This window comes from Eubalaena glacialis, chromosome 9, assembly GCF_028564815.1.
Source record: "Eubalaena glacialis isolate mEubGla1 chromosome 9, mEubGla1.1.hap2.+ XY, whole genome shotgun sequence".
Classification (NCBI taxonomy): Eukaryota; Metazoa; Chordata; class Mammalia; order Artiodactyla; family Balaenidae; genus Eubalaena; species Eubalaena glacialis.
Genome location: NC_083724.1, coordinates 113,451,676 through 113,523,764, shown reverse-complemented (window position 1 = coordinate 113,523,764; position 72,089 = coordinate 113,451,676). Strand labels below are relative to the sequence as shown.

General features: G+C 40.3%; 1 protein-coding gene and 1 pseudogene across 1 annotated transcript; both read left to right on the top strand.

Moving 5' to 3' along the window:
- Window positions 1-12,869: 12,869 nt before the first annotated feature.
- On the top strand, window positions 12,870-13,897 carry LOC133097532 (protein ARK2N-like; annotated as a pseudogene).
- Window positions 13,898-49,620: 35,723 nt separating this feature from the next.
- LOC133098053 (polyadenylate-binding protein 4-like) lies at window positions 49,621-52,797 on the top strand. Its single transcript, XM_061200722.1, has one exon. It carries the CDS (start codon window positions 50,514-50,516, stop codon window positions 52,494-52,496), a length of 1,983 nt encoding a protein of 660 aa, XP_061056705.1. The 5' UTR covers window positions 49,621-50,513; the 3' UTR covers window positions 52,497-52,797.
- The last annotated feature ends 19,292 nt before the right edge of the window (window positions 52,798-72,089 follow it).

Below are 72,089 nucleotides of genomic sequence, written 5' to 3'. Positions count from 1 at the left end.
TGACAAAGTTTTATAGTCTTCTTCAAGTAGGTTTATAGGTATATAGTTAATGTAATGCTTAGTAGTTTATATTTTATGTAACTATTATTTTTCTAGCTTATTAATAGTGCTTTGAAAAAAAATCTTTGTACATTTGTTTTGTAATTGAATATAAACTCTCACTAATTCTTAAATATGTTTAGTTAATTTGGTTAGGGAGGTGGGTGTATCCAGTTAGACAATCATATTGTTTGCAAACACAGTGGACCCTTAGTATCCCAGGTTCCATATCTGTGGATTCAACCAACCATGGATCGAAAATCCAACCAATTGCCATGTGGAACCCCTAGATATGGAAGGCCAGTGACAGTATTATGCCATTTTATGTAAGGGACTTGAGCACCCATGGATTTTGGTACCCACGGGGGTACTGGAAGCAATCCCCCGCGGGTACCGAGGGATGGCTGTAATGATAAGTTGTTCCCTGCTCCAACGTTTTTACATCATGTTCCTTTTTCCTGTACATTGCACTAGCTAGAACCTTCAGAAAAATACTTACCAAGAGCAATTGCAGTGGGCATCCTAGCCTTGAACCAGACTGCAATAGGACTGCCTCCAGTTTTTCAACATTAAGTGCAATATTGGTCATATGATTAAGAAACGTATAGGTATACTTATCATATTTAAGAAAATATCCACATTCCAGGTCACTGAAAATTTAACAGAATCAAGAATAGATGCTCAATATTATCAAATGTCTATAAAAATCTGTGGCAGCCATACAATTGTGTTTCTCAGATCTCCTGCTTAGGAGGTGGAACGGGAAGGTAATTGACTGATGGAACAGTTGGTATGTTCTGAACCTACTAGTGTTCAGCTGAGGCCATGCTTCCCACCAGATGCTCCCAGCCAGTGACTGAGGCAGCTGGGATACTGAGATGCACGGAGCTCCTCTAATGGGTGCCCTTCCTTCCCTTGCCCAGACCATCTTAGAATTCACTGCAGTCTAAGACTCATTCTTCCCAAACTTCCTTCTTTCCTTCTCTCTCTTCCGTGGGGTCAGCCCTGCCTCCTGTCCTGGTGACTTTCCTAGCCTCCTACAATTCCCTCCCCATTTGCCTCTACAAGTGTTTTCTCCCAACAAATCTCTTGTAGCTCCAATCCCATCTGCAACACCGTTGGGCCACGGAGAGAATTAAGTGAGATAAGGAAGGAAAATGTCTGGCAATAGAAAGCCTTCAGTAAATGTTAGCATACAAAAGCACTAAGTATTATATTTTATCACAGTGTTTAACTCTCCTCTATGGATATATCCACTTTCCCCTTCCTTAGTTATACATTCGTGGATTTTTCTGATTTTTGTTTTTACTTTTTCTCCTGAGTAGACATGCTAGAAATTTGTCTATATTGTTCTCTTTTTCACAGAATCAGTCCTTGGATTTATTTATATATTTATAGATTCTAACTCATTAATTTAATAATTTTCATTTTTATATTTATCAACTTCATCTTGTCTTATTGAGGTTTGTTGTGTATTCCACTTTCTAACTTCTTGAGTTGAATTTTCAGTTCTTTTATTTTTATTCTTTCTTGTTTAGTAATGACACTATTTAAAGCATTCAGTTTTCCTAAGGCGTATGTCTTTGGTGGAAATGTATTAGTTTTGATGTGTCATAATCTCATTGCTGCATTTTGTAAATAATTGGTAATTGTAGTTTTGATGTACTCTTTGATCTAGTAATTATTTTGAGAGGATATTTTTATTTATATGTTGGTTATTAATTTCTATTTTTATTATGATATTTTTACTAATACATCCTATACAAACTTTCCATTTTTGAATTTATTAAAATTATTTTGTGGCCTAATATATGGCCAGTTAATATAAATTTTTTTTTTTTAAACATCTTTATTGGAGTATAATTGCTTTACAATGGTGTGTTAGTTTCTGCTTTATAACAAAGTGAATCAGTTATACATATACATATGTTCCCATATCTCTTCCCTCTTGCATCTCCCTCCCTCCCACCCTCCCTATCCCACCCCTCTAGGTGGTCACAAAGCACCGAGCTGATCTCCCTGTGCTATGCGGCTGCTTCCCACTAGCTATCTATTTTACGTTTGGTAGTGTATATATGTCTATGTTTCAAGGTTGCCTGAAAATGAGACAGTTTCTACTGGATGATTTAAAGTTCACCATACAGTATAGCTACTGAATCAACATAATCAATTATATTACTTAGTTTCTGTAATCTTTTTCAGTTTCCTTTTTTTGCTATGTTAAATTTCCCCTTATTACTGTTTTCTATAGATTTCTCTTTGCATTTGTAATGTGATGTGATTTACTCACTCATCATTCATTCATTCAAGACATTTTATTGAGTCCCTACTTGATGCAAGGAACTCTACTAGTCTAGTAAAAAAATAGGTAAGAATCCCTGCTGTCTTGGGACTTGCCTTCTAGTAGACAGAGATAGACAATAAATAAGATAAATAAGTTAAACAAATAGTATGGGGATAAGTATTATCAGGAAAAATAAAGCAGGGAAGGAGAACAAACTGTGGTCCAGGGGAGGGAGTTGCAATTTGGGGTTGGGTGGCCAGGGAAGAGCTCACTATCAGGAGATAGCTGAGCAAAGATCTGAAGAGGTGAGGGAAATGCATTCCAGGCAGAATGGGTGCCTGAACCAAAGGACCTGAAATAAAATGTATTTACAGGCTGAAGATGGTTCCTTCTGATGAAGAGCTGGAATTAGGGCTAAATTTGATATGTGAATTGGATTGAAACATTTAATTCCTGTATCTAATTGTTTTAACAAAAGGAAAACTTTTGTTGCTATGAAAGTGCCTTTAAAAAATCAGATGGCAAGCTCTGAATTTAAACTTGACCCTCTATCTTGGCTTGACGATCTGTCAAATGTTCGTGAAATCCACTCACTCTAAGTCCAGAGGGCACCTAAGAAACTTCCAAAGTACAATATCCCCAGGCACTTACTGACATGCCTTTCTGTAGACTCTCACTTGTGAAGTTGGCAAAGAAGTATTTTCAGATTGTCCTGTCACTTGATAGTCCCCAAAGAGAAGTGTAATGTATCTCCTGAGGACTGGAAAAAAAGCAGTCATGCTTGCCCTGCTATGCAGTGGTAGCCAAGGTGACAGATGGAACTATGAGGGTGGAATCCTTTCTGGGAAATAGCAAAGAGAGGGGGACTTGACCACGAAGCTCTTGGGGGCTTACTGCAGGCAGTGCTGCTTTGAGTATAAATCTCTTTGTTGCTGGGTAGTTTCCCTTTCTTACGTGCATTAGTGCTATTGTTGGAGTTGCTGGAGCTTTCCCGAAAACATGGATGATGGGGTTCATTGGGCTTACCCTGAACCCAGAGATGCACGGGTGTCCCCAAACTCACATCTTGGGCAGGAGCAGGCTACAGAGTCTTCTTGAGTCGTTCAGGTGCCCAGTGATGGATGGGCCATTCCTGGAGATCTCGAGCTGATGAATGGGCGTATGGGGGTGAATTGACCAGGCTGTAGAACAATCCTGTACTCCCACAGACGGCACATCCTGCCCTCCAGCTTTGTGCCACAAGGCCTCTGTGTCAAAGGTCGAATCATCCAGATCTAGCCCTAGATCATGATGATAGAGTATTAAAGTAGTAGCTAGGTTCTTCCCCCATTTCTGCCCTAATAGCTGTGTGTTTTTGGCCAACTCATTGAACCTCTCTGAGTACATTGTCCTCATCTGCAAATGAGTGACTTGGGCTCAGATCACTAACATCCCTTCTGGCTTAGGCATTCATGAGACTGTCTCCCAGCTACAGCCAGGAATGGTCCTCAAGAGAACAAAGAAGCACAAGCAATCACTTTCATGCCTTCCTCAACAACCCTTGTCCTGGTGTATTTTCCTACGAAGAAGGAAAAGAGGTACTCCCGCAGTCCCCGACATGGGAATCTAAGGGGACAAAGTGTAGGAATACACGTAGAGATTGGTCAGCAGCAGACTTGCCTGGGTAGAATAACAGTATGTTTGTTGAGGACTTCCAGAACTCTTCTAAGTACTTTAGGTGACTAATTCATTTAAGTTTCACATCAAGACTTTGAGGTAGATACTATCTGTCACCCCTATTTTACAGATGGGAAAAATGTGGCACAGAGCAGTTAAGGAACTTGTCCAAGATTACACAACAACTGGGAAGCAGAGCTAGGATGCAAAGCAAAGCAATCTAGCTTCTGAGTCTAGACACTTAACCACCACCCTCCCAATCTCTGGTTTCTCATCTATCTTCCCAAGTCACCATTGCTTTCACGTCATATTCAGAATCTCCTTCTATGCCTAGCCCTTGTACATGAGTGTCCTGTTTGTCTTCCCGAGATTATCTCTCTGCCCTGCCCACATCACAGCCCATGAGTGACAGGTGTCGTTCTGTCCTCACGTGTAATGCACACATCATCTATGGCACAGAAATGTTGTCATTTGGGATGGAGAATTAGCCATTGGCCTTGCTGTAGGGATAGCTCTCACTTTACCCCCCCTCAACTGCAGCATTCAATTTTGGATGGAGGGAGGCTATCTCTTTAAGATATAGAGTTTTTTATTTTTATTTTTTTTGGGGGGAGGGGTGTGTGATAGAAAAAATCTAACTCCAAAGCCTAACAAAGGAATTAACTGTCATTCCAAGAGGCCAGTAAATTAATACATTCACATTAAGTAGCTTCTGGCTTTCACCATCTCATCAAATAATTCACTGTTTTAACTTTTCTTATTTAACACGATTTTTTTTATTACAAAAACATTGATGATGTTAAGATGAAATCATTCCTTCTCATCTTACATGCTCACTCTCTCCTCCATCTCCTTTCAGTTAGACAATTCTTTATTGAAGAACCATCAAAGTACCATGTCACTGACACTCTCATAGACCATCAAAAATCGTTTCCTATCTAGACCACGTGTTTGAAAATAGCCCATTTCAGAGATTAAAATGGTTGGCTATTTTGTAAACAAAAGTAACTTCAGCAAAATTGTGTTGGAGATTGTTTTCAATGGCACAGTGCCAATGCATTTTGAAAGGAACATCGTAAAAGAAAGTTGCTCTTATTTTTCCTGATTTTTGAATCTGATGTAGGTTAGCAAAAGGACAGAGAACACTTGGGTTGTTTGAGAAGATTTAGATTGCATGAGTACCTGTTGTCAAGAGCATTGGAAATCTCCAGAGTGAATGCTCAATTGCATCCTCCAGCATTATTCTTTCTCAATGGTTCTCAATAGGTTGGGTTGTTACATTTCCCCCATCAGGGGGAATTTAGACACTTCTGTGGGGATTTTGTGGTTTGTCACAATGACAGAATATGTACGAGTAGCATTTAGAGCTGGGGTGGTTGGTTGTGGAGCCAGTTCTGTAATGCCCAGGAAGTCTTTTATGTTTTTTTAAACTGTATTGAGACATAATCCACATACTTTACATCACCTATTTAAAGTATACAAATTCACAGAGTTGTGAGACCACCACCACAATCAATTTTAGAACATTTTTATTACGAAGAAAAGATTCCCTGTACTCATTACCAGTCACTTCCCAACCACCCCCATGCCCCAGCTCTAGGCCACCACAAATCTACTTTCTGTGTCTATAAATTTGCCTTATGTGTACATTTCATATAAATGGAGTCATACACTTTGTGGTCCTTTGTGACTGGCTTCTTTCCCTTAGCATAATGTTTTCAAAGTTCTTCCATGTTGAAGCATGTTCATTTCTTTTTATTGCAGAATAATATTTTATCATATGTATATACCACATTTTTAAATCCATCCTTTGGGTAATGAACTTTTGGGTAGTTTCTACTTTTTACCTATCATAAAGATTATGTCTGCTATGAACATTTGTGTACAAGTTTTTGTGTGGACGCATGGTTTTACTTCTCTTGGGCATATACTTAGGAGTACCATTGCTGGGTCATGTTGTAATTTTATGTTTGATATTTTGAGGAACTACTAGACTGTTTTTTAAAGTGGGTCCACCACTTTACATGCCCTCCAGCAGTGCATGAGGGTTCCAATTTCTCCACCTTCTAGCCAACACTTGTTATTATCTGCCTATTTGACTATTGCTATACTAGTGTGTGTAAAGTAATATCTCACTGTGGGTTTTGATTTGCATTTCCCTGATGGCTAGTGATGTTAAACATCTTTTCATGTGCGTATTGGCCATTTGTATGTATTCTTTGGAGAAATGTCTGTTAAGGTCCTTTGCTCATTTTTAAAATTGGCTTCTTTGTCTTTTTATTGTTGAATTGTATATATTTTATATACAATTTTATATATTCTAGATACAAGTCCCTTATTAATTATATGGCTTACCATGTATGGCTTATCATATGGCTTACCAAGTTGTTTCTCCCATTCTGTGGGTTGTTTTGTCACTTTCCAGATGATGTCCTTTAAAGCACAAATGTGTTTAATTTTGATGACGTGAAAACCGTCTTTGCATGATAAACTATTCCACCAGCATGCCAATAACATGAGCACTGCCAAAGGTCAGGCTAAAGGCAGTTGGTTTATATTGGTCTCAAACCAAGAGTCTTGATGCTTACTAAAAATCTCTAAATCCACAAAAGCCTATTTTGTCCTTTCCTCTCCCTTAATGTCCTATATAAGACTTTGCTTATATTCCTCAGCAGTGAATAGCTCAGATTTAAGTGAACTTCTTTTCTCTTCCTCATATTTCATTTCTTACTAAACCTCAGACTGGGGATTGATTGGATTGATGTTTAGTTGGTGAGCATCCCAGTGTGATCATATTTTAGCATTTTCAGAACATGTGGTGTGCTTGGCGACATCTGTGCAGGAGCCCATAGACATGACAAGGCATGGTATTTTGTAGGAATAACAAGAAACGCAACCTCGTTCAGCATTGTCTATTTGAGTAGTGGGGGCAGGTAGTAAAACCGAGGTCTAAGCAGGGAAGGAAAGGAAAGATGATAAGAGACCAAAGAAAGTAAAAGAAGAGGTGGATGAAGATGGAGAAGAAAAGAAAAAAGGAAGTGGGAGAAAGAAGGATTGGTTGACTTGGGAGAAACAGAGAAAGAAAAAAGAGAGAAAATGCTCTCAGGCAAGGTTGGCTCTCCTTCAGTCTCTGCTCACCCCCTCCCTTCCCACCGCTGGGGAAGGATCCACAGCACACTGTGTACCTCTGTCTCTGCACTTACCTCCAGCACAGCACAAAGAGGAGACCTTTGTCTTTTCCCTTCAAGGGGTATCAGAAGGCACATCGTGTGGCTTTTATTTTTGTCTTCAATCCTAATCCAGCGCACAGGTACAATAGATCTGAGACATTCTACGTATAACAGTTACTGCAGTGCGTGGTGCGTAGCATGACTCGTCATCATGCAGAGGTGGGGATCTAAATCCTGAGGGAGGTGAAGCTGGCCTGTGAGTGAGCCAAACTGACCACATCCTAGTGTGAATTTTTCTTCCCCAGTTATGTCTGCACTTCAAGTGGGAAGTGTTAGAGCGAACTTTTATAAATTGGAATTCAATTGAAGTAAAAAGTCTATTATATATGTTTAAAGGGAAGGTAGGAGCCAAAAAGATGGGTGTGGTAGAGTATCATTCACATTTTGTGTGTGTGTAATGCAGTCATGGTATGATTGAGTGTAACCATGCCAACCTTTGGTCAACAGAATGAATAAATGAAAAATTAAAGAGGAAGTAATGAGAGGAATGTGCTTCTCCTTAACACCTTTACCTCTGTCATGTGCTTTAAGTTCATTAGTTTAATGATCATTCGACAATATTAAGTGCTACTAATACAGGCCACCTGACACTCCTGGTGGGTTTGTAGTTATCCTTCAAAGTCTTTCTTTAGACCCTTCTTATTGCGAAATGATGATATGGAAATAGATTCAGCAACCATAATCCCCCAGGAAAAGATTCCTGGGAAAGATGCTGAAGTCACTGTTTAAAAGAAAGAATGTGGGAAGTTTATCCATGGAAATGTTCCCACAAGAGATTAGTCACTGGATATACATTTTTATATTTTGTTACTTGTACTAATATTTCCCGTCAATAAAAAAATGTAACTGCTTCTGTTTCTCGTTGCTGCTTTCAAATCTTGTTTCCTACAATGGAGTCTAATTTAGATGAAGCTAAGCAAGGCGTAAACACATCTGTCTAGGTGGGCCAGGGTGAAGGCTAGTGAAGTGACAGTCTGGATGCCTTCCAATGAAGTGTAATTACTTCCATTTAAGCATTCACTGTGTAAACAGCACAGTCACCTTCAGATATGATCTTGTCAATAATTACGTGTCTAAATTCCCCTCCACTGATTCAGTGAGAACTGGTTATCATCCCTTGCAGGATGGTCTCTTCCTGGTGGCTCATGTCCCTGCTTCATCGCTCTATTGATTGTATGACTGTTGATCAGTGTTCAGAATCACAGCTCCATTTGACAGAGCTGCTTAGAAATCACTCAAGAGCATATTTCCAATTTAATTACACCTGCCCTTGCCTGAAGTGTAGTAAAGGTGATGGGTTACGCTCTCATTTCCTTAAGTAAAGAACTTTTCACAAAAATGATGTCTGGATCATGGTTTTATGTATACATAAATCTTCACAGCCTGCAAGTAATGCTTCCATTATTATTGCATATTTCATTAATTAATTTGTTCCTTTAAGCCCAAGTGGAGGGCAAAGCTCCATGGAGAGTTCATAATAATCGGGATCCCTAAATTTAAGACATTTAACAGCTTTTCAGCATATGGGAGATGTGTGCTTTGGAGCTGGGTAGTCTTAGGTTAAGAGAATAGGTCCACATAGATGAGCAGGGTTCCCTCTTAGATCCTCTATTTCCTCATTAGTAAAAACCTTTTAATTGTTAAAAGAATGTAAGTGTGATTGCATATTAAAGGTATGTCATACTAACAGGTGCACAAAATATGTTACTTCTTTTTCAACTCTTCATAGCATTATTATGTGACTTTAAGGTTTCCCCTCATCTCTTGTGCAAATAGTGGCATAGCTAGTAACTTCTGTGCCCTGGCTAACTTAATTTGTGGACCATTATTTGTCCTTAACTTAACCTCAAATATTTTCCTAACTTCTCCCATAATCTGTTATAATAAAATCACATAACATGAATGTTTAACTCATGGGAACATAATTGTACACAGGTGGGGTGGGAGGGAGCACTGTTGGTAATTGTCACAGTCATGCCTCCTTTATGACCTGATGCCCACTCGCCCCAAAAATGTACACTGGAAGATGTGATCTACTCTTTCCTAGCAGATCTCAGTTCCCATTTGCTTCTTGCAGCATCAATGTGATTTTAGTGTTTAAATAAACATTTAAAAATATGATATGATCTCTAAATAGAAACCAAATACTTTGGTTGTCAACTGAAGAAATACTTTTAGTGTTGAAGGGAAAACTGACTTTTTTTGGACCTATGGAGAGTTGGAATGTCAGCCCTCTGTGTGGCTTGAGATATGAATATGTTTATTCTACTTTGTGGGCTACTTAAGAGTTTTACAAGGATTTTTTTTCTTTTCTTCTTTTTTTTTTTTTTACAACTTACCAACCTACAAGTCATTTTTTTGCCTTAGACTTCAGAACCTAATCCTCTATAGCAGGTATGATTGGGTCAAGCTCCTCTCACTCTCTACTTTCAGTTATGCTCATAACTATCAGGTAATAAACATTTATAGAATTTTTAAAAATCCTTTGAAAAAATATGAATCTGTTTGCTGATGCTAACCCTTTTATGCTCTGTCCAATCTTAGTTATCACAACAAAACTGTCCTTTGGTGTGTACCATTAGGGTCAAGGAGCTATAAAATGCCTGAGCTAGAGGAAACCTAACCCTTTTTTCAATCCCATAGTACAGTGATTTGCCCAGCATCGCACAGCAAAGTAGAGGCAGAAGATAGGTCTTTTTTGGTTGGAAGTTCAAAGATCTCTAGTAAAATATGGATATTTTAAAAGTGAACTACATTCAGCCACTGAAATATTAGTTTTTCAAAGTAAACTAACTTAACTACCCAAGAGAGAGCTTCTCATGAAGGATGGGCTGGAACAAATAGTTCTGACAAGGGCATTGAAGTCCAGAAAACAAAATGGTCAGAGAGGACAGGCCCAGGTGAAGGGCCACACCCTGAAGGGTCTGGGCTTCTGTGGGAGTGGCATGGAGCCAGGGGTCTCCTCCAAAAGACAAAGACACTGAACATTCAGGACATGCCTAGGATGGGTTATGCCCCGGAAGTAGGGGCAAAGTGGAAACAGATCAGCCCTCACAAAAACTGAAAACAGGCTTGAATCCTCTCAATCCCTGATTGGATTAAGATGACACCTCCACCCCCTTACCCTACCTGCCTGCCAGAAGAAAAGTAAATCTTCACTGAAGTAAGATAATATCATTCACAGTCTCTACGGTTTTTCACACACAATGCCCAGCATGCAATAAAAAACTTACTAGGCACGCAAAGACACAGGACACAGGACAATGTATTTGAAAACTAGGAGAACAAAGACAGTGGATACAAGCCCACAGATAACCCAAATATTGGAATGATCATATATTGATCATTGTAATGATCATGATTAATATATTCAAAAAAAACAAGATCAAAAATTTCACCAGAGAACTGGAACTTATAAAAGAACCTAGAATTTAAAAATACTATAACCAGTAGAAAGTCAGCAGTGAGTTTAAAAGCAGATTAGATATATCTAAAAAGAGATCTACAGAAATGGACGGTAAATCAATGGAAAATATACAGACCAAAACCTTGACAGAAGCAAAAGGATAGAAAATAGGAAAAAAAGGTGTAAGAAACATATGGAACATGGAGAAAAGGTTAACATGTAATTTGATAACCAGATGGAGAGGAGAGAGAGAATATGGCAGAAGCAGTATTTGAAGATATATTAGCAGAGATGTTCCCAAAATTGATAAAAGACTCAAATCACAGATTTGATGAGTGCAACAAATCCAAAGACTTGTGAATAAAAGAAATCCACACCTGGGTCTCAAACAGTGAAACTGTTGAAGTCCAAAGACAGATGAAATCTTTAAAAGAGACAGAGAAAAATGATAAGTATACTTCAAAGGAGCAGGTGATTTTTCAATACAAAGAATTCAAGTCAAAAGACAATGAAATAACATCTTAAAGTGCTGAAAGAAATCAGTGACCTACATGGAATTACATATGCAGGAAAAATACCCTTCAAAAATGACGGAAAAATAAGACATTTCAAATGAGCAAAGACTAGAAGAATTTGTCACTAGCAGGATTGCACTGAAAGAAAAACTAAAAGTTGTCTTAATGCTTTCCAGGAAGCGTGGAAATTAAGGAAGAAATAAATAGCAATAAAATATGTGAGTATACATGTAAGTATATATAAATGAATATTTGCTTATAAGACAATGAAAATAATTCCTTGTGAGATTGAAATATATGTAAGATAAAAACATGACATCGATAGCACAAAAAGTTGAGATGGTAGTAAACAGAGTATATTAGCCAGACTTATCCAGAGAAGCAGAACCAATACCAATAAGATGTGTGTCTGTGTGTGTATATATATATGACATTATATATGTGTATGTATATACACACATTATAAGGCATCTATTTTAAGGAATTGGCTTATGTGATTATGAAGGCTGAGAAGTCCCATGATCTGCCATCTGCAAGCTGAAGACCCAGGAAAGTTGTTTGCAAACTTGGCTACATTTAAAATCACCTGGGGGAGGTTTTTTTAAATTAAACATTGTATTTTGAGATAATTATAGATTCACATACAATTGTTTGGAATAATACAGACAGATCCTGTGTACCCTTCACCCAGTTCCCCCCAGTGGTAACATCTTGCAAAACTGTAGTACAATATCACAACTAGGTTATCACCACTGATGCAGTTAAAATACAGGGCATTTTTATCACCTCAGAAACCCCTCAAGTTGGCCTTTTATAGTCACACTCATTTCCTTGCTGCCTCCTTGACCCCTGAAAATCATTAATTTCCATTTCTATAATTCTGTCATTTCAATAATGCTCTATAAACAGAATAGTACAGTTTTGTGATTGGCTTTTTCACTCAGCATAATTCCCTGGAGAATCATCTGATTTGTCGCATATATCAATAGTTTGTCCCCTTTTATCGCTAAGTAATAGTTGATATGGAGGTACCACAGTTTATTGACCCACTGAAGAACTTAACGGGTTGTTTCCAGTTTGGGGCTATTTACGAATAAAACTGTTATAAACATTCATGTACAGGTTTTTATGTGAACATAAGTTTTCATTTCTCTGAGAAAATGTCCAAGAGTGCAATTTCTGGGTCGTATGGTCGTGGCATGTTCAGTGTTTAAAGAAACTGTCAAAACTGTACAGAGTTGCTGCACAATTTTATGTTCCCATGAGTAATATTTCTTAAGAGGCTCTCCACATTCTAGGAAGTAATTATTATGCTCAAGTGGGTGGTGCTTTAATTGGTCAGTCCTGGCTTATTTATGTGCTGCTGGAAGAGGCAAGTTCAGCTCCATCCCAGACACAGAGCCTAAGAGTAGCTCCCTAAAGGGTATCAGGAAGCCATTAAAAAAAAGCCAATATTTGGAGGTGGTGCTCTGTCTGCGAGGCGTGCAAGGTTCACCCAGAAACTTGAATGGGATGTTGATACCACTGCATGAGAGGAGCACAGCCAAATCTCCCTGAGCCGAGCTGTTGGCATCTGCAAAAAGGTGGGGAGAGAAGGGAGCGGACTCCCTCCTGGAGTGACTCAAGGATTCAAACACCATGAGCTTCATTCGGGAAGGCTTCAGGAGGGGTCGCTTTCCCGTTGCATCTTTGACGTAGTTTCCTAGACTCTGCTCCATGATTTAACTTGAAAGTCTGAAATGAAGCTGGAGGAAGCAGTGGGAAAAGTTGAAGAACTCATTGAGTCTGAAGTCCCACCAAAAACATCTGAACAAGAGTCAGCTAAGGAGGAAGATGGATCTGTGGAACTGGAATCTCAATTTCTGGAAGATGGTGTGGTGGATTGTACAGTTCTTTCTTCAAAGCCCTGCTTGTTGATGGAACTGAGAAGGGACTCTTTGGAGTGTCAGCATCCACGGAGGGTGACAAGCCGACAACTGGCCGAGTTTATGAGAGGGACTCCTCTAACCACTGCATGCTTTCCACTTCCTCTACTGGTCACCTGGCCGATTCACATACACTGTCTTCTGCAGAGGAGAATGAACCCTCCCAGGCAGAAACGGCGGTAGAAGGAGATCCTTCCGGAGTGTCTGGTGCCACAGTTGGGCGCAAGTCTCACCGGTCCTGATCTGAAAGTGAAACATCCACCATGGCTGCCAAGAAAACCCGGCAATCCAGTGATAAACAGAATGGCCAAGTTGTCAAGGTTAAAGGTCATCGGACCCAAAAGCACAAGGAGAGAATCAGGCTACTGAGGCAGAAACGGGCGGCTGCTGCACGAAAGAAATATAACCTGTTGCAGGACAGTAGTACCAGTGATAGTGACCTGACTTGTGACTCAAGCACGAGCTCATCAGATGATGCTGAAGAGGTTTCAGGGAGCAGCGAGACAATCACTGCAGAGATACCAGGTCATTTGGATCCAGGGTTCCTAGCAAGTGACAAAACATCTGCTGGCAATGCACCACTCAATGAAGAAATTAATATTGCCTCTTCAGATAGTGAAGTGGAGATCGTGGGAGTTCAGGAACATGCAAGGTGGGTTCATCCTCAAGGAGGTGTGACTCAGAGTGTTTCTTCATGGAAGCATGGCTCTGGCATGCAGTATGTTAGCACCTGGCAAACACAGTCATGGACTGCTGTGACTTCCCAGCAGACTTGGGCGTCACCTGCAGAAGTTGTTGACCTTACATTGGATGAGGATAGCAGATGTAAATACCTACTGTAATGCAATGTCACTGTGTTTCCTCTGCACTGTTCCCTTCCACTTACTCCTCTTCCTCTTTGTGACATGGAAGTTCATTGTCATAGCTTCAGCCTCAGAAGCTATTTGTGGCATTTGTATAATCAAAACTCATGGAAAATTTCCCCCTTCCCCCCCCCTTTTTTTTAAATTAAAAGAAGTCACTTAGGAAAGTAACTTATCACAGAGAAAAGAATTTCTTCTTTCCGTCAGTAGGAATCTGAGAATGATGAATTTTATCAGATGACTTCATTTTACTTGGTGACTTTCAATCTTAGGAAACTGCCTTCCTTTTAGAATGATATTTTAATTACCAGGTGAAATGGATTTCAGTTTTTGAATCTTGTGTTTATTTTTCTGTGTAATAAAATTAATATGTAGACTTGAAAAAAAAAAGCCAATATTTGATTACCTCCTATTACACTACCAGGCAGTGTTCTAAGCGTTTATAGGTATTAGCTCATTAAATCCTTTCAGCAACACAGGTACTATCAGTCCATTTTACAGATGAAGCACCTGAGGCCCCAAGATTTAATAACTTGCCTAAAGTCACACAGATAGTAAGTAGGGGGCCCAAATCCCAACTCAGCCTGCCTGGCTCCAGAACCTGTGCTCTTCTCCATTCTGCCATGCTTCCCCCAAAGGAGGGGAGAGGTGTCTGGGCAGGCAAATTGAATAGATCCTATATGAAGGCTCTTTCCTGTCTGGGATTTGTCCTCTTCCCTCAGGGTCAGCTATTTCCACTCTTCCTTTCAATCATTTTTCCTACCCCCGCCCCCCAAGATTTCACAGAATCTCCCTCTGTGATTCTAGGAACACTGTTGTCCTCACATTCCTCTTACTAACTCACTGTTATAGATTAAAAGGAGAAAATCGGCAACAACAATGCCAACAAAAACACAAACAGCCCAAGCAGAAGGCCAGTGTCTCTGGATTAATGCAGCTTCTCAGGTTTCAGCGGGGACAAATTTCTGATGGGCAAGCACCTGTCTGGCAGGTGACGACATCTCTCTCCCCGAGTGTGCTGGCTCAGGCTGGGATGGAATGCTGCTATTTTCTTCTTGACCTTGAGGTAACCCATGCAAAGCACAGTCAGCACCTCATGAAAGGCTGGTGAAAGCTCTCTCTCTCTCCCCACTGACTTTGCTTAGCTTGGGTGCCAGCACAGTGCAGTTTCAAAATCAGCATTGAGCATTTGCCAAGCATTGCCTGGAGTCAACCGTTTGTTGAAAGCAATGAGGGTATTCACCTTCACATAAGATTCACAAAATTTTCTTCCAGGAGCTCTATAGGTAGAGGAAGGAGGGAGGAGGAAGGAGTCCGGAATGACCTTTAGCCTTCTCAGAGCTCCTTTGCCGGAGGATTAGAGCTGGGAGGAGGCTGTAAGAAGGGGAAGAGGATGGACAGCCAAGGAGGAAGGAAAGAATGGTATAGGGGAGCATTCAGTCAGGGCAGGACTGGCTGAAGATACCATCAAAGCCCTACTAATTCTGATTTTTCTATTCTCTCCTTTCTCTGCCATAGGCTCTTCATTGCCATGTTTTCTGAGCTGACAATTTGGCCACAGAGTCAAATCCATAGTCTGACAGTGGAAGAGAATATTTTTGTTTGGGCATCTTTTGGAAATAGAGCGTATATTCTTGCCATGCTTCTGACTCTCCTGTCCATGCTTCCTCTACTCTCTTCATACGCGGGATGAGGTGTGTGTAGATTATTTACGGTTTTCACTATAGATGTGGATTTGGCATCAGCTAAAATGTGCCCACTGAAGAGGTCATTGTAGAAAGAGGTTTTTCACACCTCAAAATATAGGCTGAAATAAGCATCACATTGTTGCATCACAGACCCATCTAGTTGCTCTATATTATAACTCTGAAGCATTGTTTCCCTGACAAGAATGCATGCTGTTAGACTCTAAATCCCATCTTAAATGATTTTAGCCAACATTTAGCCAATAATCCCTTTTTAATTATATTAGCAGTATTTTCTTTTTAAGGAAAGAATAAAAAGTCCTCAAAGAATCATTTGACTATGTGAAAGGCAATGTGAGGGCACATTGATTTTTATCCCCTGCCATCAAGGTAAATTTATCTCTCTCCTGATTATAAGCCATTTAAAAAGTGTGGGGCAGCCAGGCTGAAGGTTAGAAATGCCTGATGTAAGCAGATTTTTAAAAATATATATATTCATGTTTATCAAAGTGATAGATATATGTACATACTTTCAGTCAAATGTAGTATAATATTTATAATGACAAATAGCTACCCTTTTCCATCCCAGATTTTTACTTCCTAGAGGTAACCAATGTACATTCTTTTCTCTTGCTATTTACTTTGATTATTCTACATAGATACTTAAATTACTATTTCTTGACTTTTTGGTTTTGTATCTTATCAGTATTACCTGGTGACTTCTCACTATGGAAGCCAAGAATTTAGCATTCTTACTTTGTTTCACATATGTATCATCACAGAATTCTCTTTTTTTGGTTATATTCCTACCAAGTGTGTGCAGTATTGGCTGTATGCAAATAAATATTGTTCCCTGATGAGCCAGGTAGTTTATTATGTTTGCATTTCTGTGTCAACCTCTAATTTCCCAAAGTACATTTCCTCAGATGTTTCTTTTCTGGGGCTTCCTTAGAATTTCTTGTTGTTTGCACATCAAAATACCCACCAATCAATTTTCCACACAATCAAACTAATCCCCCACCATCCCTCCTGGAGCCCTCTGTGCCTGTTTCTTATCTGCACCAGGTTTGCACTCTCAGCCACTGCCCAACTGTAATTCTGGGAACACTCTTTGCGGTTCCCCTGGAAATTCCCATTGCCCCATCCCCTGCATTGGATCCCTTACTTTCTCTATTCCTTGTTTTATCATTTAAGATGATGCTTGCTGCTATAACAAACATACCTCAAAAGTTGTTGGCTTAAAGTAATAGAAGTTTATTTTGAGGACTTCCCTGGTGGTCCAGTGGTTAAGACTCTGTGCTTCCAATGCAGGGGGCATGGGTGTGATCCCTGATTGGGGAGCTAAGATCCCACATGCTGTGTGGTGTGGCCAGAATAAATAAATGAAGTCTTTTATGTAAAAAAAAAGATGGTAAATTAAAAAAAAAAAAAAAGAGTACATGGACTCCCTTCATCTTGTGATTTTGCTGTCCTTTAGGGTCTTTACGTATTTTGCTTCCAGCCTGTAGGCAGAGCAGAGAGGATTGCCTGTAGGAGATTTTGTTCCTTTGGCCCGAGCCCAGTCATATACCAGCACCTAATGGCAAGCAAGGCTGAGAGATGTAGTCTGTGTGTCCAGGAGAAAGAAGTGGTGGTGAAGAAATGATACTTGAAGAGATATTAGCTGAGAATTTTCCAGAATTAACAAAAGACATGAATCTTCAAATTGAAAATGTTTGGAATTCTGAATCCTACACAAAACAAATAAAAATAAATCCACACTTAGACTCATTATAGTGAAAATGAAGGTCATTTTTATTAGTTTTATGACTCACAGCCTCCCTTTTCTTTTTTCTATGCTTGATATTCAATTTTGGTTCATGACTCAGTTGCCTGTAATACATCCTTAAGTCATTTTCTTTTTCTTTCAAGAGTGGTATCCTTTATATGACTTGAAGTCTGAAAATGGCAGTTGCCTTCACAGGTAAGTGGCAACTTGGTTGATAGCATCTTTTTTGTTCTCAAATCTATAGACCAGTGGTTCCCTACAGGGGACGAGTACCCTTCCCCTACCCCTGGGGACACTTGACAATGTTTGGAGACAGTTTTGGTTGTTATAATTTGGGGGGCAATGTTCCTGACATCTAGAGGGTAGAGGCCAGGTGCGCTGCTAAACATCCCAGGATGTACAGGACACCCCCTCCCCATTGGCCCCAAATGCCCATAGTGCTGAAGTTGAGAAACCCTGCTCTAGACATTGCCTCAATGCTGTCGCTGTCTTAATGACAATTAACAATGTGGAGATGTCTGAGGTCAATCTGGCTTTTAAAAAAAAATTGTAGAGGTGTTGATAGAATTTGTGAGATTTTAAGAAGTTTATACTTGAAATGTAACAGAATTTCATAAGGCTAAGTCTAAATGTAGTTTTTTAACCTGGCAGATTCAAGGTTTTCCTTGGCACAGGAGAGATTCAGTGGTTGGTTCCCACCACTGATGAAGAAGATCCCTGATGAAAACCTGCAAATTGGTCTGACTCCTAATCATTGGCCTACAGCACTCTTTCATCAGTGTTGTTCTCACACATCTCATTGGACACCCCAGTCTTGTTTGCTTCCAGAATTAGAACTTTAATTCACATAACAAACATTAACAAATGACTACTGTGTGTCAGGAACAGTTCTAGACTCTGAGGATGCAGCAGTGAAGGAAAGAGGAGATAAAAAGCCCTGCTATCATGGAGTTTATATCCTTTGGTTTTGGGAAAATGTGCCTGGACTAAGTGACTTTTCCAAGCCAACCTCGAAGCTAGACCATTTTCCACCACTATTTCTCCATTTGGTTCAGATTTTTTTGTCTCTCTGTTAGTCCAGAGTTGCTGAGATCTCAGCCTGCCTTGCCAAAGTAAATAAGTAAAATGCAACACAGGTAGAAAGAGAGGCATTATTGGAAATTATATGTCTAAAGCTGGGCTGGCGCTGAGTGGGTTAGGACAGTGGTTAGAACTCTAGTGCAGGGCTTCCCTGGTGGCGCAGTGGTTGAGAATCTGCCTGCCGATGCAGGGGACACCGGTTCGAGCCCTGCTCTGGGAAGATCCCACGTGCCGCGGAGCAACTAGGCCCGTGAGCCACAACTACTGAGCCTGCATGTCTGGAGCCTGTGCTCCGCAACAAGAGAGGCCGCGACAGTGAGAGGCCCGCGCACCGCGATGAAGAGTGGCCCTCGCTTGCCGCAACTAGAGAAAGCCCTCGCACAGAAACGAAGACCCAACACAGCCAAAAATATTAATTAATTAATTAATTTTTTTAAAAAAACAAAAACTCTAGTGCAGACAAGTCTACCTCGTGTCCTCAAATAGGGATGTCGGGGTCTTGATCAATGGGTTGCAAGATGATGATAAGCTCCCAGGAGGGTTGCAGTTTCACAGTGTAGGACACAGTTCGTGGTCTCTGGTTTTAGTTTACTTAGTTCAGAAAACATAGTGAGGCAGCACGGAGGTTTTAGCAAAGTTCTTCATTCTCTCTTGGGTCTTCAGGACCAGAAACTCCTCTTCCAGGTACTCTGTCCTCTTATTTCCAGGTATCCTTAGCCACCTAAAAATTCGACCTTCTAGGCAACAGCAGTCCTAATAAGCCTAAAAGGACATAGGTAAACACGTTTATCAGACTAGAATACATATATAGCATATTCAACAAATTTATATTTGGGTGGCTGACTTTCAGGGTCTCAAGCTGTGAGCTTATCTTCTAGGTGAGTTTCTGCACATACACAAACTTTATAAAGTTACCAGTGAATACGTCACCCAGCTCAGCCGGGTTTCCCTTCCCTACACTTCTCAGCTGCCCTCCTATGGGAGGGAATTATCTTCGTAAAATAAATACTGTCTCTTGAGGAGTCACATGACAAAGCAATACACTTTAAATGGTGCTTGATCAAGTCCCTAAAACCTACCTTTATAGGTTTATAGACCACATACCGTCTCTTTATGAAGTACAAGGCCAATACTTTGAATTCGGCATGATGAACTGAAATCCCCTGCTTTCAGAGGGAAAATTCATAGAGAAAGCAAAAGTACGCACTGGTGGAGTCATTTGTCTATATGGCTCAGAAAGGTTCATTTAATGTTAATACAGGGGTCTCTTGCTCTAAGAACAGGTCCAGGAAGAAGGTGAATGAGTTACTAGCACAACAAGGAAATTTAGGAACAAACTAAAGATCAAAGATCTTCTTGTGCTTTTCTTATTCCCAGCACCCGACCTTGGGACCAGATGTTACCGATCCCGCCACCCAGCTAGTAGGAGCCTTTCTAGGGAAGACTCTTGGGATAATAGGGTAAGATACAGGCAGGGATAAAAAGGTAAATATCTTATTTAAGATTTTGCATCTATGAATATAACTGAGATTTCTGTAAAATTTACTTTTCTATAATCATGCAGTTTGGGCATAGAACTACCTTATCAATTAGCGCTTAAAATTAGTTGGGTAGATGTTTATCTTTTTCTTGTGTCTGAAGCAGTTTAATAAGAGATGGATTATTTATCTGTTCCTTGAAGGGTTTGGATAAAATAATTTATAAGCCCATCTGGGCCTGATGTCTGGTGGGTGGATGAGTGTGGGGTAGACTTGAGCAATGATTGAATTTTTTAAATGGTTGTTGATTTACTCATGTTTCCTCTCCATCACTGAGTCAAATTAAATTTTTTTATATTTCAGAAAAAATCCATTCCATCTAACTTTAAAATTTCGTGGTATAAGTTTATTGTTAATATCTCTAACTATGATCTCTTTTTCATTCTTGATATATTTTTGTGTCTTTTCTCTGTTTTTCTTGACTAGTCTTATTTATTTTATTAGTTTGTTCTCTAAGTACTGACTTTTGGTTTTGGTGGATATCCTGCAAGGTGAATCCCCTGTAGATTCCATACTGTCAGACCAAGTGGGTCCCTATCTGGGTTTCCACCTGCCATCACCGGAGTGTGGGATGAATTCCACAGCATGGCTAGAAGACGCGGATTCAGGAATAGGCTTCACTGAGGAAACTTACAGAGGTCAAGGTAAATCAACAGGAGAAAAGACAGGGGTTCCCCTCCATGAACCAGAGAGAGGCCTGTGGGTGAGCTGCTCCTGGCCTGCAGCGAGCGTCTTCCTCTCCAGTGGACGGACCTCCTCCGGCCATGGCCTCCCCGGTTATCAGGTGAAGGAGGGAAAGCAGCTTTTCGGTGGGGAAACAAACAGGATGCTGGATGCCAGGCTGTCTGGATTTGGGGCAGTGCCGTCAGCAGTGTCAGCTGCCAGGCACCTGGAAAGCTTGTCACTGACCCCCGCTCATGGCAGGCCATGAGAAAGCCATTAGTTCCCAAGGAAATTGAGTTCAGGTGCAGACCCCATCTGGCTTCAGCTAGCCCATTTCCAGACAGTTCTGCATGAGCATTCAGGTCACTCCGTCTGCCCGCTCTCTCTGTTTCTGCTTGAGATGCACTGTAATCACCCACCTGGATTTGGATCATGTCAATATTTCCTTGCAGCTGGGTGGGATTTTGCTATGTGTGTTTCAAAGTTATGTACATGATCACAAAACTTTATGATTATCTTTTTGACGGCGTGTTCTCTTATTATTATGTAGTGTCCCTGTTATGACTTTTAATATTTTTCTGGGAATTTTTTAAAAATACACTTTTTGTTTTTCAACAGTTTTAGATTTATGAAAAAATGGGGAAGATAGTACAGAATTCTCATACATATCCCCTACACCTAGTAGATGTCTCTACTAATAACATCTTACATTTTTATGGTACATTTGTTATGACTAATGAACTGATATTAATAAATTACTTTTAACTAAAGTTCCATACTTAATTCAGATTTCCCTAGTTTTTACTTAATGTCCTTTTTCTGGTCCAGGATCCCCTTCAGGACACCACATCACATTTAGTCACCATATCTCCCGAGGCTTCTCTTGGCTGTGGCAGTTTCTCAGATGTTCCTTGTTTTGATGACCTTGACAATTTTTTAAAAAAATATATTTATTTGGCTGCATTGGGTCTTAGTTGCAGCACGCGGGATCTTTCATTGTGGCATGCGGGCTCTTCCTTGCGGTGCGCTGCTTCTCCCTAGTTGTGGCACATGGGCTCCAGAGCATGCGGGCTTAGTTGCCCTGTGGCATGTGGGATCTTAGTTCCCAGACCAGGGATTGAACCCGTGTCCCCTGCATTGGAAGGTGGATTCTTAACTAGTGGACCACCAGGGAAGTCCCAGTGGCCTTGACAATTTTGAGGAGCACTGGTCAGGTGTTTTATAGAAGGTCCCTCAACTGGAATTTGTCTGATGCTTTTCTCATGATTAGACTGGGGCTATGGGTTTTTGGGAGGAAAATCACAGAGGTAAAGTGCCATTCTCATCATATCAAGGCTTCATACTATGAGTGTGACTTAACCACATTGATGTTAAGCTTGATCACCTGGCTGAGGTAGTGTTGTCAGTTTTCTTTTTAAAGTTACTCTTTTTCTTCTCTTTTGATACTGGACTCTCTGGGAGGAAGTCACTATGTGCAGCCCACACTTAAGGAGAGTTATGCTGCATCCCCTTGAGGGCAAATTATCTACATAAATTATTTGAAATTCTTCTGCACAGGAAGTTTTTCTATTCATCCCCATTTATTTATTTATTCAATTATTTATATTTATATCCGTATGAACTCATTATTTTATACATTGGATTAAAGTGTAACTCTAGGGTCTTCCCTGGCTGTCTAGTGGTTAAGACTCTGCGCTTCCAATGCAGGGGGTGTGGGTTTGATCCCTGGTCAGGGAACTAAGAATCCACATGCCAGGTGATGCGGCCAAAAGAAAAAAAAATAACTCTATGTTGCTCAAAATGTTCCACCTTTGGTGATTGGGAGCCCTTTCAGTTGGCTCTTGTGTCCCTTTGACGTACCCCTTTCAATGTAGGCTTTTGTTTGTTTGTTTGTTTTAGCACTTCCTCACTTTCTGCCATTACAAGATGCTCCAGGCTTATCATGGATATCTTCTGCTACAGCCATAGGATTAGTCATTTCAAAGAATCCTGGTTCCTTTTTTTGGAGAATATTAGAAACCAAAATCTGGACCCTATACCGAACGTCATTCCTTCTAGTTCCCCTCAGCTGATAGAGCAAGAAAATATATGTGTGTACACTAGCCACATACATACACATATCTATGAGTATTTCTATGTGTAACCATCTGTAATTACATTAAGCTACACATGAATTCCTACTGATGTCACCAACTTTAATCCATTATCACATAGATCATTCTAGCCTTTTATCCTAGCTTACCTGTAACCTTCTATTCCAACAGTGAGAAAACCAGCTCCGACCAACTGTCATTCATTTATTTAATTGTTCAATTCTGGTATACATGTATAGCAGTAGTAGAAATATTAACCCATACCCTTGTGAGAAATAACTTTACCAACTAGACTGCAGTGCTTATGTGCAGTTTCTTTTACCTTTAGTCTTATGAAGTACACTCATTTTCAAAGGTACTTAAACCAGCACTTTTCCCCCCATCCCTTTCAGTGAGGTTGTTTCATACATTTGTAATGTAGTTAGATTGTATTGTCACATTCTGCATTCCTTCCTTACTGCGAATGTTTCAAAAATCAACTTTATTGAGCTATGATTTATGTACAATCAACTTTATCAATTTAAAATGTAATTCAGTGAGCTCTGACAGATGCACACACTCAGAAAACCACTGCCACGATCAAGACAGAATATACCTATTACCCTCAAAAGCCCCCCTAGGTCCCTCTGCCATATGTCCTTTCTCCACACCTGGCCCCAGGTATCTACTAATATGCTTTTTGGTCACTATATGTCAGATTACATTTTTAAAAAACGATTTTGAGATTCATACATGGCTTTGTATATATCAATAGTTATTTATCCTTTTGCCTGTTGAGGAATATTTGGTTAGATTCAAGTTTTTAGCTATTGTGAATGAATACATCTGCTATGAACATTTTTAAATAAACATTTTTATGAAAATAATATTTATTTTCTCTTGGGTGAGTAACATGAAGTGGAATGTCTGGGTCATATGGTAGGTGTGGATTTAACTTTAAGAAAGGTCCAAACACTTTTCCAAATTGGCTGGACCATTTTCATTCCCACTAGAGGTGTATGAGGGTTGTCACATTTTCTTCTCTCACTCTGACTTGCATCCCTCTTATAAGGACCCCTGTGATTACATTGGACCCACTAGGATAATCCTGAATATTCTCTCCATCTCAAGATCGTAATTACATCTGAAAAATCCCTTTTGCCGTGGATGATAATATTCATTCATAGACTAGGATGTGGAAATCTTTCAGGGATCATTTCAGAACAGTCTCAAAGAATTTGTGGCCATATTTTATCACCCACATCAGCATTTCTAAGAGCAATTTCTAAGTTCACGGGGACTCGTACTGCCGGAGCCCAGCGTGCATGTGTGAAGCATAGTCGGAGATGAGATCTGGAAGGTTAATTGGGTGACTCAATCATGTAGAGAATTTGCTGCCAATGTGACACCCTAGGCTTTTACTTAATGTACGACAGGAAGAAATTGGAGGATTTTTGAGCAGGCTAAAAAAAAAAAAGTTCTCACATAGTTTAACAAACTCACTCTGGCTATTGTGTCAAGAGCAGACTATAGGAGGACAAGGTTGGACGTGGGAAATGAGTTAGGAAGTTTTTACAACAATCCAGGCAATGACGAAGGTGGCTTAGATCAAGGTGGAAGCTGTGGTGGTGATAAGAGGAGGCCAGCTTTTGGATATAATTTGAAGGTAAGCCCAAATATTTGCTGGAGGGCTGAATGTGGGATGTGAGCAAAAGAGAGGAAGGAAGGATAACTCCAAGTTCTTTTTGGCCAGAGCCATTAGAAGGATGCAGTTATAATTTATGAGATGGGGAAAGCTGCTGGTAGTTTAGAGAAGAAAGATTAGACTTCAGTTTTGTATGTGTTGAGATGCCTATTCGATAATTTTATAGTAAGTTTGAGGAAGCAGTTGGACATACAAAAGAGTTTTGGGAAGAGGTCTAGGCTGAGGATACAAATTTTGGAGTTGTCAGCATATAGGTCATGAGAGTAGATGCAAACATCAAAATAGGGAGTATACAGAGATGATGACCAAGAACTGGTTCCTAGAATTCTCCAACATTGAAAGGTCAGGGAGATGAAAAGGAACAAAAAAAAAAAAAAAAAAAAAAAAAGCTAAGAATTCATGACTATTGAAGTAGAAGGAAACCAGGAGTGTGTATTGTCTTGGAAGCCAAGTGAAGAAAGTGTTTCAAAGGGTTGGAAGTGATGAATTCTGTCAAATAAGGTGCAGATTGAGAATTGATTACTGAATGTAGCAGCATGAAGGTCATCTGTGGACTTGATAACAGCAATTTTGACAGAGTTGAGTGGAGTGCAAAAATCTGATGAGGATAGTTTCAAGAGAGAATGGAAAGAGAAAAATTGGAGATAGCAGTCACTTTCAAGGTGTTAAGTGCTAAGAGAAGGTGATAAATAGAGTGGTACCCAAAGGGTGAAGGGAAGTGAAAGTTAGGGTGGTTTTTAAGATAGAACAAATAGAAGTTTAGAGTAGATTCAGAGAAGGATTCCACATAGAGGGGAATATGATGGCAAAGAAAGAAGGAATAACTGCTGGAAGGATCCTTGAGAAGCCCAAAGGGATGGTCCTAGATTGGTCTTAGCTAGGAGTGAGGTCCTAATTCCACAGGGTTGGTTCCAGCGAGGAGCAGGTAGAACATCCACATTTTGATCCCGTCTGCCCAGAAAAGCCAGTTATAGATTAAGAAAAGCCATAACATTTAGGCAGCAATCCTTTGCTCATAGGAAATCCAGCCCCTTATTTTAGAAAACTAGAGCAATCTCTCTAGAACCTAAAGAAATAAAGTGACTTGTTTATATTTAACCCACGATTTTTATGGCTTCATCTTTTCCATTTTGTCTTTTAATTTTTAAATGACTTCTGTAAAAGAGTTTATAGAAGAACTGATTTGAGAAACAATAATTAGCATAATTAGAAGACAAGTTTCTTAAGTAAGAACTTTATAGGGAAATAAAGAAAGCTCCATTGTGTCCACAATCTGTCACTGAGAGAATGAAATTTCCCCCCCCCTAAACCTGTGAACAGCATTTCACAGAGAACATTCAAAAAAGCTCTTTTTAGTAAAGCTCTCTAAAAAAATATCAAATAAATACTAGAAAGCTATAAAGCTGGTTTTGCTATAAAAGCCCAAGTACTTCCAAATTTCCATAAATAACTAAAAATTCTCAGAGGCTGCTTGGGTTCAACTAGGAACAACATACAGTTTCAACACTTTTTATCCGCCATGAGATAATCTCTTATTGGAATTAAACACAGTGGCAGGACAGACGCTTCCTGGAGTTAGTTAAGCAGGAACTTTGAGGGATGGCTACTCCCTACATAGACATGAAGGTTCATAGCAGCACTATGCGCAATAACCAGTAAGTAGAAACAACCCAAATGTCATCAATGGATGAATGGATAAACCAAATACATTATGTCCACACAATGGAATATTATTCAGCCTTAAAAAGGAATGAAGTACTGATACGTACTATAACCTAGATGAACTTTGAAAGGTTTATGCTAAGTAAAAGAAGCCAGACACAAATGGCTTGTATTGGATGATTCCATTTTTATGAAATATCCAGAATAGGTAAATCCATAGAGATGGGAAGCAAACTGGTGGTTGCCAGGGGCTGGGGATAGGAGAGAATTTGGAGTGACTGCTTAACGGGTACAGAGTTTTCTTCTGGGGTTATAAAAATGTTTTGAAACTAGCAAGAGGTGGTGGTTGCCTTGTGAATGTACTAAATGTTACTGAATTGTGGACTTTAAAATGATGAATTTTGTTGTGTGAATTTCACCCCAGTTGAAAAACTTAATATGGGAAAAAAAGCTTCAATGGCTCCTCATTACATTCAGAATAAAAAAACAAATTCCTGGGAATCCATAGCGGGGCTCCTGCCTATTCTCCAAGCTCACCTAATACATCTCCGTTGCTCACATGTTCCAGGCACTCCAGACACCTTGCTGTCCCTATGTTTTTGTCTTAGGGCTTTTACCCTTGCTCACATCTTACTGGGCATCTCTCCTTCAAGCTTCAGTCTACATGGGACTCCAAAAAAGACATCTTCCTCTAAAACTGAATCGCTTTCTGTACACCTGAAACATTTTAGATCAACTATACTTCAACAAAAATTTTTTTAATTAAAAGAAAAGAAGAATAAAAAAAAGAGAGAGACACCTTCCCTGACCTAGCTGTAATAGGCACCGTTTCACTCAGTTTCTCTCTGTCATCTGATTCTACTTATTTCTTTCATGACAATTACCACACCCTATAGTTATCTGTTTTCTTATTTAAAATTTGTTTCCTCTTCTAGGGTGTATGATTTTTTTCCTCTTTAACAATTATTTTTTAATTGAAATATAGTTGATTTATAATGTGTTAATTTCTGCTGTACAGCAAAGTGACTCAGGTATATATATTTAAATATTCTTTTCCATTAAGGTTTGTCATAGGATACTGAATATAGTTCTTTGTGCTATACGGGAGGACCTAGTTGTTTATCCATTCTACATATAATAGCTTACATCTGCTCACCCCAACCTCTCACTCCATCCCTCCCCCAAGCCCCTCCCCCTTGGCAACCGCCAGTCTGTTCTCTATGTCCGTGAGTTTGTTCCTATTTTGTAGATAGGTTCATTCGTGTCATCTTTCAGATTCCACATATAAGTGATATCATATGATACTTGTCTTTCTTTTTCTGACTTACTTCACTTAGTATGATAATCTCTAGTTGCATCCATGTTATTGCAAATGGCGTTGTTTCATTTTTTTTTTTTTATAGCTGAGTAATATTGCATTGTATATAGGTACTACATCTTCTTTATCCATTCATCTGTCGATGGACATTTAGGTTGTTTCCATGCTTGGCTATTGTGAATAGTACTGCTAGGAACATAGGGATGCATGTATCTTTTTGGATTAGAGTTGTGTCTGGAGATATGCCCAGGAGTGAGATTGCTGAATCATATAGTAATTCTTTTTTTTATCATTGATTTATGTATTATTTATTTATTTTTATTTTTGTTGGAGTATAGTTGCTTTACAATGTTGTGTTAGTTTCTACTGTACAGCAAAGTGAATCAGCTATACATGTATCCCCTCTTTTTTGGATTTCCTTCCCATTTAGGTCACCACAGAGCACTGAGTAGAGTTCCATGTGCTATACAGTGGGTTCTCATTAGTTACCTATTTTATACATAGTATCAATAGGGTATATATGTCAATCCCAATCTCCCAATTCATCCCACCCCCTCTTTCCCCCTTGGTATCCATACGTTTGTTCCCTACGTTTGTGTCTCTATTTCTGCTTTGTAAATAGTGGTGGGAATATAACTGTTTACTATGGAAAACAGTATGGAGTTTCCTCGTATAGTAATTCTATTTTTAGTTTTCTGAGGAACCTCCATACTGTTTTCCATAGTAGCTGCACCAACTTATATTCCCACCAATAGTGTATGAGGGTTTAGGGTATATGACCTTGAAGGCAGAGCCTTTTCTATCTTGTTCAGTGAATCTTCTATTCCTGATGCATAGTGCTTGACAAAACAGGTTTTCAGCGTGGTCTGCTAAATAAATGAAGGACAGTGGTACCGGGGCACTGTGAGCTGTGAGAAAGTGTTGAAACCCCGTGCTGGACAAAGCAGAGTCAAGAGGCAGAATGTGAGGACTCCAGTTCCCATTGAAGATGAGGTCTTGCACCCTCATCCTTCCTGGGGTAGGGCTAGTAGCACCCTCTTCGGATTCAGTGATCCAATGTGCTCCCATTTTGCACAAGCCACTGTCAAAGATGAATAAAACCAGATGTTAGTTAGAGAGGCGATCAAAAATGATTTCATTCTGTAACTGGTGCAGTAGAGGAAGAGCTGAGCTCCACCCTGATTTGCAGGAGGTGACTGGGCATTTTAAAGGGAGAATGAGGGAGAAGGGAGGAGAAGTGATAGGGGGAGGAGGCTTGAGCAGTCAAGAAAGTGAAAAGTTACAAAAAATGAGTAAGAGGGCTGGCCACCGTGGATGTGATCAGGTAGTGTGTGTGTCTGCTAACTGACATTTATGGAAGTTAGGCTTCTACCTTCCCGTAGAGACTGGGAGGCAGAGGCCCCTTCCTTTCTAAAGACTACATTTCAAAGGAATGGCTTTCAGGTCCTTGAGGCAGACTTTCCTGTGTCATAGGAGATGCCTACACATCTCGAAGGGACGGTGGAAGGGTTTACAGTTGTAAGCTTTTAAAATAAATAAGAAAGGCAGGAGGTCAGTACATTCTTTTGGCCGCCTTGAGCTTTTCCTGACCTGGCTCAAGGGGGAGGAGGCTAGGTCATCCCAGGGCCATGGTCCTGGGCTACTGAAAGCCATGGGAAGTTTGGTCAAGTCTTTTAGTGCAAGGGTTTGAAAGAAGTCACTCATGAGGACCTTTTGCAGTTCTCACTACTATAATTAATCTCACATCACTTGAAACCTAGAGTTCTGATTTATAAGAGGTAACATTACTAAAGGACACTACATCGTATGCACTTGACAGGTAGGTCATCTGTCTATTTGTCATTCAGCAGGATGCTAAGGGTGATGATGACCCTTGTGGGTGATGGGTTGATGAACTGGAGCAGATTACTAATTAATCTGCTTCTTGTCTCGGCCAAAAAGGTCAATGAAAAGGAAAGTTTGTGGCTCAGCTGTGTTGACAGGGGTGGGAGGTTTATATTCGTCAGGCCTGTACTTTATCCCTGTGCTGCTTGTTTGTTGCTCAGTGTGCCTTCTTGGTGGGGAACAAGCCATCTCTTTCTATAATATGACATGATTAATAGTCTCTCTTCCTTGCTATGCCCCTGATGTCTCTTGTAACACTGAATGATCATAAGGCTTTCCCCCTGGGGGCTCAGCAGCAGGACATACAGTAAAACTGGGTGATAAAATCGAGTACAATCATAAAACCTAATTTTTTGCCTGTAAGTGAATCTAGAATGAGATTATCTCTTAAATAAAATATTTATGGTTGTTCTTTTTTTAATTTCATAGAGTCTGCGTGAGGTGGAAACAAAGACATCCCCACACTCTAAAACAGAGCATCCCTCTGACATAAGAGTAATTATGGCTATTCTGCAGAGGCATCTTCAAGGCTCACATGCCATGCATTGCACTGAGAATTTTCCCAGTTCGTTAAGTAAATACTCAACTATCTAAGACTACAATCCTTAACATTTTTAGATATGGGCCGTTTTGGAAATTTGATGAAAGCTATGGACCTCCTTTATAGCTTACGCTCATAGATACAAACTTTGCACACCATTTCAAAGAATGCTTAGATCCTCTGCAGATTAGGTTCAGTAACCCTACTCTGGAAACTTATAATCATAATACAAGTCGCATTCACAGATACTTTCTGTTCATCTGCCCCTTGAGATACAGTGCACTGGGCATTCTGACAGAAACAGATGGATAGTCCTTGGTCCCTCTCTCAGAGAGCTTACCGTTTTAACGAGGAAGCAAACACACCCTGAAGATAAGGCAAATTTGGTTAAGTTCCACAAGAGAAATATTGAAAATGCTTTAATGTTGTGTAGAGATTTAACTTTTCAAAACATTTAAAGAAATAACCTAAATTTTATAATAACTTCATTCTCAAAATAGTACCATTAAAATACAAAGAGAGGGCTAGTTTGGAAATGGGAAAGAGAATATTGTGTCTTCTGTGTATTAGTGCCTGCTCTGTAGATACTACGCTAGAAGTTTTAATTAAAGAATAGAGTATTTAATACTCAAAACACTTCTATGAGATAGATACTTTCCCTCAAGTTATTTATTTTAGCCTTTACAAATGAGGAAACTGTGGCACAAATAATTACATAATTTGTTAAAGTCACATGGGCTTAGGACCAGGGCTTAGAATAAGGATTGTCTGACTCTGAAGTTCGTGCTCTTTCCAGTAAGTGATGAGTAAATAATTATACTATTTGGAGACTAAAGAAACTGAGAAACAGAGACTTTAGCAGTTTGGCTAACATGTACCATTTCTATGAATTGTTGCCCAATTTTTCTAAGGCAGAATAAATTATTTTCCCTCACATGGTTCCTCCAACACTGTGTACATAGCTCTTTAAAAAAAACCTTTTTTTTGTAGAGCAGTTTTAGCTTCACAGAAAAATTGAGTAGAAGGTACAGAGAGTTTGCGTGTACTTCCTGTTCCCACCCAAAACAGCCTCCCCCTTTATCAACACCCCCGACCAGAGTGGTTCCTTTATTACAATCAGTACACTGACACGTCGTTATCACCCGAAGTCCCTAGTTTACATCAGGGTTCACTCTTGGTGCTGTGTATTCTATGGGTTTTGACAAACATGTAATGACATATATCTACCATTATAGCATCAAACAGAAGAGTTTCACTGCCCTAAAAATCCTCTGGGCTCCAGTGATTCATCTCTCCCCCCAGCCCCTGACAACCAGTGATCTTTTTACTGTCTCCATAGTTTTGCCTTCTCCAGAATGTCATAGAGTTGGAATCATACAGTATGTAGCCTTTTCAGATTGGCTTCTTTCACTTAGTTATATGCATATAAGGTTCCTCCTTGTCTTTTCATGGCTTGACGACACAGCTCTTTTTGATTCCTATAATATTATATTCTTATCCTTGGTTAACATGTCCATTTCCCCTATTGAAGCTTCTAGAGGGTAGAAATGTCTCAATTTTTTTTTTTATTCCAGATCTTCATTCAGTTTCTGGAATATATTAGTTAAACAGCTAGTGTTAGATGAATTAAAGAATGAAAAGTAGATGGATGGATAAAGTCACACAGCTCATTTGTGGGGTTAGAAGGTAGATTTCTTATTGCAAACCCGGGTCCCTTGACATAAACAAGCCTGGCTGGATGGCTTGCAAAAATGCAAGACCCAGGAAAATTCCTAACATACAAGGAAGGTATTCAGGAGTTTTAATATTTATTTATTTATTTGGTTGTGCCGGGTCTTATTTATTTATTTATTTATATTTTATTTTTGGCTGTGTTGGGTCTTCATTTCTGTGCGAGGGCTTTCTCTAGTTGCGGCAAGCGGGGGCCACTCTTCATCGCGGTGCGCGGGCCTCTCACTGTCGCGGCCTCTCTTGTTGCGGAGCACAGGGTCCAGATGCGCAGGCTCAGTAATTGTGGCTCACGGGCCTAGTTGCTCCGCGCCATGTGGGATCCTCCCAGACCAGGGCTCGAACCCGTGTCCCCTGCATTAGCAGGCAGATTCTCAACCACTGCGCCACCAGGGAAGCCCTTCAGGAGTTTTAAGAAACAAAAACAAAAACAAGTAAAAGGCAACTTGCAGACAACCTAGTAAAAATATCTTTGCCACAGTATTAGTTTTTCTTGGACAATCTCAATGTAAATTTTTGTGCACCTGTATACGAACAAATGGTTTTGAATTTTAACTTTTTGTGTGTATTTAAAGTACAATTTTTTATTTACCTCTTCCACCTGGAAATTAAAACTTTAATTAAAAAAGCTAGCCACATGTTATATTTTCTGGGCTTAGAAATATAGTCAACATATATCAAACTAAAAATCTTTTGCACAGCAAAGGAAACCATTAACAAAATGAAAAGTCAACCTACAGAAAGGGAGAAAACATTTGCAAATCATATATATGATAAAGGGTTAACATCCAAAATATATGAAGAACATATACAACTCAAAAATATAATGTATGCTCATCTTTAAAGCCGGCTCAAAAATATATTCTTGTAAGTAAAAATTTCTTGCAAGATTTCTTGAGTTGCACTTTTGTTGAGGTAAAACAGTGTAAATAGTTAAAGAAGCTTGATAAAATTCAAACACTTGGTTATGGAATTGTGTGTGGTGTGAGAAGGTTTCTGTTTGTAAAATGTGTATTAAAAATAATAAAATTTCAGAAACAGAAAAAAAACAAAAACCCCTAAACAATCTGATTTAAAAATGAGCCGAGGAACTGAATAGACATTTTTCCAAAGATTTACGAATGGCTAACATGTACATGGAAAGGTGCTCAACATCACTAATCATCAGGGAAACGCAAATCAAAACCACAATGGGATATCATCTCACACCTGTTAGAACAGTTATCATCAAAAAGACAAGAGATAACAAGTGATGGCGAAGATGTGGAGAAAAGGGAATCTTTGTGCACTGTTGGTGGGAATGTAAATTGGTGGAACCACTATAGAAAACAGTATGGAGATTCCTCAAAAAATTAAAAATAGAACTACCATATGACCCAGTAATGTCACTTCTGAGTATATATTCAAAGGAAATGAAAACAGGATATTGAAAAGATATCTGTATTCTCACGGTCATTACAGCATTGTTCCTAATAGCTAAGATATGGAAACAACCTAAGTGTCTGTCAGTGGATGAAAGGATAAAGAAGATGTGAGATACATCTATGATGAAATATTATTCAGCCACAAGAAAGAAGGAAATACTGCTATTTGGGACATGAACGGAACTTAAGGGCATGGTAAGTGAAATAAGCCAGACAAAGGCAAATACTGCATGACACCTCTTGTATGGGGACACTAAAAAAAAATGTCAAAGTCATAGAAACAGCGTAGAGAAGTGGTTGCCAGGCACTGGAAGGCAGGGGAAATAGGGAGAGTTTTGTAAAACAGGACAGTTTTTCAGCTATAAAATGAATAAGCTCTGAGGATCTAATGTACAACATGGTAGCTAGAGCTGATAACACTGTACTGTACACCTGAAATTTGCTAAGAGAGTAGAACTTAAATGTATATCTTAAATCTATTGATATATATATATATACATATACGTATATATATATACATATACGTATATGTGTATATATATATATATATGAGGTGCTGGGTATGTTAATTAACTGGATGGGAGGAATCCTGTCAAAATGTATACGTATATTAAATCATCACGATGTATGCTTTAAATATTTTACAGTTTGATTTGTCAGATATATTTCAATAAGCTGAAAAAAAGAAAAGAAATAGTATCAACCTACCCATTGCCCTTAGATGGTGTCTAAACATATAGATAAGACCTAAAGGACCTAAGGACATTTGTACAAGCACACAGAAATGCAACAAAACTCTGTGTTTTAAACAGTTGTTCTATATAAGAGTAAGAGTGGACCCTGTAGTAGGAACCGGGTCTGAATACACTGAGGTCAATGTATTCTTGGCACCCAGTGTAATATCGGGCAAGTAGAAGCAACTAAAAAATATTTGTTGAGTTAATGAAAGATGACTTCTGTGAACATGGCAATCATCATTGTGAGAGGCACATGGTGCAGTAAAGAGAGCTCTGGCCTGGGGATACCCCTATACTTGGTATTTCCCTCTGCCTCTCCACCTACCCCAACCCTTCTGCACCCTGCCCTGCTCTGACCTGCACTGAGGTGCTCTCTTGCTCTTGGCTTTTGGATGGGTCTGGCCAATGGGGAGCAACTGCAAGAGGTCAGAGAGAGAAAGGGAGAGAGGGAGAAGAAGAAGGCCAGAATACAGATCCTCTGGCTCCCTCTCTGTGATGTCGTTTCCAGGGTTGGCTCTGTCTCTAAATCAAAGGTCACAGCCCCTGTCATGGGGCCATTTCTCCTTTCTGTCACTATTCCAGACCTAGAGATCATGAAGTGGATACACTCCCCAGGTACTGCACTATTGCCAGTGGTTGCCTTACAGCCTGAACATGCATTTGTAAATAGTCCCTTGATGAAATCCTTCTCAAATTACCCAATTTGGATATTGCTGTCTTTTCCTCCAGGGAGCTGGACAGATATACTTGTCACCCAGGTCCATTTGGCTTTATGTAATAGAAACCCTAGAAACTCACTCAAGTGTGTAAAAGCAAAAAAAGAAAGTCATGGGATGCTGCATTAAAAGGCTCTGGGGTATCTTCTGGAACCCAGGAACAAGAAAGTCAGCAGAGTCTATTGCATACGGGGCAAGGTCAGCAAGGAGCAAGGAAGCCTCTTTCTTGGCTTCTCTAGGTCTGAATGGGTCTCTCACAGCTGCTGCCTTTTGCAGTCTCCTCCTCGACCTCCCCCCACTGTGCATGATTGGCTTTCTCTGCACCTCTGGTGGCAGATGGTTCCATTTGATTCGCAGGATTCCATGTCCTCAATTCAAATGACCCACTAAGGTTCACTATGGCTCTTAGGTCTTAGAAGAACAGCTGGGTTTTCCCAGACAAGGCCAGCACTTGCCCAGTTAACTAGAGGCAGGGATCCATGTCATGCAGTACAAACGTAGTTGTCCTGAGTGTTGGGGTAAGTAGTACTCAGAGAAGGGGAAGCTGAGCAGGCACTGCCGAAGGTGTCTGCTGTGAGAGAGAGCAAGAAGACTCACACTCTCTGTGACCTCATGCACAATCCCATGGGCACGTTCACCCACAGCTGAGGCAGGTGAGACCATGATTTATGCTAGGACAGAGTTACATTGTGCTGGTATGGGATTAAAGCACAGAGTCCCTTTTATTCACTCCTCCAGAAGGCAAGTACCTGTGAAGACGTATGTCCAAGCAAAGACATGAATAAAGTGAGGGAATGAGCTGTGCAGAGATCGGGGGAAAGGCCCTGTGGTTGGAGAAATCAGTGAGCCTGAAGGAGGGAGTAAAATGGAGGTCACAGTGGCAACACCAAGGCCAATATGCAGAAGAGAGAGAGGCAGGATGGTAGGAAAGGAAGCTGAAGAGGCTGCAGGGGACAGGTTAGTTAGCGTTTTGTGGTTCTAACTAAACTGTAAGGTAGTTGACTGACTCACAGGGAGGATTTGGGATTTTGTCATAAGTGTGACAGCCATTGGGAAGCAATTGGAGAGTTTTGAATAGGGGGGAGACATCTGATTAAGGTTTTGAAAAAGAAGCATGCTGGAGAGGCTAAAGTAAGGCAAGAGTGGACAAAGAAAGATAAATCAGAAGATGATTGGAGGGCTTCCCTGGTGAGGAGTGGCTAGGAATCCGCCTGCCAGTGCAGGAGGGGACACGGGTTCGAGCCCTGGTCCAGGAAGATCCCACATGCCGCAGAGCAACTAAGCCCGTGCACCACAAGTACTGAGCCTGCCCTCTAGAGCCCGCGAGCCACAGCTACTGAGCCCGTGTGCTGCAACTACTGAGCCTGCGCGCCTAGAGCCCGTGCTCCGCAACAAGAGAAGCCACCACAATGAAGAGTAGCCCCCGTTCACCCCAACTAGAGAAAAGCCCACGCGCAGCAATGAAGATCCAATGCAGCCAAAAATAATGACTAAATAAATTTATTTTTAAAAAAAAATAGATGATTGGAGAATTCCAGGTCAGAAATGAGGGTGGCTGGGGTTAGAATGATGGCAGTGCAGTGTGGGAAAGGGCTGCCAAATATGGAATATATTTTGAGGCAAGAAACTTGAGGATTTGATGACATCCATTTGAACAGGGGACAAATGCTGCAAATCTGCAATAATGAAACTGGTGTGTTGTTAGTGTACAGTAATTAGGCAGATCAGTGGAAGCAGCATACAGTCCCCAAACAGAGCCACTTGTGAGAGAGTTCTGCAAATCATAACGAGGAGCTAATCAGTGAGAAGATGGTGGATTATTTAAAAATGGTGTTGAGAACATCGGCTTACAATTTTAAACACAAAATGAGACCACCCGTTGTCTCATATACAGCAGGACATATTCCAGATAGAGGAAATAATTCAGCAGTCAACATAAAAACATGAAATCAGAAGGAACTGATGTCAGAACAACATTTCGGTTCTTGATTATGAGGGAGGAGCTTATTCAGCATAAAAACAAAGGCAGAAACCACAGGGTAAGGACTGATAGATTTGGCTGCAAAGAAATGGGAAGTTCCAGTATGTCACAAAAAACTAAGAGCAAAGTGAAAGCCAAAACCTATTCACAGCCTGTGATGAAGGGTTACTGTCAATGATACACAAAAGAATGCTTTTATTTATAAGGAAAAGACAAATACTCAATGTAAAAAAAAAAGGGGGCAAAGAACAGTGTACCAGGAAGCTTTCAGCTGTAAAAATGTAAAATTGGCTTAAATTCAAAATGGCTTAAACTGTAAGGTAATTGACTGACTCACACAAATCCAAGTCCAGAGGGAGGATGAGCTTTAGAGTTGGTTGAGCTAAGACTCAAAGCTGGAGGATTCAGATTTTTTCCTTCACTTTTTATTCTATCAGCATGTCAGTTCCCATGTAAGGCTGGTTTCCAGGTGTTCAGGAAGGCTGCAGATTACAATCATAGGTACATGTTTCATTCATGTTTCTACGGCTCTTCCATCTCTCTCAATATACATTTGGAAATTATGTAACATTTTGGATATATAAATAATATGTATAATGTATATGCAGGTCATGCAGGATAATTAAAAAGAAACAACCATGATGCCATTGCCCATGATAAGAACTGCAAATTTACTAATATTTTGAAATCTTGAAGTTATCAGTATGCTTCTCCCCAATGCCCCTGTCTTCTTCTTTCTTCTGAGGAATATACTGCATCGATATTTGTTTTATCATTTCCTGGCTATTTATTTATTTTTATTTTTTACTACACATTCATATATTCATATGCTAAGTAACATGTAACTCAGATTTGTTAGTTCTGAGTGTTATAAAAATGATATTATACTGTACGTTGTCCTCAGAAACTTGTTTTCATTTAACATTAATCTGAGATAAAAGTACACAGCTGTATCTCCTTCACTTACCCTCATATATAAATTCTATGTTGTGATTATACAAGAATGTATATCTATTCTCTATTCATAGACATTGGGTTGTTTTTGTTTTATTGCACCTAAGAACAATGCTATGATCATTCTTGCATATATCTCCCTTTGTATGTGTGCAAGAGTGTCTCAGTATTTACATAGGGATGAAATTTTTAGTAATATGTTATGCAAATTCAACTTTACAAGATAATGCCCAATTTTTCTACAAACTGATGGTACCTACTTATAGCCTCACAAGAGAACATAAGTAACTGTTGCTCAGTGATACGTGATATTGTCAGACTTAAAGTTTTTGCCGGGCTGAAGGGTGGGAAAGTTGTCTTTTTTCATCTTAGTGTGCATTCCCTGATGTTGAGAATATTTTCACGTATTTACTATTTGTGTTTCCTGTTCTATGAATTACCTGTTCATCTCTTTTATCGATTGTCCACATTTTGGGTTGTTCGCCTTTTTTTTTGCCTGACGTATAGAAGTTCCTAGTTAATTCTGGATATAAATACTTTGCTATGTTTGTGACATTTGTCTTTTTTTAGTGTGAGACTTGTCTGTGGATCTTTAATAAGAGTAAGGAAGCTTTTGTCCCAGAAGCTACCAGGATACCTCTTCTCAACTCTCATGAGCCTCCAATGGCTTAGGACTTCTTGTCCCTAAACCAGTCACTGGCAAGAGGAATGATGGGGTTATCATGACTGAGTCAGCTTAATGAGGGCCATCTTTGGAGATGGGCAAGGAGTATGGTCCTCAGCAAAACCAGAATTGTGTTAGAAAGGAGGAAAGAGATGAAGGCAAATATGTGTATTTTCTTCTCCCCACATACCTTTCCAGCTACCATACATTTTCTAGACTCTCCTTCCAGCAAACTCTAAAAAAAGTTGCCCATAATCACAGCTACAATTCCTCAATAAGGCTGCTCCATTTGAGGTTTCCCCCACTGCTATCCCACCAACGATGTTCTTGTCAACGTCACCACTGACCTCACTTTGCTAAGTCCGATATGAAATGTTTAACATTCAGATGGCCTGGCAAGATTAACAGCACTACACAGAATTCCATGTCAGTATTGCCAATATCAGCACTTATTTTGCTTCTAAAATTTTTTGTTTCTTGGAACACCACTAATAGGATTTGTAAAGTAGTCTATGAATATACATTTACTTATGTTTATTTAATTTACAAGGATGCAGACAGGGCCATGAACACACACTTTAACATGGCAATAACTACAAGCCTGACTGATTGATTAAATTATGACAGATTTCCTGTTACATACTACTGTAGTAGTTCCAGGAAATGATGCCCTTAACTTTTGACTCCTGTTCTTGCCTGTTTCTGTTCTTGTTGTAGACCTGATTCAGTGAACCCTTTCCAATCAGCAATGTGTTTATGTTTATTGTGAAGCTTTAATTTTTGCAGGAGAATTATAATATATTGCCCTATTTTTCTTGACTAATTTTTTTCAAGCTTTATTATGATACGATTAACATATAATATTGTGAAATTTAGGGGGGGACCTATGAGCTTCATGAACTTGGGTATCCAAATCTCTCCCCTGCTTTGTGGAGTTCTTATTCATTATTTCTTTAAATAAGCTTTCTATCCTTTTCTCCCTCTCTTTCCCTTCTGGTTCTCCAATAATTCTGTAGATTGTTTCTCTAATGGTGTCCTGTAATTCACATAGGCTTACTCCACTCGTTTTTCTTGACTTTCCCTTTGTTCTCCTCTAACTGGGCAATTTCAAATGATCTGTCTTCAGCTTCACATATGTTTTTTTTCAGCTTGATTCAGTCTGTTGTTGATGTTCCTGTATTACATTTTTTTAAATTAATTAATTAATTTTATTTTTGGCTGCATTGGGTCTTCATTGTTGCATGCGGGCTTTCTCTAGTTGAGGTGAGCGGGGGCTACTCTTCATTGTGGTGCATGGGCTTCTCATTGCGGTGACGTCTCTTGGTGCAGAGCACAGGCTCTATGCGCACGGGCTTCAGTAGTTTTGTGGCTCACGGGCTTTGTTGCTTTGCGGCATGTGGGATCTTCCCGGACCAGGGCTCAAACCCATGTCCCCTGCATTGGCAGGCAGATTCTAAACCACTGAGCCACCAGGGAAGTCCTATATTACATTTTTGTGTCAATTCAGCCAGTCTATGTTTTTTGGTTGGAGCATTTAATCCATTTACATTTAAGGTAGTTATCAATATGTATATTCCTATTACCATTTTCTTAATTGTTTTGGGTTTATTATTGTAGGCCTTTTCCTTCTCTTGTGTTTCCTGCCTAGAGAAGTTCCTTTAGCATTTGTTGTAAAGCTGGTTTGGTGGTGCTGAATTCTTTTAGCTTTTGCTTGCCTGTAAAGATTATAATTTCTCCATCGTATCTGAATGAGATCCTTTTTGGTAGTTTGATTAACATGTGTCTTGGCGTGTTTCTCCTTGGATTGATCCTGTATGGGACTCTCTCCGCTTCCTGGACTTGACTGACTCTTTCCTTTCCCATATTAGGGAAGTTTTTACCTATAATCTCTTCAAATATTTTCTCAGTCCCTTTCTTTTTCTCTTCTTCTTCTGGGACGCCTATAATTCGAATGTTGGTGCGTTTAATGTTACATTTTTCATTTCAGTTATTGTATTCTTCAGCTCTAGAATTTCTGTTTGGTTCCTTTTAATGATTTTTCTCTCTCTGTTAAACTCCTCATTTTATTTGCGTATAGTTTTCCTGATTTCTTTGAATTATCTTTCTGTGTTTTCTTGTAGCTCACAGCTTCCTTCAAACAACTATTTTGAATTCCTTCTCAGGTAGATTCCAGATCTCCATTTCTTTGGGGTCAGTTATTGAAAAATTATTATGTTGCTTTGTTGGTGTCATGTTTCTTTGATTTTTCATGTTCCTTAGCAGTCTCACATTGCTGTCTTTGCATTTGAAGAAACACTCACCTCTTCCAGTCTTTATTGATTAGCTTCAGGAGAGAAATACCTTCTGTTATCCCTGTTAGGGATTCAGATACCTTCTCAGAACTTTTCCGTGGATACACCTGTCCCACACTTCTTGTTCCCTCTTGAGGGGGAATTCTTAATGTTGTAGGCATGCAAAGCCAGGCTGAGTGCTGACAGCCTTATGTTTATTTTCAGTAGTGAAGTTTTGAGTTCTCAGGTTTGTGTACTTCCTCCCAGTCTTGCAGAGTCAGGCTGGCTTTCTGCTGTGCTCACTAGCTCTCTACAAAGGCTTACGCTCTCACCACGGTGGAGGAGCACACAGGGAACTGACCACGGCAATGTATGTGTGTGTATGGTAGACACGTGGAGCATTGGGGGTGCCTGTGGGCCAGGTGGGAGGATCTGCAGGTGAAGTTCCCCCACAACTCATGGATGGGCTTCCTGATAGAATCTGCATCCCCTTGATACATTCTGTTCCAGGCCCTGCTCTGTTTCTAGCCACTGACCACCCCTCAGTTGAACAGTTCATGACTCAGTATTCTGAGTAGGATGATAAAGAGATGGGCTTCCTTGGAAGCATCCTGCACAACCGCGGAACCTGGGTGTTCATTCGCACACTCTCATTTTCCCCTGTGGAAATAGTCACTGGCCAATAAATCTCTCTAGGACTGAAGTGGGCCACTTTGTGGAAGGGGTTATGTAGGTAACATAAAACTGTTCCTCTTACTCTCTTCAGTGCATCCAGTCTTGGACTCTTTTGTTCTCTGACAGTGTGCTGGAACTTCTCTGTTGGGCTCTTGGATTTCCACAAAGCCTCACTCATCTGTGGGTAATTGTCAAAGTAGGTGTTCTTTGGTTGGAAGATGAGAGAAAACTCTGATATTGCCATTTTGACGTTATCACTCCTCTCAACTGATTTTCTTGGAATTGGAAAAGCCATTTCCCAAGAAATACTGGGAAGAAATCCCTGTATAGATGTGCTAGTCTTTTAATGTTTAAATGCACTATTTTTTCTTGGATATGTACTCAGAAGTGGAATGGCTGTTACAGGGGGAGATTTAGAATCACAATTTTCAAAGTGTTTGAATTATTTTAGATTCCCATTACCATGGGAATTTACCCATTACCAATTCCCTTATTGGGAATTCCATTTTTCCACAGCCTCAAAGAGTACTCAGTATTGTTCATCTTTTTCATTTTATCCATTCTGATAAGTGTGTTGTGGTATCTCACTGTAGTTTTAATCTTATTTATAGTAGTGAAATATAGAGACAATGTCAATGATTAAAATGGTATCAGATATATAAAAAACTGTTTATTCTTTCCAAAGAATAACACTCAGCAGTTATCCTGCATTTTAAAATCTAGATAAGATTAGCTTGAATCTCCATTCTGTTTCATATCCTCTTGAAATATGATGCCTTTCACAACATTTCCGTGTATTTCTAGGTAACCTATGCTCCATGGTCATCTTGAGCTTGTGGTTGCCTCTTCCAAACACTTATTCTCTGCTCCATGTTTTGGTGCAATTTCTTATTGGCCTTACTATTGACCCCACATGGTATTTAACCCCTTTCCTTGCAGTTCACACAAAATCACTCAAACAAGCCCTTATGTATCAGATTTGGAGAGACGGAGAGAGCTGCATCACAAAACACAAGTGAGTTAAAATGGAAAATTAAGCATTCCTGCTCTTAAAAGTCTTTTGGCTACTCCACCATTAGTTTGTTCCTCTTTCCTCTCTTTTGCTCATTTTTTTCTTTTCTGCCTCCTTTTTCTCAGGAACAAAAACAACCAAAAAAAATTCCCTCTTTTTCTTGTACAGAAGAACTCAACTCTCTCCAGTCTTTTCCCTTAAGCTCATTTCCAAACTTCCCTTTGCAAATCCAAAAACTTGGCTAAAGCTTAGAAATTGCCGCTTGTAAGTAGCTGATTAGTCTGTGAGACAAAGCACCATTCTTTTTTGCAAGCTCTTGTCTAAAAGCAGACAGTGGTTCCATTCTTTTAATTCAATAGACATTAAAATAGAAAACTGGAAGAATATTAACAAAATGTTAACATTTATCTCTGAATGATGATTACTCTAGAGTTTTAAAAGTTTTCTTTAATTTTACCCAATATACTTTCCAAGTTTTCTAAGTAAACATATCATGTCACATCCTCTTAGAGGTCAGTTACTTTTAGGAAACTCATTCCTTCTTTGGGAACAAGCTTATCAGTGTAGCTCATGTACCATGGAAGTTAAAACCTTGGAAATCAGACAGTACAGAGTTCAAATCCTGCTTCCATTTCTTACACACTGGGACTCCTTGGGCACCTTTCCTTATTTAATTGGAAGATATTGTAAGCATTAAATCAGATAATGCATATTAAATGCTTTACATACTGCCTGCTGCATATTGAGATAAAACTTATGACCTGAAAAGAGCAATTTCCCTGATTTTGGATTAATATTTCTATGTTAACAATATATTTAATTTGATTTCACTGTGTCCATGAAAGGCAATATATGTGCCTTATTTACTTTATTTCTGCTCAACTTGTCTTTGGGTTTTCTCAAAACTTTAAGGTGCCATAAGAGTGCCTCTAAAATATGTTTTGAGAAAAAATTGGTGAAAAATGCTTTTAAAAATTTTATTTATTTTTAATTAAAGTATAGTTTATTTACAATATTATATTAGTTTCAGGTTGAAAACATCATAACTTAATATATTTATACTTTATACTCCATTTAAAGTTATAAAATATTGGCTACGTTTCCTGTGCTGTGCAATATATCCTTGTTGCTTATTTATTTTATACACAGTAGTTTGTACCTCTTAATCCCATACCCCAATCTTGCCTCTCCCTACATTGCTCTCTCCACTGGCAACCACTATTTTGTTCTCTCTATCTGTGAGTCTGTTTCTGTTCTGTTATATTCATTTGTTTGATATCTATTAAGTCAAACTGGTCTAATGTGTCATTTATGGGCACCGTTTCTTTACTGATTTTTTTGTCTTGATGATCTGTCCATTGGTGTAAGTGGGGTGTTAGTTTTATTGTCAATTTCTCTTTTTTGACCGATTTTTCCCTTTATACCTGTTAATATTTGCTTTATATATTTAGGTGCACCTATATTAGGTATATAAATGTTAATGAGTGTTATATCCTCTTACTAATTCCTTTATCATTATATAATGATTATATAATGCTTATATAATGTCCATCTTTGTCTTTTGTTATAGACTTTGTTTCTGAGTATTGTTACCCTAGTTTCTTTTTGTTTCCATTTGCATAAAATATCTTTTACCATCCCCTCACTCACTTTCAGTTTGTGTTGTCTTTATCTCTGAAGTGAGTGTCTTGTAGGTAGCGTATAGATGGGTCTTGTTTTTTTTCTATCCAATCAGCCACCCTATGTCTTTTTATTGGGGCATTTAGTTCATTGACATTTAAAATGATTATTGATAGGTATGTACTTATTGCCATTTGGTACTTGTTTTCTGGTTGTTTTTGTAGTTCTTCTCTGTTCTTTCTTCTTCTTTTAGTTTCTTCCCTTTTGGTTTGATGATTTTCTTTAGCGGTGTGCTTGTGTTCATTTGTCTCTGGTTTTTGTGTATCTGTTACAGGTCTTTTATTTGGGGTTACCATGGAGTTCGTATATGTTGACCTATAACTATATCTACTTGTTTTAAACTGGTAGTTGTTTAAGTTCAAACACATTCTAAAAGATCTACATGTTTTACTCCCATCCCCCACATTTTGTGTTTTGTGTCATACTTTACATCTTCATGTTTATCCTTTAATTATTTATTGTAGTTATAATTGATTTTATAAGTATTGTCTTTTTAAAATAAATTTGTTTATTTTGTTTCTTTTTGGCCGCGTTGGGTCTTTGTTGCTGCGCGTGGGCTTTCTCTAGTTGCAGTGAGTGGGATCTACTCTTCGTTGTGGTGCGCGGGCTTCTCATCGCGGTGGCTTCTCTTGTTGTGGATCATGGGCTCTAGGTGCGCGGGCTTCAGTAGTTGTGGCACGCGGGCTCAGTAGTTGTGGCTCGTGGGCTCTAGAGCGCAGGCTCAGTAGTTGCGGCACATGGGCTTAGTTGCTCCACAGCATGTGGGATCTTCCTGGACTAGGGATCGAACCCGTGTCCCCTGCATTGGCAGGTGGATTCTTAACCACTGCACCACCAAGGAAGTCCCTAATTTTTTTTTTTAAATTAATTAATTAATTAATTTATGGCTGTGTTGGGTCTTCGTTTCTGTGCAAGGGCTTGCTCTAGTTGTGGCAAGTGGGGGCCACTCTTCATCGTGGTGCACGGGCCTCTCACTATCGCGGCCTCTCTTGTTGCGGAGCACAGGCTCCAGACGCGCAGGCTCAGTAGTTGTGGCTCATGGGCCTAGTTGCTCCGCGGCATGTGGGATCCTCCCAGACCAGGGCTCGAACCCGTGTCCCCTGCATTGGCAGGCAGATTCTCAACCACTGCGCCACCAGGGAAGCCCCCAGGAAGTCCCTAATTATTGTCTTTTATCTTCATACTAGCTTATTTAAGTGGTTGATCACAGTCTTCACTATATATTTGCCTTTACTAGTGGGATTTTTCCTTTCTTATAAATAAATATTTCTGTCTCTATGAAATTAGGTGAATCGGTTACCTGTCCTGGTCTTGAAGGGGTATCATTGTGTGGGAGCACCTCTATGCAGCCTATGTGTGCCCAGTGGCTTTGGTGGGAGAGCTGGATCTGAAGTGAGCAAGGTTTATGTCTTCCCCTTGGGTGTGCTGGCAGTTACCACCTTGGTGGGTGGGATAGCTGGAGATGGTGGGACTAGAGCCAGAGCCAGGTGTGAGCTGGAGTTTCTTCTGCTCTCAGTGGCATCACTGCCCTATCGGGGTGGGGTTGGGTCCCAAGGTGCTGGAGCAGAAGGCCTGAGGGTTGGGTCCAAGTTGGTTCTGCTCTAAGTGTGTACATTCTTCCCTGCAGTGGCACCTCCGCCCTAGTGGAGTGCTGTGCCAGAGCAAGAGGGGTTGGAGTGGGTGCCCCGTGCAGGCGGAGGTGTGTGCTGGGATGATTTTGGCAAGCCAGTCAGAGCCCCAGGCAGCTCCCAATCCACTGCTCTGTGTGCTATGGCAATGGCTGCCTTCACCCTGTTCAGAGGCAGGGTTGTGTCCAAGCTGGCTCCGTTCTCTTTAAATGTGCACACTTTCCTTGGCAATGGCAGCCTTCACCCTAGGGGATAGTTGTTCTGGAGCCAGAGGGCTGGAGCAGGCACCCAGTGCAGGCTGGGGTGTGTGCTGGGGCTGTCACAAGAAAGTGGCCAGAGCCTCAGGCAGTTTTCAATCTGCTTCCTCAGCCTCATTCCTGGGAGTAAGCAAGTGTGTGTGTGTGTGTGTGTGTGTGTGTGTGTGTGTGTGTGTGTATGTACTCTTCACAAGAAGAGTCTTGGTTTCTTACAGCCCTCCTGTAAGTCCCACTGGTTTTCAAACCAGCTACGGTGACTCATCTTCCAGGTGTTAGACCCCAGGGCTGGGATACCCAATATGGGGCATGAATCCCTCACTCTCCAGGGAGGATCCCTGAGCCAGTGATATCCCCCTCCTCTTCTGCGTCTCCTGCTAGGGCCATGGGTCCTGACCTGATTGCTTCTCCTCCCTTCCTACTGGACTCCCTGTGTATCTTTCGTTACAGCCTTGGTTGTAGAAGAGCCTTTCTGCCAGTCTCCAGTTAGTTTTCAGCAGGATTGCTCCATATGTAGATGTATTTTTTGATGTGTTCATGGGGGGAAGTGAGCTCAGTGACCTCCTACTCTGCCATCTTGATCTCCTTCCTATGAAAAGTGCTACTTTTAACTAGGTTTTCTCCAGCCTGTTCTATTTGAGACATGGAACTGCATAATCCACAGGACTGTCTTTTGTAATGTTCAGATCTTTATCCAACCTCTCTTCCTTTTAATTTCTGCTCACGTTTGTTTCTTTCTTTCCTTTCCTTGACTTTGTTCTTTCATACAGCAAGAATTGTTTTATTATGGAACTCAGTTATGAGTGTTCAGTTATTGAGAAAGCAAGCTAATTTGCTGTAAAAAAAATATATAAAAAAAACCCACAACCCTTTTTTCTGCAGAAGGAAATAAAGGATGGGAAAGGAGATAGTCTTATAGGAACTCTCTGCAGGAGTTCTGAAGCAGGCTACCATTATAGAAAAATACCATTTTTGGTGGATCTGACAAGTGATTACTAACTGATGTGATAGGCATTTAATTTTGGTTGCTTTTCGTGGGAAAGCTTGCAAAAGCTAAAATAGTGCACATTAAGTACTGCACATCTCATGCTTTTATAGCAAATATAATTAAATATGTTAAGATAGCTATTGTCTATTAGCAGAAACTTATTAGAATAGTTCTGAAGCCTCTAGCAAATGTGCATCCTGTGTTCTCAGCAGGGAGAACAACAATCTTCACATTGGTTAGTAATCAGAGATGGAGACGAGGAATCGATGAACAACAGGAAGTTATCAGCATCTTATGTTATTGGCAGAGGATTCCACTGCATAAATCATTGGATTTTCATCAAGGCTCATTTGAACTGGGTGCCATTGGTGTCACGTTTGTCATGGATGAATCAAATTATATATATGCATAGTGGAACAGTAAAATGATGTTTCTCTCATGGAGATAATGTCCTCATGGCATTTTTCAGTCCATCCATCCTCAGCATGGCAGATACTGATGGCTGATAGCCAGGGTACGAAGGCCAAGTGACAAGCATAAGAAGAATGACTCTTTTTAGTCCTGCTTATTAACCAACTGGTATAGACTGAATGTTTATGTTCCCCCCAAATTCATATGTTGAAATCTAATCCTCAGTGTGATAGTATTTGGAAGAGGGGTCTTTGGGAGGTGATTACACCATGAAGGTGGAGCCCTGATGAATGGGATTAGTGTTCTTATAAAAGAGACCCCAGAGAGCTCCCTTGCCCCTTCCACAATGGGAGAACACAGCAGAAAGACAGCTGTCTGTACACCAGGAAGAGGGCCCTCATTAGACACCGAATCTTCCAGTTTTGATCTCAGACTTCTCAGAACTTGACTCCAGACCTGTGAGAAATAAATTTCTGTTATTTAAGCCACCCAGTCTATGGTACTTTTGTTACAGCCCAAATGGCCTAAATATCTACTATTATTATTTGGAATCCGTCTAGTGGAATGGCCCTCAAATAGCTTTGGCTTTGGTAAAGAGTCACACTTCCTATCAAAGATATCCCCTAAAGTAAAAAAAAAAGAAAAGAGAAGAAAAACTGATTGTATTTGTCATCCTGTTATTGAAGGAGAAAGTAGGCTGATGAGTTTGTACTTCTACGTTAAGCTGAACTAAATTTATCTAAGTCCCTTCTTTCTCGCACCTAATGGTTTCCTTGAAAAATGATCCACTGTGTTTTGCTGGAGATAGAAGACCTGGTTTTGAGACTTGCTCTGCCTCCTGCTGGTTGTATGATTGTAAGTAGGTTAACATTTAGGACTTCATTCTTTTAATCTCCTAATGAGTTTGGTCTCTTAGTTTTCTCATTCAACAAATATGAATTGATTCTTGACTGTATGCCAGACACAAACTCTACATTAGTTTCCAGACTTTTCACCACATAAGATTCCTCCCTATGATATTTTTTCCTTTTGGTCCTATTATTTTGAAAGTTTTGATCTGCGAAATGGACCGTGTGTTGTATCTTATGTAACTTTTTTCTATTTAAAAATATAGGTTTTATTAACATAAAATATTTAAAAGAAGACATTTAGAACAGAGAATCACAGCTTCTAATTAGCTGGAGACAGTGATTCCAGCCAAAACAACAAAACCTTACTGTTAGAGTTAGCTTTTAGAGTCGTTGCCAATAGATGTGTTGTTTCCATTGAGGTTTAAAAAAATTCAAATAATTTGAAACTTTTAATCAGTTTGTTAAAAAGTGTCATCTACATATAGGCACCTGGTCATATCTCTTCTTGCATGCTTAATCATAGTTCCTGAGGCTCCAAAGACCAGTTTTGGCACAAAGAAGGGGACAGGGGTAGCTTCACTTGTAATAACAATGGAATTAATATTTCTAGAATGTCGCTTTTCAAGGGTCTCATCCATTATGTTTTTATAAAACATTAAAAATGGTTCAAAGACGTCTACTACTACCTTTGAAAGTTGCTTAGGAATCTAGGAATCCCAAGGTAGGATGGGGGAGCTAGTCCCTATTCTAAATTGCTATGGCCTGATCATTCAAATGACATAAACAAAACAATATAATCGAGCACTGTGCTTTTGGCTTTGAGTTTGTTAGCAGATGCTTAGCAAAGCAGGAGGTCGTTTCACAACCACTTCGCTAGATGCTTGTGGAAAACAATTTATCCATCCAGGAAATAAATACCCTTGAAATCTTCTCTTCTCAATGAACTGTGCCCTCATTTGATCATGGGACAAATAGTCTGAGGGATGCCTAGTTAAATCGCTGGGCTAAGATGGGAAAACTTGCAGTTGAAAACAGTATAGAAAGTCAGGGAAAACAATGTTCTCAAACATGCTTAATCCTTTAGATTCAACTCAACTGAGAGTTCATTTTCCTCCTCCTCTCACCCCACTTCACCCCTGACCCCCCAAAGCTGATAGTTTTTATTCCTGTCTATTCAGTGACCCTCTGGGATCAAAATGATGATTTTAAAATATTCATAATAGACATAATATGAATGAGAAGCACCTCAGGGCACCAAAAAGACAACCTGTAGATATTTCTCCATTTAACATTCATTAAATTTAACAACATTTTTGGAATATCTTTTACGGGCCAGCAGTTGTGCAATACAATAACTTATCTGTTGTTTCCCTATTGCTCTTAAGAAGCTTCCAGTGAAATGGAGAAGTTATAACATACATACACAAAACCAACAGTCATGAAATTACTGTAGATACAACAATGTAGGATCATAATGTTTTCTACTGGAGATAATCCCTGCTCAGCTTCTGACACAGATGCTCAATGCCAGTCACTTTTAAGAGAGGAGGAACTGATGTCAATAGTGTTATTCTGGAGACTAAAGAGGGATATTTAAATCAGGCCTGGAAACAGGATGGAATTAGGGGAGAAAAGTTCAAGAGCATTTAGGCAAGGGAAGTAGCAAGAGAAAGGATAAAATATCCTTTGCAGAGTTAATTTTTCTAGTTAGGATAACCAGATCTGTTTCTTGAATACCGTGACATTCATTGTTGAAATTTGGTTCTGTTTCTTCAAAAAAATTAAAAATAGAACTACCCTCTCCGCCCCGGGTCGCCGCAGCCTCTGCCGCTTTCGGGCCTAGCAGCCTGAAGAAAAAAAAAAAGAGAAAAAGATAAAAAAAAACCCGAAAACGCTTTAAAATCTTAAAAAAAAAGAAAGAAAGAAAGAAAGAAAAAAAGAGCGAATCCTCCTCGGAGAACCCGCGGGGAAGTCACTTTTGCACGCTTCCGGCCTGCCCGACGCCGCCGCCGCCGCCGCCGCCGCACCTGGGCGTCCGTCGGTCCCCGTCCGTCGGTCCGGTGGTGAGCCGCTCGCGCGCCCGCGTCCACGCGCCTCCGCCCGCCGCCCGGCCGCGCCGCGTGGCAACCCCGCGCCCGCCGCCCTCGCCCCCCGCGCGCCGGCCTCCGCGCTCCACGTGTCCGCGCTGCCCTTCGCCGGCCCGGCGTGGGAGGCGGCTGCGCGCTCCGGCCGCCCGGGGGTTGCCGAGTCGGCACCGACAAATATTTGGTTTCCCTCTTCCCCGGGCTGCTGTAATCTTAAACCGCCGGGAGCCCGAGGCCTATATTTATAGAGAAACGCACGTTCCGGAGGCCGCCGTGGGCACCACTGGGTTGCCTCGGGAAGAATTTTTGTAATTTGGAGGACAGTCCCCGTTTCCATTGTTTTCATTTTTTTGAAATTGGGAGCTTCCAGACCAGGACAGCTGAAAATTAACAAACTCCCAGGGAGGGAGGGCCATATTGTTTTTGAGAGCCTTTTGTCTGCGGTTGGGCAGTCTCGTCCGAGTCGTCCCCGCACTCCTCTCCGGCCCTCGGAGCCGACTCCAGCTTCTCTGAGCTTCGCTGCCACCTGTGGGCCGCGGCTCGGAGCGGAGCCCCCTTTGTCCTGTGTGGCCCCCCCTAAGAAGTCCTCCTGGCGGGGCTCGGGGTGCTGGGGGCTGGGGAGATGAACGCTGCGGCCAGCAGCTACCCCATGGCCTCCCTGTACGTGGGTGACCTGCACTCGGACGTCACCGAGGCCATGCTGTACGAAAAGTTCAGTCCTGCGGGGCCTGTGCTGTCCATCCGGGTCTGCCGCGACATGATCACCCGCCGCTCCCTGGGTTATGCCTACGTCAACTTTCAGCAGCCGGCTGACGCTGAGCGGGCCTTGGATACCATGAACTTTGATGTGATTAAGGGAAAGCCAATCCGTATCATGTGGTCTCAGAGGGATCCCTCTTTGAGAAAATCTGGTGTGGGAAATGTCTTCATCAAGAACCTGGACAAATCTATAGATAACAAGGCACTTTATGATACTTTTTCTGCTTTTGGAAACATTCTGTCCTGCAAGGTGGTGTGTGATGAGAACGGCTCTAAGGGTTATGCCTTTGTCCACTTCGAGACCCAGGAGGCTGCCGACAAGGCCATCGAGAAGATGAATGGCATGCTCCTCAATGACCGCAAAGTGTTTGTGGGCAGATTCAAGTCTCGAAAAGAGCGGGAAGCTGAGCTTGGAGCCAAAGCTAAGGAATTCACCAATGTTTATATCAAAAACTTTGGGGAAGAGGTGGATGATGAGAGTCTGAAAGACCTATTCAGCCAGTTTGGTAAGACTCTAAGTGTCAAGGTGATGAGAGATCCCAGTGGGAAATCCAAAGGCTTTGGCTTTGTGAGTTACGAAAAACACGAGGATGCCAATAAGGCCGTGGAGGAGATGAATGGAAAAGAAATCAGCGGGAAAGTCATTTTCGTCGGCCGTGCACAGAAGAAAGTGGAACGGCAGGCCGAGTTAAAGCGAAAATTTGAACAGCTGAAACAGGAGAGAATTAGTCGGTATCAGGGGGTGAACCTCTACATTAAGAACTTGGATGACACCATTGATGATGAGAAGTTAAGGAAAGAGTTTTCTCCTTTTGGATCAATCACCAGTGCTAAGGTGATGCTGGAGGATGGGAGAAGCAAAGGGTTTGGCTTTGTCTGCTTCTCATCCCCTGAAGAGGCAACCAAAGCAGTCACGGAGATGAACGGACGCATCGTGGGCTCCAAGCCACTGTATGTCGCCCTGGCCCAGAGAAAGGAAGAGAGAAAGGCTCACCTGACCAACCAGTATATGCAGCGGGTGGCCGGGATGAGAGCGCTTCCCGCCAATGCCATCTTAAATCAGTTCCAGCCTGCAGCTGGGGGCTACTTTGTGCCAGCAGTTCCACAGGCTCAGGGAAGACCTCCATATTACACACCTAACCAGTTAGCACAGATGAGGCCTAATCCACGCTGGCAGCAAGGTGGGAGACCTCAAGGCTTCCAAGGAATGCCAAGTGCTATACGCCAGTCTGGGCCTCGTCCAGCTCTTCGCCATCTGGCTCCAACTGGTAATGCTCCGGCCTCTCGTGGCCTCCCTACTACCGCTCAGAGAGTCGGGTCTGAGTGCCCGGACCGCTTGGCTATGGACTTTGGTGGGGCTGGTGCCGCCCAGCAAGGGCTGACTGACAGCTGCCAGTCTGGAGGTGTTCCCACAGCTGTGCAGAACCTAGCGCCTCGTGCCGCTGTCGCTGCCGCTGCTCCTCGGGCTGTTGCACCTTACAAATATGCCTCCAGTGTCCGCAGCCCTCACCCCGCCATCCAGCCCCTGCAGGCACCCCAGCCTGCGGTCCACGTGCAGGGGCAGGAGCCCCTGACCGCCTCCATGCTGGCCGCAGCACCCCCCCAGGAACAGAAACAGATGCTGGGTGAACGTTTGTTCCCGCTCATCCAGACGATGCACTCAAACCTGGCTGGGAAGATTACGGGGATGCTGCTGGAGATTGACAACTCGGAGCTGCTGCACATGCTGGAGTCCCCCGAGTCTCTCCGCTCCAAGGTGGATGAAGCTGTGGCGGTCCTACAGGCTCATCATGCCAAGAAAGAAGCTGCCCAGAAGGTGGGCGCTGTTGCTGCTGCTACCTCTTAGACAAGGACAAACCGATTCAAAAGCCAAATAAACCCTCATGGAATTCAGCTCAAGGTTTGAAGACGTCCTAGCTTGTCCTATGGACCTCAACACCAAGAACCACAAATTGCAAATTTAATAGGTCATTTTGTATCAAAAGGTCAATTATGAAGCACCTAGAATTTTTCAATTAAAAGAATATATTCTCTGGGTTCTGATATGGCCCAAACAGTGTTAACTTTTGTTTTTCTATTGTGAGTTTTGACTTTTTCCCCCCAGAAACTGGTTTTATTTGATGTACCCAAGTCTTAAGTTTCTCAATAAAGAAAAAATCTCCATAAAAAAAAAAAAAAAAAAAAAAATAGAACTACCATATGATCCAGCAATTCCGCTCCTGAGTATATATCCAAAGGAAATGAAAACACTAATTCAAAAAGATATATGCACCCCAATGTTCATAGCAGTGTTATTTACAACAGTCAAGATGTGGAAGCAACTTAAGCAACATCAACAGATGAATGGACAAAGAAGATATGATATATATATATATATATACACACACAATGGAATACTACTTAGCCATAAAAAGAGTGAAATTTTGACACTTGCAACAACATGGATGGACCTGGAGGGTATTATGCTTCCTGAAATAAATCAAAGACAAATACTGTATGTTACTACTTATATGTGGAACCTAAAAAATAAAACAGACAAATGAATTTAACAAAACAGAAACAGACTCACAGATACAGAGAATGAACTAGTGGTTACCAGTGGGGAGAGGAGTTGGGGAAGGGGCAAGATAGGGGAAGAGGACTAAGAGATACAAACTACTAGGTAAAAAATAAGATACAAGGATGTAATGTAAAGCACAGTGAATATAGCCAATATTTTATAATAACTTTATATGGAGTATAATCTATAAAAATATCAAATCACTATATTGTACACCTGAAACTAATATAATATTGTAAATCAACCATACTTAAAAAATCAATAGAGTCCACTGCATTTTCTCTATACTAGAATTTAATTGTACATCCAAAGAAAATGAATCCTGAAGGCTTTATCTTTAGCCACAGAGCAATTTCAAAAGCTTTAAGATTCTGTTATTGTTGGAAATGCTTGTCACATTTCATTTTATTAGAATTGCTAAAATAGCACTGTTTGAAAATCACAATGAACTTTGGTAGAGTATGGTTGATAATAATAGAAACTAATATTTATCAATCAAATATTTCCCAGGCGTTATGCTAAAAATTTTACACACATAATATCAGTAATCTCACAAAGCCTATGAAGTGTTAGTCCCATGATTTTACACAAGATAAATTAATGGTAAGAGAGGATAAGTAAGTTGCCAAAGGCCACACCATTAGTGTGTAGCAAAACCAGAACTAGCATTTATCAATACTCAAACACATTTCTATACATACACATTTTCCTGATATTTAGCTAATATCAAGCTGAAAAGTGAGAGCCACATACATAAGGCAATCTTCGGAATGCTGTGTGATCTGGGGAAGTTTTTTCCTCCTCCTGTAATAAAGCACAAGTTGCCTAGTGAATTCACTCGGGAAATGGGCAAATTGAATTTTCTAACTAACTAAGGATTATGAAGAGAACTTTTCCTTTAAACCTCACAGTGACTGAGACTGAATCAAGTCTTTGATCACTGAGAAGCTGGCAGTTTCTCAACTCAATACAACAAATACAAGTCGAGGACCAATCAATACACCAAGCTGCTCCAGGCATTCTGAATACCAGGGTTGACTGTACTTCTCACAACGAGACAAGTGTAGGCTTGAGATCTCCAACAAGCCAATCAAGAAATCTGAGTTTTGACAAGACCAGATGCTGGAATGGTCCTGTCATTTTTGAAATGGGATCCACCTCCTTCTCAGGAATTTCATTTTCTCCATCTCTTCTCTTCTTAAGAGATCACAGAAATTAAAACAAGATCTTCCTAACCAAATATTGAAGGTTTTTAAGGTATTTTTTAAAAGCTAAGAACAGTTGAAAACACAGGTGTCACATCATTACTTTCCTTAAAGATTTTTAACAGCTCTTTATTCCCAAGACTAGAGAATTAAGGCTCAAATCCTTAGCATGACAGTCAAGACTGTCAACTTAACTAAACCTAGGAGGCAATAATCAAGCAGAAAACATTTCTCGGGCATCAAAGAATTGCAATTCAGGGCACACAGATTTGGGTAGCACCTCAAACAATGTCCTGCTAGGGAGTAAAAGGGGATTTTAAAGGCAAAGAAGGGAGGTTTGGGGCTTCCCTGGTGGCTCAGTGGTTAAGAATCCGCCTTTCAATGCAGGGGACACGGGTTCCAGCCCTGGTCTGGGAAGATCCCACATGCCGCAGAGCAACTAAGCCCGTGTGCCACAACTACTGAGCCTGCACTCTAGAGCCCGCAAGCCACAACTACTGAGCCCGTGTGCCACAACTACTGAAGCCCACACGCCTAGAGCCCGTGCTCTGCAACGAGAAGCCACCGCAATGAGAAGCCTGCTCGCCGCAACTAGAGAAAGCCTGCGCACAGCAACGAAGACCCAAAGCAGCCAAAAATTAAAAATAAATAAATTTAAAAAAAGAAAAAGAAGGGAGGTTTGCATTATGAAGAATTTTAATTGGAGTTGGAGGCAGAAGCTAGTCTGGGCTAAATATGATCGATTGCTGAGGCTACCACTAGAGGGAGGTAAAAAAAGTCTGTTGCTGTGACAAGTTGCAGGTGTTCTTGCAGCGTCCTTGGAATATTTGTGGTTTGGTCCAGTTCAAAGGACGTGTGTAAGGTCCACTCTTTGATATCCTCCCAGGTCCACTTTAAAACCACTTGACATAAGTGACTCCATTTTATTTCACATTTCACAAGGCCCTTCAGATATGGTCTCAACCTATGTTTTTAGTCTTACAATTCTACAATATCATTCCACCCTCCAGAGGTACAGTTGTATGAAGGGCTTAAGCTCCAGAACTGAATTGTTCCTTCATCACTTACTGATGTAATCTTGGATGTATAATCTTGAGCAAGTTTCTAAGATTGTTTTCTCATCTCTAAAGTAAGTATAATAATAGCTAAATCTCCCCTGTACTTTTTCTTCTATTATCCTTCCTTGCTATGAACTCACCATACTGGGATTTCCACCTGTGTTATTATAATATATTAAGAAATATATATTTAGTCTTCCTCCCTTTGCTTCTGGAGCACAGCTCTTAGAATGCTTTTAATTTCTTAAGTGATGAGATTGAGCAGCAAAGGCTAAAGGACCATCTTTTGTTATTCGTAACAAGCCCCTTTCAACCACACCAGAGTTTGTTTATGAGATGATTTTTGGAAAGACCCTAGATAACCACCCGAGTAGGAGAGGAAGCTGGTTGCCAGAGGGGAGCCAAACGTGATTAGAGAGTTGGAACTTTTAGCCTCTGGGGAGGGGAAAGAGGCAGTAGATTGAGTTTAATCAATGATGTCCAATGATTCAATTAATCACTCCTATGTAATGAAGCCTCCACAAAAAATTCCTGAAGCAGGAGGTTCAGAGACCTTCCAGGTTGGTGAACATGGGGAGGTGCTGGGAGGGTGGTACACTTGAAGAAGTCATGGAAGCTCTGCCCCCCCATTTCTTGTATCTCTTACATCTGGCTGTTCCTGAGATATATCCTTTTTTTTTTTTAATTTATTATTTATTTATAAATTTATTTATTTTATTTATTTATTTTTGGCTGCATTGGGTCTTCGTTGCTGTGCGCGGGCTTTCTCTAGTTGTGGCGAGCAGGGGCTACTCTTCGTTGTGGTGCGCAGGCTTCTCGTTGCGGTGGCTTCTCTTGTTGCGGAGCACAGGCTCTAGGCATGCGGGCTTCAGTAGTTGTGGCACATGGGCTCAGTAGTTGTGGCTCGCGGGCTCTAGAGCGCAGGCTCAGTAGTTGTGGCGCACGGGCTTAGTTGCTCCGTGGCTTGTAGGATCTTCCCAGACCAGGGCTCGAACCCGCATGCCCTACATTGGCAGGCAGATTCTTAACCACTGTGCCACCAAGGAAGCCCTATCCTTTTATAATAAACAAGGAATGTCATAAGCAAACTGTTTTCCTGAGTTCTATAAGTCATTCTAGCAAATTATTGAACCTGAGGAGAGGGTTGTGGGAACCTTTGATTTATAGCTGGTTGCTCAGAAGCACAGGCGACAACCTGGACTCATGATTGGCATTTGAAGGGGGGGTGGGGCAGTCTTGTGGGACTGAGCCCTTAACCTGTGGAATCTGATGTATATAGTGTCAGAATTGAGTTGAATTGTAGCACACCCAGCTGGTGTCACTGAATTGCTGGGTGTAGAAAACCCACACCTTTGGTGTCAGAATATTGTGAGTGTGGTAGGGTAGTAGAGTACAGAAGAGAAGTAGTTTTTCCTTTAAAAGCCAGGGATGACTAAATCTCCCTGGGAATGACTTGTGTGTTTGTCATGGTGGTCTTGGCCGTGCAGTGACCACGGAGCCCTGATATTTGGAGAGAGAGGGGCCCATGGAAAATTTGCTTGGGTGGGATTGACTTTTAATTATTATGGGAAGTTGTCAGCTGCTTGCCAGCTAAGAATTGGATTATTTGGAATGAAGAGAAATCATCTCAATTTTGAATAAAATGAAAGCAAAGGGGGGTCATAGAAGGTAGGTGTTGGTTTTGACACTGGAAGGACTTACAGACTGAATATAAGAAAAGTGAACAGAATCATTTTAGTGCAAGAGCTGAAATGGGAACAACCATAGCCACACGCCAAAGGGTTGGGGTTTTCCAATGTGTGTTTTTTCCCACACCACCAAGCAATTCACTCAGTTCTGCATGGACCTTTACAAGGTGTCCCACAGATTTAACTCAATTCTGCCACTAATATAGCATTAGACCCCACAGGTTAAGGGCTCAATCCCACAAGACTGCCCCACTTCAGACAACAATCATAAGTCCAGGTTGTTACCTTGTTTCTGACCCAGCAGCTATAAATGAGAGGCTCCCAAGACCCCATCTTGGGTTTGATTAACTTGCTAGAGAGGCTCACCGAACTCAGGGAACCAGTTTACTCACTAGATTACTGGTTTATTACAAAGAATATTAAAGGATACGAATGCACAGCCAAATGAAGAGATACACGGAGTGAGATGCTGAATGCAGGAGCTTCTGTCTCCATGGAGTTTGGGGTCTGACATGTGAATGCATTCGAGTTCGCCAACCTGAAAACTCTCTGAACCCTGTCCTTTGGAATTTTTATGGAAGCTCCATTATGTAGGCACAGTTGATTAAATCATTGACCACTGGTGATCGATTCACCCTCCGGTGGAATTTAGGGGTGGAACTGAAAGTTCCAATCCTCTAACCACATGGTTGATTCCCCTGGCAACCATCCCTCCAACTTGAGGGGATTTCCAAAACCCATCTCATTAACATAAACTCAGCTGTGATTGAAAGGGACTTGAATAATAAGACACTCATTTCATCTTTAAGTCCCTGAAGCGATTTTAGGGCAAAAAATATATATATATTGTAACAAAAGATGCTCCCATTGCTCTTACTGCCTAGGCAATTGCAAGGGTTTTGGGAGCTGTGAGTCAGGAACCATGGCTGAAGACCAAAATATATATATTTATTATAAATCACAGTATCACAGGTTACTGTGCAACTATTATCATTTTCTTTGTGTTCTATGATCTTAAAAAGTTGGCAAGCATTTATTTAAATATCACTTGTAAATCTAGGAAGTTCAATTTATGAAAACACTTAATTCCTCTTAAATATTCCAATGCTGTTTATAGGCTTAATAAATTACTCTTATACCTTCCAGTTAAACTAACTATTCAGTATGGTAGGCTGAATAATGGCCTCCCAAAGATGCTCCACATCCTAATCCCTGGAACCTGTGAACATCTGATTTTACATGGCAAAGAGACTTTGCAGATGTGATTAAGGTTATGGGCCTTAAAATGGGAAAGTTATCTTGGATTATCTGGGTGGACCCAGTCTAATCACTGGAACCCTTGAAGATAGAGAAATCTCCAGCTGGAATAGGAGCAATGCAGCAGAGGTGTTATGTAGTGGTTTGATATGATTTCAAACCCACTTGTTTACGACAAAAACAAAGTCGCTTTGTTAAGAATGAAGAATGTTTTCAAGAATGAAGTTATTGTTTTGATATAAAAGTGAAATTGGGTGTCAGTATGTCATCATCCACGTATGTGGTTGTTGATAAGCACTCAGTAGGCCAGCTGCTGAGGGTCCCCGCTGGGAGCTTATCAATAAGATCATATGAAGAAGCAACTATGGCGAGGGGATGCTTAAGACTATAAACACCCGAAGTTTGTGAAGACTGTCCGACAGCGTTGCGTCCAGGCAAGGCTGCCCTTTGCTGATCTAAATAGCTCTCCGGAGACCTTGGGCATTAGCTCCTGTCATGGCAGTGGTGAAAACGGTGAGGTGGCTGGAGAACAGGAACATCTTGCCTGTCAACCCAGCACTGTCGTTTCTTAGCAACATGCCCTAGCAACAAGGGAATTTTACTTTTGTACTGGCAGCTGGACTGTCAGGTGGTGAAACCATCTCTCCTGAGTAGCAGTTTGCACTAGAGTACACCTCAACAAAATGTGGACTTTTTTCCTTTCATCTCCCCTTGCCTGGAACAACAGTAAGATTAATCAGTCATTGGTTTGGAGTGTGTTATTTCTTTCTTGGCTTAGTATTATCCTGTATGCTATTGGCAGGTGAATTTAGCCCACCACAGCATGTAGCTGAATTCTGGCAACACCTGAATGAACCTGAAGCCAATTGTTCCTCAGCGTCTCTACTGCTGACACCTTGATTTCAGCAGGGTGAGACCAGTGTGGGTATTCTGATCTACATAAACTGTGGGATAATAGATTTGTGTTCTTTTAAGCCCCTAAATTTACTGTAATTTGTTGAGACAGCAGTAGAAAGCTTACACACTCCAAACATTTTAAAAATTAAATCCAAAGGTTAAAATTTTGCCAAATTTCACATCTATATTATATTATAAGTTACTTTAGGACTTCCCTGGTGGCACAGTGGTTAAGAATCTGCCTGCCAATGCAGGGTACACGGGTTCGAGCTCTGGTCCAGGAAGATCCCACATGCTGGGAAGATCCCACAAGCCTGCGCGAGCCACAACTACTGAGCCTGCGTGCCACAACTACTGGAGCCCATGCTCCACAACAAGAGAAGCCACCACAATGAGAAGCCTGTGCACCTCAATGAAGAGTAGCCCCAACTCACCGCAACTGGGGAAAGCCCGCACGCAGCAACGAAGACCCAGCTCAGCCAAAAATAAATAAATAATTTTTCTTAATGTTACTTTAAAATCAAACATATGAATTCTATGAATTTTACTTATTTCATTATCTCAGTGGTTAATTCTAAATCTGCCTGGATGCTTGTGTACTAAGCACTAACGGTCTTTGCCATTCAGAGCTACTCTAGACCATCTTCCCAAGTAAATTTGGAGTAACCTTCTCAGCTAGATGAGGTGGTAAGGACCAGAGATTTTGATCCATTCATGAGATATGAAGTTATAAACCCTGAGAACATTTTCCCCACAGCCCAGGTGTCTAGTCTGAACTCCTTTTATTAGTGTTGGGGCATTTGGGGATGCCAAGTCCATGCCCTGTAAATAGGATTGATTTCACAACTGGTGTCCTCAAAATTCAAGATAAGCTCTTGCCTAACTAACCTTTGTCTCTAGATCAGAGCTGGTGAAATTCTGAACTGTCAGACCAACTACTTCATCACTAGATTTCATTCAACCAATCTATATACTGCTCCATTCTGAGTTCTTTACCGATTCTCCCTCTCTTGCAGGACCATAGCACTTGTATTTAAATGACATCTAATTGGATTTTGGGTGTCTGTCAAGGCTGTGGCATTGTGCGGTTACAGGACTAAAGTCGTACTGGTGACAGAAATCAGCACATTTACACATTAGCACTGCTTTCCAACCTTCAACAATTGTTATGGTTTGTGACTTTTAAGAATAATCACCTGACACTGATGCACAGAAGAAAATTTGACATTTCACAAGAAAATTTAGATAGCAAAAGAATATACCTGTCTTATTTTCTTAATATAAGAAGCATTTTATGTTTTGAAAAATAAAATACACTATAAATTCATCTGGAACATTCAAGTTTTCATTTTAAAAGGAAGTAAACTTGGGAATCTTTCTTGAAGAAAAACGCTTGCACTCAACAAGAATTAACCAGGCCCTGGTTGAAACAGTACTGCTCAGTGCTGTAACAAACACAATAGAATTAGAAGAAAAGGTCACAGCACACAAATAGTTTAAGACCTAGAAAAATATATAAGGAAAACATGCACAAAACAACCAGAGCATATGTGGAAAATTTTAGAAACTATATCTAGATGTCAAAGGAAGTGCAAAGAAGTGAGAATCTGTGCCAAAGATGATTAGTTAAGGGAAAGTGGGACATCTTGGAGATTTATAAAGGATTTAATGTGTATAAAATGACAGGAAAAGAGGAAGGACATTCTAGATTTTTCTGGAAATACATGCATTTAGTAATGACATTTTGTATTTCAGAATCTACTATTATTTTTATCAACCGTAGGTCTTGAAAAATACTAATGCTGTTCAGAAAGTTATGATTCATCCAGCTCTCACATCTTCAATCTTCTCGTCAAAATGTCAGTATTCATAAATAGAATAAATTATGAGTATATGCTAATGTGGTTAATAAATACCTGAATACACAGGTGCACACAGTGGAAACAAAAATAGGTCTGCAAGAATAAGGCAAGAGGAATAAAAAGGATTAATTTGATAAATAGTGTGTGAAATTCCTCAGTTTCGCTAGGAATTTATTGCCAGGAACCTAACATTTGGGAGAAAGAGCCTTTAAAGAGGCAAAAAAGTCCATAAAAACCACATGATAGAGAAAGGGATACCCCAAAGGACAATAGCAATCCCATCTTTCAAGAAATTAGATAACAGTTATTAGAAGTGACAAATCAGTCCAGATGTGCTTTCAAAAATGGCTTAAAATTACTAAATTTGAATACAAAATTTTAGGCAAAGAGGCCATTGGTCAATTTGATCATTAAGCATTCTATGTTTAATGGATGTGTTACCACTCCAGACAGGCAGATGAGAGTGAGTGAGCCTCAGGAGAGGGTCAATGCTCTCAGGACCCTTGCTATAAACTAAGATATTTGACTATGGGATTTTGAGAAGGGAGAGGGAAATATGCATGTGTGTGGGTGTGTGTGTTGGAATCAAGTGATAAAGGACTTGTCCAAAAGGATGACGATGGCAACAGAATTGATTTGCTTTCTCAATTCAAAGTCACAAATAAACCATAATGGAAAAGAATATAAAAAAGAATGTATACATGTGTATAACTGAGTTACTTTGCTGTACAGCAGAAATTAACATTGTAACTCAACTATACTTCAATGAAAAAATTAAAAAAAAAAAAAAGTCACAATAGTGCTTGTGAGAAGTGTCCTGAAGGACTTCAAGGGCATAATTTGGAATATACTGTTTGGAGGATGTTTAAATTACTCTCACCTGGAGAAGCATCTGCCGTGCTGGAGACTACAGCTCTGTACACTATGCATCCATAGGGGCTCATCAGTTTCAAAATGAGCCTGGTGGCTATCATCTTTTTCACCACCCAGGCTCTGAGGATTTAGATCTATCATCAATGAGTCCCAAATCAAATAAGCACTGTTTTTCTTGACACTTAAAATCGATTTTTAAAAAATGTGCAAGTAATAAATGCTAAGTAATCAAAAATTTAAAAATTGGAGGGTCTTGAAAAACAGACTAAAAATCATGTTATTGCACCTCCAGAGGTGACTGTTTTAGTTTTCATCCTTCCACCTTTCCTCTCTATATATATTTAACCAGTGTTTAGAGGGAGACATCTCATCTCAGTGGCTGAATAAACAGGAAGCAGTTCAGTAGTTCTGTCTAAACTCTTTCTTGTCCCTTACCACCATCTTTGGCAGATTCCATCTTTCTTGTGAAAACTGACTATTCAAAGTCCTGTCTGGGACGAGATGTTAACTTCAAATTTAATTGAGAACACTTCCTGCCTCTCACTACAGGTCAGATTCATGTCTCTGGAGGGACATGATACCCTTTCCCTTTCCACACCTCCCCTTTTGTAGTCTGGGCTGATCCTAGTTGATCCTAGTTGTATCTAGACTGAACCTGCCTACCTGGGGCAAGCACTGTAGAATGTGTCTGGCTCTACTTGCAGGGACTCTTTCTAAAATACTGGGGACTGAGCATCCCTTTGTCTTTAGCATTGTCCTCAGCAATAATTCTGGGCAACAAGAGTCTCACTCTGTGTTCCATTACATGTATAGATTTATTTTTCTTACAAAATGCAAACATATGTACATATTAATTTATTATATGCTGTTTTTTTTAATTAAAAGAATATTATGTGACCAAGATGGAGCAGCCACACTTCTCTCTATGTTTCCTGCTAAGTACAGCTGAAAACTCTGCACACTGTGTGTAAAACAGAGTCTTTACTGGACGCCAAAAGATGGAGAGAAGGCAGACTGGCCAGGGACCTGGAGACCCAAAGATCAATGTGACAGTGAGTTTGCTGGGTTTTCTTTTTAATCTCATATATTCCAGACTAAAGCAGGCAACCTGGAAACTCCAATGGACACAACAACAAAAAAAGACCCCAAGAGAAGTCTGCTCTTGCAAGGCAAAAAGCAGGAAAGGAGCAGCAGGTTGGAAACCTTTTAGACAATAACTAGGAGAACTACCATATGACCCAGCGATCCCACTCCTGGGCATATACCCAGAGCAAACCATAATTCAAAAAGATACATGCACCCCAATGTTCATTGCAGCACTATTTACAATAGCCAGGACATGGAAGCAACCTAAATGTCCATCAACAGAGGAGTGAATAAAGAAGATGTGGTACATATATACAATGGAATATTACTCAGCCATAAAAAAAGAACAAAATAATGCCATTTGCAGCAACATGGATGGACCTAGAGACTGTCATACCGAGTGATGTAAGTCAGACACAGGAAGACAAATATCATATGATTTCACTTATTCGTGGAATCGTAAAAAAAGGGTACAAATGAACTTACTTACAAAACAGAAGTAGAGTCACAGATGTAGAAAACAAACTTATGGTTACCAGGGGATAAGGGCTGGAGGGATAAATTGGGAGATTGGGACTGACATATACACACTACTATATATAAAATAGATAACTAATAAGGACCTGCTGTGTAGCACAGGGAACTCTACTCAATACTCTGTAATGGCCTATATGGGAAAAGAATCTTAAAAAAAAAAAAGAGTGGATATATGTATAATGTATAACTGATTCACTTTGCTTGCTGTACACCTGAAACTAATACAACATTGTAAATCAACTCTACTCCAATAAAAATTAAAAAAAAAAAAAAACTAGCCCACCCAAGTCAAACACAGTGGGAAAAACTGCACCCCCTACCCCACTCCCCAGCCTGTCAGCAAAGGTCAGGTGCAGAGAACAGACTTTCACCCTTTGCTTGGCTGTGATGAAGCTCCCGCTCCCCACTTCCCCTCCCCTCCCATTGGGGTGGTACCAGTGGAGGCCTAGTGGGTAGTAGAAAATCTCAACTCTGCTCAGCAATAGCAAGGCAATTCCGCTCCCTGGGGCATCCAAGGAGACTAACTGGGCTTTCACCCCCATGTGGTAGTAATGAAGTGTTTCTCCCCTTTCCTTACCAGCTTGATGTCAGAGAAGACACTCCAAAAGAGATTATCTAAATAAAATCCAGAACCTCATGATTTAATACCCCAAATGCCCAGGATACAATTGAAAATCACTCATCATATAAAGATCCAGGGAAATCTCAAATTGAGTGAGAAAAGAATCAACAGATATCAACAGTGAGATCACACAGATGTTGGAGTGATCTGACAAGGATTCTAAAACAGTCATCATAAAAATGCTTACACAACCAATTATAAACATACCAGAAACAAATAGAAAACAGAAAGCCTCAGCCAAAAATGTAGAAAGTCTCAGCAAATAAATAGGAGATATGAAGAGGTCCCAAATGAAAATCTTATAACTGAAAAATACAGTAACTGAAAAAAAAAATTCAGTGGGTGGGCTGAATAGCAAAGTGGCACAATGGAATGATAGAGGAAAGAAATAGTGAACAAAGATGGAACAATAAAAATTAACGTGACCACCAGAGAGAAAAAGAGAACTAAAAAAAAATTTATAATTCTTCCTTTGCCTCAATATTTTTATTGAACTTTTGCTAAAGTGAAGTTTTAAATTCTTTGATTTTTTTTCTTTACAATTTTTGCCTTTGATTGGCTTTCTCAGCTCAAGATTCTGAAAATATTCACCAAAATGTTTTAAATAGTTCTTTTATGTTTATTTAATTTTTCATAATTGACTCTTCTTTGGGGTCCATTTATTAACCAAAGACATGTACATGGAATATTCATAACTGCCTTATTTGTAATAGCCTAAACCTGGAAATAACCCAATTCTCCATCCACAGATGTGTGGTGTATCCATACAGTGGAATACTTACTCAGCAATCAAGAGAAATAAATATTAATACACGCAACAACATTATAAATCTCAAAATAATTATACTGAGTGAAAGAAGCCAGACAAAAAAAGAGTGCATGAGGTGTGATCGCATACATATAAAATTCTACGGTGATTCTATCACTAGTGATAGAAAGCATACCAGTCGTTGCTGGGAGATGGGGAAGGCTGGGTGGAAAGAGCAAAAGGTAACTTTTGGGGGTGATTGATGCATTCATTATTTTGATTATGGTGATGGTTTCACAAGTATACACATATGTTAATACTTATCAGATTTTATACTTCAAATATGTACAGTTCATTGTATGTCAATTATACCTCCATAAAAGTCTTAGAAAAGAATATGATCACCTTTGCATGTCACTAGATATCCTTCTATAACAGTTTTAAATAACTATTTGATACTCATTAGATGGATACACTATAATTTATTTAATGACTTGTCCATAATTGGACTTTTAACTTGTTACTAATTTTCAGCTGTAATAAACAATGCTGCAATTAAAACCTATATACATACATGTGGAGTGGATATGAAATACACTCTAAAGTCTACGGTTTGAAAGTACTTATTTTTTCATGACAAATTAAATCTAATTGTAATTCCCCATTGAGCCTAGTAATAAAGTTAGTTTTTTTTCATATTAGATTATCCCAGGGTCACTACTTCGTGCCTAGAAAATGGGGGGAAGCCTACTGATTTGATTAGTTTCCACTAATGCTTCTATGCCACGCATGGCCACTTGACCATTCCCACCTTCACCAAGTGTTGTCACAGGGTCAGGCCTGGGTCCTTGCTGCCAGTATCATTCACAGACACTTAACCCCTTCTCGGTTCAGATGAATCTCTCCATTCTCTCTCCTTGCCCTAAAGCAGCACTATCCAACAGAAAATAAAGTGAGCCATCAGCGTAACCAAAACTTTCCTGGTAGCATATTTATAAAAAGGAAAAATAAACAGGTAAAATTATTTTATTTAACCTAATATATCCAAAATATTATCTTACAACGTGTAATCATAAACTATATTAATGGGGAATTTTATATTCTTTTTTTTTTTTTTAGTAAGTCTTGAAAATCTCGAGTGTATTCTATCTTACTTACAATTTGGACTAGTCACCTTCCAAGTGCACAATAGCTCCACGGGGCCAATGACTTCCAAAAAGGACTGAACAGCCCTAACTGGTACCATTTTCAGACTTTCTTCTCTTAGATCACAGCAAAACCTTTTATGAAAATTAGGAAGAGCAGTGCCTACTTACAGTTTCTACTTTCCAAACCTGCCAAGGGAAAACAGTATCTCGTCACTGTTTTAGTTTCTATTTCTTTGGTTACAAGTGAAAGTGAACATTTTCTCATCCTTATTGATCAAAAGATTGTATCCAATCTATTTGAAATGCTGGTTTATGTCATTTGCTTGTTTTTCTCCTGTGGCATGCATCTTTTCCTTTTGGATTTGTAAGAGCTCTTTACATATTACCTCTCTTTTGCCTACAAAATATGAATGTTTTCCAATTCTTCCTTTGCCTCAATTTTTTCTTTTTTCTTTTTTTTTTTAATTATTATTTATTTATTTATTTGGCTGTGTTGGGTCTTCGTTTCTGTGCGAGGGCTTCCTCTAGTTGCGGCAAGTGGGGGCCACTCTTCATCGCGGTGCGCGGGCCTCTCACTATCATGGCCTGTCTTGTTGCGGAGCACAGGCTTCAGACGTGCAGGCTCAGTAATTGTGGCTCACGGGCCCAGCTGCTCCGCGGCATGTGGGATCCTCCCAGACCAGGGCTCGAACCCGTGTCCCCTGCATTGACAGGCAGATTCTCAACCACTGCGCCACCAGGGAAGCCCTGCCTCAATTTTTTTACTGAGCTTTTGCTAAAGTGAAGTTTTCAATTTTATGCATTTAAATCTTTTGATTTATTTTTCTTTACAATTTTTGCCTTTGATTGGCTTTCTCACCTCAGGATTCTGAAAATATTCACCTAAATGTTTTAAATAGTTCTTTTGTGCTTATTTAATAGTTCTTTTATGCTTATTTAATTTTACATAATTGACTCTTCAGTTCCTTGGAACTCATTGTGGTGAGTTATTGTAAAATAAAGATCCATATTTTAGAAAGAGGTAACTAATAATAAAGGTCTGTTTATTTAGCAGTTCATTCTCATGCTACTGATATGAAGTCCATCTTTATCATGCACTAAATTCTTCTATATGTTTAGCTCTGTTTCCAGGTTTTCTTTTCTGTTCCTTTGATGTGTCTATTTTGATGCCAGAAACCCATTGTTTAATTACCATTGATTTAAAATATGTTTACACATCTCCTAGTGCAAGTTTTCTTTCATTATTCTTTTTTCTCCCTGATGTTTTCTAGGCTATTCTTACTCATTTCTATTTCTAAATTAACTTTAAAATTCCTTTGAGAACTTAATTAGGATTGCATTAAAGTTATGAACTAATTTAGAAAGAACTCTTATATTTTAAATGCTGAATCCTCCAGCGCAGGGGGATGATCCTTCTCTCTTTCTGCCCCTCTCTCTCATTTTCTTCATACTGATGCTGCATATTCCTTGTTCAATTTACTCTTGCTTACTTCGTACTTGTTACTGCCATTGTGAATGACTTCTTTGTATTTTCCAACGGGTAAGTATTATACTGGAAAACTTTTTTGTAAGTGTATTTTGTAATTGCAAACTATTCAGATTTCATTTTCTTTTTATAGCTTTCCAGTAGATTTTTTTGGAAGTTCTGGGATTTAACAGCATTGTCATTTACAGCTAACGATAGTTGTCTTCTATCGAAGAGCTTTTCCTCTTATATATTCATCTCTTCACTGTAAAGTATAGAATTTCCAGAACAATGGTAAATAATGGAGGCTATAATGCTCTTGTTGCTTAATGGTTTTTTTTTTAAATAATACATTTATTTATTTCTTTATTTATGGCTGCATTGGATCTTCGTTGCTGAATGTGGGCTTTCTCAGTTGTGGCGAGCAGGGGCTACTCTTCATTGCGGTGTGTGGGCTTCTCATTGCGGTGGCTTCTCTTGTTGTGGAGCACGGGCTCTAGGCGTGTGGGCTTCAGTAGTTGTGGCACGCAGGCTCAGTAGTTGTGGTGCACGGGCTTAGTTGCTCCACCGCCTGTGGGATCTTCCTGGACCAGGACTCGAACGCATGTCCCCTGCATTGACAGGCGGATTCTTAACCACTGCACCACCAGGGAAGCCCTGCTTAATGGTTTTAATGGTTTGTTTTACCTGGGATGTTTTTAAGGCAGTATTTTATCTAGTGTCTTGAGTTGCCATCTCCCACCTCTCCATTGTGTCCTACAGGTGGAACAACTGGCCCAGCCTCTAATTCTTTCTACCAAAGAACAGTTGTTCCTCTCTGTGTTTTGTAGCGCTCATCCCCTCCCTTTATTAAAAGAGCCTGTCTCATTAAAGAGATTTCAAGTGCTTTTCTCAGGGACAGCCCAACCAAGGTGCACTCCACTTGTAAGTTGCATCATCACAGTCAACTCCACCCTGGATCTGCAGAGAACCCCCTGCCCCCAAGGTACTCCTGTGCTAAGGCATCCCATTTCATCCCATACCTAGCGAAGTGAGATGAAATAAAGGGCAGGGCCATTGCCCAGCATTTCTTGGCCATTAGAATGACTGCCCCATTCTACCCTTAACATGCTGTTTTTAAAAGATAGGTTTATTGAGGTACAATTTACCTACAGCCAAATTTTCCCATTTTAGTGTAGAATTCTAGGAGTTTTGAAAAACTCAAGCAGTCATGTAAACACCACCATAATCAAGATATAGAACACTTATAGGCATTTTTAAAATAAGCATTTTGATTTTTTCTGATTAACATAATAGTTCTCCCAGTGCTTCACTTCATCTTCGCATATTGAGAAATTTGAACCAGTACATTTCTTTCCCACCCAAAATCTCACGTATACAGGATCCATGATAAAACACAGTGAAAGAACAAAGGCGAGTTCTCTGCCTTCATTTGGAGATGCAAGGGCAAGTCTGTAAGCAGAAAAGTGTCAGCCCCTACTTGCAAATACAACAGGAAGATTTTTGGAGTTGGAAACGTAGAAACACAGCAGGCATGTAGTGATGTTGCCCACATACGTATTTCCGAGCTCGAGATAACTACCTTCAAGATAACTGACCTCAAGTATGTTTAGCTTTCTTCCTGACAGTCTCTTACCTTGTCCCTGTCAAACACCCTTAGGTCACCAAATGGTCTCCCCTTGTAGCCCAGGAAATGATCTAATGGGGTGAGTACCTTATCTGTCCTCTCAAACAGGAGGAGAATCTTTATTATTAAAATACAACTCCTTTGCTTGGCACCTATTACCAGATCTTTTAGGACTCTATAAGTTTAAGCTTCAATCGAAGGCGCAGCTTACTCAGAGCTGGTAGGCAGCATAGTGATGATTGACAGTCATTCAAGCCTCATATGATATGTATATAAAATTTTCTTTTTCTGACCTAGTTTTTCTGCTCTTACCACTTCAGACACTTCTTTTTTTTTCTTAATTTTTATTGGAGTATAGTTGATTTACAATGCTGTGTTAGTCTCAGGTGTACAGCAAAGTGAATCAGTTATAAATATACACATATCCACTCTTTTTTAGATTCTTTTCCCATATAGGTCATTACAGAGTATTGAGTAGAGTTCCCTGTGCTATACAGTAGGTCCTTATTAGTTATCTATTTTATATATAGTAGTGTGAATATGTCAATCCCAATCTCCTAATTTATCCTTCCCCCTCTTTCCCCCCAGTAACCGTAAGTTTGTTTTCTTTTTTGTTTTTTTAAGATTTATTTTATTATTTATTTATTTATTTATTTTATTTTTGGCTGCGTCCGGTCTTAGTTGCGGCACGCAGGATCTTTCACTGCAGTGCACGGGCTCTTCCTTGCGGCATGCGGGCTTCTCTCTAGTTGTGGCATGTGGGTTTTTCTCTTCTCCAGTTGTGGTGCGTGGGCTCCAGGGCTCATGGGCTCTGTAGTTTGTGGCACTCAGGCTCTCTAGTTGAGGCGCGCGAGCTCAGTAGTTGTGGCTCGCGGCCTTAGTTGCCCCGCGGCATGTGGGATCTTCTTTCCCTGACCAGGGATCGAACCCACGTCCCCTGCATTGTAAGGCAGGTTCTCTACCACTGGACCACCAGGGAAGTCCCCGTAAGTTTGTTTACTATGTCTGTGAGTCTGTTTCTGTTTTGTAAATAAGTTCATTTGTATCATATTTTAGATTCCAAATATAAGCGATATCATAAGGTATTTGTCTTTCTCTGACCACTTCAGACAGTTCTATGATGAATCAACAAGTGAACCTATTATCAGTTGAGAACACATCAGTAGCTGCACTTGTGCAAAAGCCATCTATGTCTGATACACCCAGAAAAGCAAACAGGGTAATTCTCCCCCCATCCCAGACTCTGGAAGAGCGATGGTGAATGGCATGAGCAAGTGGTACAGTATTGAGAAAATTGCTTAATCTCTCTTTTACTTCAAGTTTTCACATCTGTAATATGCAATGATATAAATAGTACCTACATCATAGACTTGTTGAATGGAGTAAAGAGATCATATATGAGAAAGTGAAAAATGGTGCTGGCAGCTGGCGGCCAGGCTGTGATGTTCCCAGCGGAACATAAACTTGCTCACAGAAGATAAGCAATGCTCGGACAAAGCCACCTGAGGACCATGGTTGAAACAAGCTGAGACGAGGTCATTCTGCAACCACTGAATGACTGAACATCCCCCTCTTCAAACTTGTGCAGTGACTACTGCTTCTCTGTTTGTTTCTTAAAGTAAAAATCTTCCTTGCTGTCTGAGCTGAAAATGTGCTCAAAAATACTTATTCTTGCCTTGACTCAGGGCCTCCTAAAGCACCATGGAATGTGTGTTCCTACTACTGTGTCAGTGACAACTGGTTCTAATCCACCTGCCTCCAAGATAACAACTATTAAGACATCCCATCACCAAATTTTCCGCACTTGTAGATAAAATCCATTTCAGAACTGACCCCTCGCTACCTTCAACCCTCTTGAAGATCACCCAGAGTAGACCCAAATCTACCAGAAGCTCCCACTCACTCCCTTTTACTGAGATGTCCTACAGTTCCTCTGCAGTATATTTTCTCTTGCTGCAACAAGCTGAACAAAGGTAACTTTCTCCCAATGGGAAGTGTGCATGTTGTGCAGTGCCCTTTTGTCTACTAAGAGTCTGCTTTGTTTCTTATAACACATTTAATTTGGCAGACTCCTATTGTCAGCCACCCAGACCCTCTATCTCATTAGGCTTTCACAATCCCCAATAAAGCTATTTGGAGAATTTCCATAGTAAGCCAAAGAGACTTCTGGTTCTAAACAGTGCCTGGCTAACAGCCTCCATGCAGCCTTTTCCAACTCCTCATTGACAGCCCACAAAGTCATAGAAGAGCCAGCTACAAACTGAGACTGGCAACTCAATTCCAGAATCTTGGAAGAAGTGACACTAATTATAAAGCATATGGAGCAGGGCTGAATACCCCACCATGCTTTAGCTCATGGCACACCCTGGATTGGCTCACAAATTAGACAACATCTGATACACAGAGATGAAGATGGTCTGTAACCCTGGCTCACAGACCCAGGCTCAGGTCAACCAAAAAACAGAGGAAGTGTTTGTTATTCCACGTGTGCTTCTCGGGGAGTTTTGTGTCTCATCTCCACCTGTCCCCAACCCACCATCTTTCTACATTCAGGCAAAGATGGAAAATCCCAGAAACCATTGGAGATGAATGGGGGAGAACATGAGGAAAGACTAAGGGAGGCAAGAGAGACTGGGGATGATGCACCAACCACAAGTCAAGAAGGAGAGGGGGCTTAGTAGCAGTGAATTCTGGGAGTTGTAGTTTCTGTGTATTACATCAGCAGTAAGCAAGAAAATCCTTTGGGACACAGGCAGAAAATGTTGAAAATTTATTTCTATTTCTTTTGTTTAAAAATTTAAAAAGA

Bases quoted from the DNA above. Each gene is read 5' to 3' on its own strand.
- LOC133098053 (XM_061200722.1), top strand. From the start codon at position 50,514: ATGAACGCTGCGGCCAGCAGCTACCCCATGGCCTCCCTGTACGTGGGT.